Consider the following 72,089-nt stretch of genomic DNA (forward strand, 5'->3'; position numbering starts at 1 on the left):
GTTTCATATTTGCATAGATATAGTCTAAAATAAAATTTCACACAACACAACTCACGAAGATTAGACATCAACACCAAAAGTAATGCTTGGTCGTTTAAGTGGATGATTTTTACAATTACAGCATCTAGCTTGCTTTTTCTAAGAATAATGAGAGTTATCAACCACCAAATATAAGTAGCGAAATGTGGTTAACGAACAACGTTAGAAATAACAACTGTGACTCAGTATTAAAATGATATTTGGGTAGTCTCACAAACATGTCAGAGATTGTATAGGATCAAGCTAGGCAGTACACAAATAATCCACAACAACCTGGTGCAAACAGGCACGCGTTCTACCAAATTTGTACTACACAACATAAATATAACGTCAAACCTACGTTTCTTATATGTTTTATTTCATTTCAAGTTGTCCACCTGTTTACTTGATTTTTTTTATACCATCTGCCTTGGAGAATATAAATCTACTTGACCGCCCACCATTATTTTGCTGGGCATGAATATCAAAGAGCTAGTGGATAAGCTATATACGTTTGAATATATAGTGGGTAAAACATGGGAGCGCTTATATTTTCGTACTTAAATTACTTCCTGTGTTTGTAACCTTTTATAATTCTTTAACATGACGACGTCAAGTTGTTATTTTTTGTTTGTTTGTTAATTTGATTGTTTTAAGCAATAGAACGAGCGATTAATGTTGGAAGTTTTACCATAGGTTAACACATAGTAATTTCAGCATTCGTCAGTTCTTCAAAAAGGTAAAGCAGTAAAACCATTTTTGCCACGAATTTAACATTAATTTGAAGTTACTCATTTACTTTGTGCAAATGCGAAAAAACAAAACTTTACTCATTGCATGAGAAAATGTGTTACACAACATGTAAATCGCCTTGTGATCGTAACGTGACTCTATTGCTATCATTTAATTTAACAGCGCATTAGAATTGACCAAACCTGCTACTTAGCAACTCATTTATCAGAATACTGGTCTTCTGGATGGTTACGATGTATATTCGTACCTGAAACAGGGCATATTATCAGACCACGTTCATGGCACAAGTGTAGTTGATATTTTCTTTCTTGACTATGACAATTTATTTCAAAGGTCTGCTATTACTCTTTTGGCTAGGTATCAATCACTCTATGGTCAAACCGTTGCAAATACTGAAAAAGATACGCATATTTTTTGGGACTCTTTTCACTGACCACACATCGTAACACATCAGACTGCGCCTGGTTTTGTATACAGAACGGGTTTTAAAAATGCACCTTTCAGGTTGAACTGAACGTAATGTTTTCCTCGGGATACATTGCAGAAACTTCATAAACCAGGTTGTTCACATAATGTGCTCCCACAGATGGTTGGCACATCGATGAAATACGGCGGATGGCTCGATATTTCGCATCAGTTCGCATTTGCATTGTATTTGCTGCCAGGCGATTATTACACGTACACTATAGTTTTCACTAGGTATTTTGTGTGTTTGTGTAATATGTCTGACAGGCATATACATCCAGGCATGTCGTTTGTCTCATGTACAATGCAAAACATAATGTACCCAACGGTATGAATGTCATATATAACACATACATATACTCAACATTCAACAGTGCGTACGTGCCCTTTCTGTCGAACGGTAGTCCGATTCAGTAAATAAGATTCAGTTTCAATTCGCATGATAGGAAGCTCATATCATATAAATTAAATATGTGATCAATCATTTTCTTGGTCTGACACTACTGAGAGGGCAATTCGAGACAAAAGATAATTGTATTGAAATGAATGATATTAACATTTAATATTTTGTAATGAGTTTGCAAATCAGTCATTCACTTACTGATTGTTTGCTTATGCGTGATAATTGGCCATAAGCCCGGGACTAGTCGAGAAGGGGTATTGGCTCAGTCCAAAATGAAGCCAAATAAAACATTAAACTTAGTACTTAGGAATATTCAATAATTTTACACCCACTGGCTGTTAACCTTTTTCTGAAAGCAATGTTTGCTTACGTCGAGCGTTTCCAAAACTGATATTATATAGTCCAATTAATGTGATAGCTTGGAAAAAAACTTTGTTTTAACACCAAAATGTTCGCAGGCGTCCACTGTCACTTTAATAAAGAAGTACAAGTGCATCAGCAGCTAAAACAATGTCAACATCGATTTGAAAATATAAAAAAACACACTCTCGGTTTGCGAATTTCTAATTGTTATATAATGTAATGGTATTTATAAGTATTAGTAAATTAATGTAATATTTGTCTTAGCTATGTTTTCGTTTTCGACCGGCTAAATGCATATCCCGACCGATATTGAAACCTGCTCTTTGTTGGGCATATTTTCCAACAACACGTTATTTCCGAAGATCATATCGAATAGCAATAAACAAACCACTCAAATACTGGGCTGTTAAAATCCCAAAAGACATGATATGTTTATAAGAAAATGAATTGAAAAACATAATCACAAATAAAGCTCAGACAAAGTCATGAACAATAAGACAAACATACAAGTATGTGAATTAGCAATATAAAGCCTTGTTCCAAGGTCAGACAAAAGGACAGAAAAAATAACCGCAAAATGCTAATGTTTCTATAATGCTATTTTGATAATGGTTACAAGATTATTAAATACGTAAGGTCGTGTCTATATTACTTATCTCATTGTCTTATCATCACATAAGGATTAATTCAGAAGACAACATTAATTAGCAACGAAATAGATAAATCAAATTCACAGCCTGTGAAATCCCCGGTTGGGCTAATGCACGCCTTTAGACAAGAGGAGATTAAACGCAGATTAAACGAAGGGCATAATTAAAACCAGAAGGTCAGGAAACAATGCACACTTCAATAGACATGAAATATGTAAAAAAGCCATAAAAATACTTTGCAAATGGCACAGAATAAAGATTACTTTCGATACCAAAGGACCACAAGTTCATAAGTTCAATGTAAGTTTAAGGGAAGGCCAACTGGCAAACGTAAAGTCTAGTTAAGACAAAGCTTCATGTGTAAAATGTAAACATATTCAAGCCAAGCTATAGATAGACCAATCGGAACAACAGTGATGATTTTAACAGCCAAACATCAAACAAGTTACAAGACACACAACGCCACAATATGCCTCAGACAAATAACACTAATGCTGAAACTTTGCTATCAATTAGTGTTGGCATATACATGCACCTGCTGATGAAACAAGCACAGGGGCGGTACCAATGCGTTTGAAACATACGTCAGTAGATAGTCATATAGAAGAATAAACGAAGAATAAACGAACGGTATAATTAAAGCCAGAAGGGCAGGAACGAAGCGCACCCTAATAGACATGAACTATGTAAAACAGCAATAAAAATCAATGAGCAAATAGCATAGAATAAAGATTACTTTCAATACTAAGGACCACAAGTTTATAAGTTCAATGTAAGTTTAAGCACAGGCTAACTTTCAAAGGAAAAGTCTAGGTAAAACAAAACATCGTGTGCTAAATGTATTCATATTCAATCGAAGCTATATATAAACCAATCGTAACAACAGTAATGATTTTAACAGCCAAACATCAAACAAGTTACGAGACACAAAACGCCGCAATATACCTCACACAAATAACATTAATGCTGAAACTTTGTTATCAATTAATGTTGGCATAAACATTAACAAGCACCTGCTGATGAAATTAGCACAGGGGCGGTACTAATGCGGTTGAAACATACGTCAGTAGATAGTCATTTACTTAATTCCAAACATTATCGGATACATTTAGCTAATAATGAAATGCGTTAAAAGATCAATAAGTTTTGAAACATATGTTGGAGAAAATATGTTTAATTGATTCCAAACATTATCGGATACGTTTTGCTAATAACAAAATACATATAAAGCTTTACAAGATTTATTACGATATTAGGGTTGCAAAACGCTACTAATCGATAGGGCACAATTTTCAAATTCCTTTCTCCACCAAAATAAGCAATGAGGTATCCATAGTATGTAATAACGTCTGCATATTGTTTTAAACATGTATTTTCAAAATGTTTGCCAAATTTAATATATGCGTTCTTTTGATTTAGTTTTCGGTCTTTAAAACAAAAAAGGCCTTACATTTGTTAAAGTTCAAGTCGAATCAATTATGGAAGTATCAGAAATGAATAAATATTATTGTAATGTTATTATAATCTTTTATCATTATTGTTGTAATTATTATTGATATTATTATTATTATTATTATTATTATTATTATTATTATTATTTTTATTTTTTTATTTTTATTATTATTATTATTATTATTATTATTATTATTATTAATACTAGTTTAATAATTACAACAAATACTATCATTATTTATTTGTATATGTTATATTATTTGTGGGCTCACTTATCCAATATTTTGGAATGCATGACGCATGGTTCGGTTATCATAATTGATATGTTTTAGTTCTTTTTAGTTCTAGAGCTGTTTTAACGAAACGTTTATCTTAATAATTATGTCCACAAAGGGAGGCATTGTTAGGCGTATATATGTTAGACAATTTGCCTGTCCAACGGTTTTCGATTAATAACTTAATAATAATTTAATTTTAAAGTCGGATTGGGCATGACCAGCAGATAAAACTTAAAGTTTACTTTATTGCATTGACCTTATCTGGATTATTATAAAATCAATATCATATCTGGCGGTGAATATGGAATACCAGGAGTCCGATACGGTAAACATGTTTACCTACATAATTAAACATAGTAAACCAGTGCTAAATCCTGGCAAAAATGAAAACATAATACTATGCAAAATGTCCAGACAAAGACGTATTCAATTATGCCCAACATATTGAATTGAAATCCATACTATCTTTTTGATACCTATCCATTTTGTGTTAAATAGTGCTCTATTAAAATGTAAGCGTTCAAATGTCCTACTTGCATGGCACGTTAGGGAAGGTTTGCGTGAACATATGTAATACACTAAAGGATGACCGTCCATAAATGCCCATATACGAATGGCTTTCTGACAAACGAGGCTTTTCGGGGGCATTCTAACGTTACTGTGATAGAGCGCCTTCTGACAAACATTGACATTGTCCTACGATATAGTTCCTACAGATATTCATGTTCCTGAATGAATATTTGCCTTTTTGTTGGTCAATACGTTAAAAGTATTACCCTGTATATATCACATTAATGCCTCGAAATGTTGAACTTATCTTCGTGGTGGAACATGAACAATAATGAAAACAACAATAAAATAGCCCATTGAGAATGTTTGTCAGATTGAGTAGAAATACAAGACGTCATAAACATTTAATTATCTCCGCATACTATTTTGCTTTATAATAAACCTGGTGAATATTTACTGCATTTCACATATTATCTTTTTGGCAAATATTTAATCGATTTACTTCCATTTGGACCTTCGGCCAAAATTGATCATGGTTTCCCTTAGTACCTTCCAAAATGGGCTAGTAATGTAGCAATAAAATATTTACTGTCCAACGATACGTGTTAACAGGATATTCCTTAACTCGATTGCTTAATAATAAATTTAAAAGGGAATATTGTTTTATGCAAGTTTGTCAACTGGATGGTCTAAGACATGTTCTAATATGTTCGTGTTAGTATTTAAAAATAGGCATTAGACCCGATTGAAGGGTGAAGTCTGTTTAACGAATGATTTTGTTTGAAACCCTGTTTAGAGCCACACATCAACGGCCTAGCTGAACAAGAGGCAAAAACATACAAGCATACAACTGCATTAGAAAAGGCTCATCAATTAAACAATAAGATTAGTACGGTCAGTGAAACACGCAGTTATTGCCCAACGATTATCAAATCAAATTATTTTAAGTCATTTTCTTATCTTTTTAAAAGCTATAAAGAAATCAATGATTTTATTTCTGTCTCGTGTACATTAAAACATATTTCTCAATTGCAGTGACAATGTTTCACACTAAATGTACTTACATCAGTAACCTATGCATATGTCAAGAAGAAGAATGGTCGTCAGCCACTCGGCAAGGCAAGATAATTGATGATTTATAAATTCTTTTTGATTGACGTATGGTATACACGCTTATATAGGATGAAGCAAATACGACGTTGTTCCAATATTCTCATCCGAACTCTTTCGTCAGTTAAGCTAGGGAAACAAGTTCGTCATTATTAAGAATCTTTACATGCTCTTGTGTTACATGTTGAGTGACTTGATGAGTTCAACCGAAACATTTCACCATATACCAGAAATGGCTAACGAAGTATTAATCGTTTAAAAAACTTTGATCTAGTAAAACAAATTTCTGAATAGGTATTAATTTTGTTTTCCGGCAACATTGGTTTCAAACATTTTGATTTAAGCACTTATTGAATATCATTGATAAGAAATAAAAGTGTCATTGTCAACTGGAAGAACCTAACATCCAGCATGAAGATCAGTGAATGCTGAAATTGTTTTGTCGATCTAGATCCAGTAACGACTCATTTTTCTCATGATAACATTCCACAGGCCAGTCAGATTCGCAGGAATATATCTTATTTAAAGCCTCCATGTGGGTAAGAGATGCCTCAGAGGGATCATTAACCATGATTAACAAACTTGTCAATATCTGCGTTGCTTTAGAGATAAAATAATACATAGATACTATAAAATATCAAGGGACCTGGAATCGATTGATATATTTATTTCTGTTGTTTCTATATATTTTTATGTAGGACTATTATCTGTCGTATCTAATAAAACACAATGTAAATTCTTAGCACTAGGACTAGGACACGAGAATATTTAATCTAGATGTCGACCGTTAATGATTTAAGTCAAAAACAGAATCTCAAAATTCAACGTTATTTTGTATCAAATGTATTAAAATTGTCTTTCAAAAACGATCAAAACGAAGCTATGCCGATTTTACATTGTTGCATTGTTTTCATTGAACTTGTTTGATAAATTAAAGGTTCGAGTGAAGACGTTAAAAGCATAGGATTAATATACTAAGACTTAAAATTACTCTTGCACTCTTCACACGAAAAATACAATTGTTGAAGTATATGAGTCATATTTTCAATAAAATAATGACAAGCTCTTTGTTCTCCAACATTGATGAGTAATTTAAGTACAAGATACGTTAACAGAAAGTCATTTGAACTAGAAATCCCATCCATTTTAATGCTGCCCTATCAAATCTTTTAAACAGTTTTTGCCAACACTTTGAGTAATGGCCATGATCTCCAGATCCGTATCATTTAACATTTCTGCGATATCTACAATTACTGTTTTTAGCATGCTACATGATGGAATGTATTGTTTAATGACCTGTTCTGCTACACTAAATAAAAGCTCTAGCACTATCAAATTTGATTTTCCAATTGCTCAAACAACCCTCGTGAATTAAATCTAGCATAGACTGTGCCATCTGTGCATATTTAAAATTATTCGGGTAGTGGCTGGAGTGAGCATTAATTTCATTTCCATATCGGATGATGTTGTTTATTCGACGTGGATTAAATAAACGTATCTTTAAAATGATAAGACATTTAATACTTAACATAATGGCGGATGACCACTAGCGGGTTTCATCCGGGATGGCAATCACCTTATTTATGTCTGTGCTGTACATTCCATGTGCTTGAATACACAAGAACACATCTTGTTAGATTGATAGATACAACAAATAAAAATAAGTCTTTTTTTACAAACCGTGAATCAGATCGAATCATTCTATTCCGAGGCAAGGTAACGTATGGAAGAATACCGTTTGTTACGTTTGATCAAGGGTTCTTTTTGTGAAGTTTCTAGATATATACCGTGATATCTGGTGATAATCTTTAACGACCTTTGACATCGTAGTGCTTCAAGTGTGACAGTAGTCAGAACATATTTTGCGGTAGTATGATCTGTTACAATGCATCACATATATGTTATCATCAATTAGACTTAGCACCATCGATACCGTCATATGAATATTTAACATAACACAGAAATATCAGTTCAACAACAGTATATACTGAAATATTGCTTACTGATGCAAATTTCGCATCGGGTTAACACTCTTAACTTTGTTTAAACGTAAAGCACTCTAAACCAAAGTGTTTTCATTCCAAACTACTATTTTTAAACAGGTTGTGATTGAAGATTTTTTTGGATAATTTATTATATAAAACTTGTTTAAACATTACCTACTACGCTGGAGTGATATTCATTATTATAATAACATTATGTATAAAGGGCATCTTTTGAGATTGAAATAAATCATGTCGGGGTTTGCAAAAGTAATAAGCACAATATTCATATGACATTCATTGATATTGTATTGAAATTTTAAATATTACAATATTAAATATTCATTATTGTTTTTTATTTCATTGTTTTATATTACATTATTGTTATACAAAAAACAAGTGCTGAATAATTTGTAGGATGTTCAACTTACTATAGGCAAACTCTGACACTTGACAACTTTTCCAAGGCCGTGTCTAAATGACTTATTCATGGATGCGTAAATGCAACGATTTGCAGATTGGTTATACAAACTGCATGCAGAGCATCACGGCGTTAAACTCTATCGCTGAAATCCCAAAAGCCCACCAGGCAAAAACGCAACCAGAAAAAAAACAACGGTAACAACACACAAAATGACAACTGTCTGAATATTGGCTAATAACGTTTTCATCTTAATTGGTATTGCCGACGGCCACTTCCATGGCTTTGGTATCATTGCTGCATCTGCTCTGTCGTTTCGACGTTATCATCGTAATTCCATCATTTTCAAGATTTGGATCTCTCCGCCGGTCACTGTGAGGATTAACGTGAGTCACGGCAGTAACCGTAGTGTTATTGTTCGATAACTCAACATGAAGTCAAATTATATTTCTCTTATCATTACATTTGTTCATAATATTATTATTAACAAATAACAATAATTTTCCCGTGCAGACATTTAGGTCATGTCGAAATACCTGTTAGTGAATGATAATAAGAAAAATTTATTTACATTCCCGTCTGTTTTTACGACACCTGCAATCCTTATTTGTGCAACATATTTGGAAAGTGTCACTTGCTTGAATTGCAGACTTTTTGTTAGCATTTAATTCGACCTACGATGTTCCTTCATGAAATAAAACTAAATCTGTACACAATTTGTAATACCGTCCGTGATTTTTAAATGCATCTCTAAATATATGTCAAATGAAGAACATTTTAAATAAATACCAATATAAAACTAGCTTCCTTTTTTCGAATTATTATGAAACATACCGCCGATATTGAAATTTTTGACTAGCTTATTGATGTTATGATGAAGATACGCGTCTACTGGAAATAGCATAGATGTACACTTTATTGATTAGAGACAGACAATAACTGATAACATATTATTTGAAATATTAATAACAGGGGACACACACAATCCACAAGCGAATAAACATAGCATACATCAGTCGTTGTGAGACCTTTTTATTATGAATATTGATATTGCATTTGCATACAGATGGTATAATACGATTCGAGTGGAATCAATCAGATTCGGATTGCACAAGGCGCTATACCAGTGAAATAAAAATCAACATTAATGACGTAAATTAATATTGTTCAGTGATACTTGATAAGTCGAAAAAACAACCGTATTGCACTAGATGAAATACGGTCAAATGTGTTTTGAAGTGAGTAATGCTGCTTAATATATAATTAGATAGCTTTCACAATTTCGTCTCCAAACGCTGACATGATTATTGTAATTATTTACTTGCATCAGTCGTACAGAGCCAGTTAAATTCGAATAGGACACTCAAGTAGCATTCAATCCTATAAGTCGTCTTGGCTAAACTGGTTAATAAAAGCATTAAAAGTCAGAATGTTGACCGACTGACTCAAATGGGAAGGAGACTAGTAACATGACTTACAACAGACGGATACAGACTTGAACGTTTTCTCTTGCTTCCTATCGATCGGTGTTTGTGTATTGGCCGGTTTTGAATTGTGGGATTGGTGTTATTATCGGGGTATGAACGCTGTTGGGCAGGTTAAAGAGTGTTAAGGACTCCACGCGTACTTTAACTGCGTTCATATCCCCGGTAATTCCATCAATCCCGCAATTCATAACTTATATTTGCACAAATAGCTCATTATCATTCAAGTATTGTTAAAAATATATTTTTACATTTTACAAAACTAAAACCGTAATTCTTTCTCACCCATTATGCAAATAAAACACCCCACAATTACCAGAGACAGTTTTTCAAACGACTTCAAAATAACGCGGGAAAATCAATTACTTTAAACATAAAATGACAACAATGCATTTAACATACAATGAATCAATATTGTTTGAACATTTTGATTTTAGTTTTTCGGGGCAAGCTGACACAGTACAAACAATAACAAGATAAACAGTTTTCAATTTACATTATTGTTATGCGACGACTCGCGATCCAAACATATCCGAATATATTGCGTTCATCGGAAAATAATCACAATTGCCAATTGGCAGCTCATTTAAAGAATGGAAGTTGAGGTGTAAATATTAGGCCATATAGAACGAACACCTCGATAAAGGATCAGGTATGTCCCGGCATTCACACGTTGATGAATGTTCTGAAAGTGTGGGTCATATGGAATATAATTGAGAGCGCATTTCCCTATTTAGAATAGGTTTTATCCTGAGTGCCTGTTGGTTTAGTTCTTGTTATATCCATGATCCTCCCAACATCCAGTATTCCTAATTCCTGTGAGCAATTTGTACTCACATGGTTCTTACCAGCAATCTTACCAGCAAGAAATGTGTCGTTTTGGATATAGGTTCGGTAAAAATCATAGTTTCACTTCGGCTAGCAAGGACTGTATCAGATGCACTCAGCTCGTAGGAGTAAACACCGTGTGGCAGAGATGTGATAACTTCAAATGTAGAAGCAATCAGCATGATTTTGCATGAAGTATATTGAACACATGTAAAACCTAATGGCAGATGCAAATGTACCTGTTAATTGCGATTGCCACCACTATGGACGAGGCGGTTGTGACATTAATAAAACATATGATTTGTATAGATTGCAGGCAACATCATGACAAACCATTTAATTTAGGAATACGACAGCCTCTGAAAAAGGAATAACATACAAACATATTTATATGTCAGTTCCTGCAAAGCCCATGATGAATATGCCTGCGGTCGACTTTTCTTTCTTATGCGAGTAGATGTAAAGAACGAGTGAATTTCCGAATGTTCCGCAAAAAGAAACCAGGGATAGCATCACCATAACGGTAACCGTTGCCGGTTCTTTTATTGTTGAGATTTTAGATCAACAACATCTATCTGATATGTTTTTGTATAAACTTCCTTGAGTCGTTTGTCTGCATCAGCGAACGCTGTGAATGCTTTCAGACATCTCGCCTGTCAGACCCTAAAAATAAATAAATACATATTGAATTAAATTATTTTATGTCTTGAATATACGGTTTTTATCAATCAAGTATTGCACTTTAAATATATTCTGGCAAATGGTGTAAACCACATAAGGTTTTAGAAAAAAATCCCGAAAGACTCGGAGGTTTGGACCGAAGTAAAAGTTTTATCAGAAATGCATACACAGTCCCCCCCCCCTCTCACTCTGGGCGTAACGCATGCGATAATAAACTATTGAATAATTTTTGTTTCTATTTTCATAGTCCAATTGAATGGAGTAATGTGTCCGCCTTTGACCAAAACAGTCAGTTCAAATTAATCTGTTTTACAAAATTGTTTTGCAAATTAACACAACATTACATTAATTGCTAGAATGTGGTATTTTGTTGTAGGGGAAAGCGGAGAACTGGGAGGAAATTCAATTGTTCGGCATGGTGACCACAAACTAAACTCACGTACGTTTAAAACGTAGTAAATGAATTCAATATATTAAGGGACGATATTGTTTGATAAAAGGTGCTTAGCTATTCAAACACCTTAAGGTTTAAACAATTGTGAAGAAAATGTAAAACTTAGTTTACATTAACAATCATAATATCAAACTTTCGGCAAGGAATAAGTATCCAGAACAACGAAAAAGACATATGCCTATTTATGTGAATCGTTATTTAAGGGACTTTAATGCAACAAATTATCATGGTTTGATTGTAATTTTGAGATTTGTAAATGACATCATTAAAATGAAGTAAGTTGATATATTTTGCCTGGACTTACATGCAAGTCGTAGTATTTTCGAAATAATGGTTGAACATAAGCGAGAGATTGTGCATATGACGAAATTGCATCTGGAATTCATAAAAAATATCATGAAATGTATTAAATAATAAACACATTCCTGAAATATCATGGAGGTTTTATATTCTAGATAGTTTTCCTAATTAAGATTCTTAAAAAAAGCTAAGAATGATGATTTGGCGTGAATAAATACTTCCCGATCGTTGTAAAAGATCAAAAGTATACATCATCATTAAAATTGTAAATTCTATTTAATTCAAAAGGTCCTACTTATATACTTTTTTATACACATTACGTTTAAACTTGAATGTACACGGTCTTGTATCAGTTTCGTTGCTACGTCATGATAATGATTGACGCGACATCGCTGATTACGTGTTATGCGCTTTTTTAAGTAGGTTTGTCTATTTGTTACGTACAGTTTTGAATTGCTTAAACCGAGACTTGCGATTCATTAACCGTTCAGTCAGATGAGTATGTAAGCTATGTGCGTTTTAATGGAATGACATTGTATAGATTTGTAAACATTTCTCGTGTGTATTACCACTGTTTATAACCTAACGCAAAATTTAGATATGTCAGTATCTGATTCTTTACATATTATAGAGCTTTGTCGATATCGTTGATAAGTTGAATAGCAAATGTGTATTCTTGATAAACACTACCTTAACAACGGCTGCTTTGAAAGTATAAATTGACAGACAGATGTTGTTTACTGATTAAATAGTTTGATGCAGTTCAAGAGGAATGTCTTTTATGTTTTGCTCTTTAAAGCAATAACAGTGGAAGGGGCGTTTATAGTGCCAGATGCCGTTTTTTTTTCAAACGCTGTTGCCAAAATTGCCAATTTATAAAAAGTACTTTTAATAATGTGACATGATAATCACTTACTAGATCATTATCGTAGAAATAAATGTGTAACGAAAAGCAAATAAAATGATGGATTACCCATTGCTGGATACGAATAGCCTAATAACCAGAGCATGAATATTTTCAAAAGTTTTCATTAAATCGCATATCATATAGTAAGGTCACGTGGAATGTAACTAAATTAGCCAGCGCTCGTGAAATTATTTAACGAACGCTACACTGCAGATATCTTCTAGGCATCAATTCATATTTCATGTTTATCTTAGGAAAATTGGATCGTAAATCATACTTTTATTTCAATTTATTTGACAAATTAGCCATTGTCAGTAATAAATTATACTTTTTTCATACAATGTTGAATGTGAATTGCCTTCAGTAATTTCCTTGATAAAATGTGATCAGCATTTTAATAGTTATAACCGAGTAAAATAAACAAACCTTTTATCAGCACAGAAATTTCAACGGTGAATTGGCACTATATGACCTATGATAGACGTACTCTCCACAAATAAACACTACATTGTTGTTTTATATTGTCAAACATGTAGGTACCTGTATGTTTAACTAATTTTGTAATACCTTTTGTTTGTAAACAATGCATTTGAACAATGCTTTTGCTAATTTGTCTTTACATTGTTAATTATTTAATTTGTTTAAAACGTAGTAAATGAATTCAATATATTAAGGGACGATATTGTTTGATAAAAGGTGCTTAGTTATTCAAACACCTTAAGGTTTATGAAAGGCCACTGATACTATCATTGTTTAATAGTGAAACTAAAAAAGTAATAAACTTGATAATTGAACATTTAATGTTTGGTCCATAAAACCTACCTTTGCATTGTGGCGATTCCTTAAAGAACCTTGATCAGTTTCTACTGTTGCTAACTTTGAATGTCGAAACTTCCTTCAACCATGTTTTTAGCAATCTCCATGCAATGTCGAATAAGTATTATTATAGACAAACGCCAAGATATGTATTTGAAACAAATTGCCTGCTTGTGAAAACCTTTTACCGACTGAATGAACTTAACGAAATTGAGTATGGCGTTGGTGCCACATGTTCTTTGATTGTTAATTTACCTGATGACGGCGTAACGCAACCATGGAAAAATACTTAATACTTCGATAGATCAAACAGTAGATCTGGCATATATTATGATGGAATACATCTGACTATTGACATATCATGGGCTTTATTTTAGTAAAATGGCATACACGTATTCATTCTTAAAAATTAAATACATGTAAACACATCTCATAGAAGCAATAAGGTTTATTAAATAATGTTTATACTAACGAGGCATTATTGTATCATAGAAGGGTAAAACTTATTATGACAGCTAGAGTCTTAAAAAATTGTTACAAATTAGATGGAATAACACCTTTTCCATAAGCGTTGAATTTTTTCTCGAATGAATGAGCCTTTAATTAGCGAAATGTGTATAAACTTCCAATACTGGTGAATTTCTTGACAAGATAAAATAGGAATGATTTTAAGGAATACATGTACATAAACAAACGTTCTGACCTACATAATTTCTTTATTATAACTTTAGTTTCGGTATTTTCAACATACATAAATATCTGACCATTTGCTTTTTTCATTTGATAAGGTAGAAAAACGTGTTTTCTGCACCCTCTTTTCAAATTCAACACGGTATCATAACAAAACATTGTTTTCGATATTTATTCTACCCTACATTATATTGTGGTAATGCAAGGGCTTATTTGGAAGTAAGCGTGCATCTTTAATAATGTCAGCCTAACAATGATTTTTTTTAACTTTTAACGCTTCTGGAAACCTACACCGACTGTAACCTGGACTAAACTGTCTTCGGAAAGTTGCTTACAACATTTGGTCTGAACGAGAATAAATTGCTTAGCAGACACAGTTCATAATCGCGAAATAAAAGTGACTAAGTTACGCATGATGAGAATGAAAGAAGGACATAAGGCACAATGGAAACAATAAAGTCTACTTCAAACCGAATTTATTATGGCTCTTGCCGAGCTATTGCACTATGTGCACAAATGTAAATATTGTGAATTTAACTACAACAAAATTCGCGGTTATCGGTAATTTGTGCATTATAAGTGGAAAGGAACGTACAAACAGACTTGACGTCATAACGAACAAATACGAAACTGGGCCGAAACGTCTTTTATTTTTGTTGTAAAATATCAATTGTTTATTATGGATTGAGTACTATTTAATATTTTAACCGTCAAACAATTTTGTATGATAGCTTATTTCTGCCATATCTTTCTCGACGAAAACTATTTATGTGTTTACGTTTTTGTCGTTATGGCGTTTTTGTGCCCAATCAATACCAATAAGGCGTTTCATACGACATTTTGATACACGCCCGAGCTACAACAGGATATTGGAATCAATCACTCCGAAAACTTGATAACGGATTATATTTACTCCTCAACTCCCATTCCGTAAATGAATTGCCTTTCGACAATTGCTAGTATCATTGGAAGAACGCGTCATATTCGGATACGTTCATATCGCGAATCATCGCATAACGATTTACATGATATGTTACATAAATTGTTTACATAAGTGTTGTTATTTTACGTTTAAAAGTAATTTTAAGTGGTTTGATCTTTTCCCGTGTTGTTGTGACATCAGTATAAAAACTGTTTCCGTTTTTTTTTAAATGAAGTGAAGTATTTCTTAACAATTCTTGAATGAAATTATTAACTATTTGTATAAATATAAGATAAGTAATGGATTGCTGGATTGATGTCATTATCGGGGATATGAACGAAATTGGGGAGGTCAAAGTACCCGTGTAGTTCTTCAGACTCCACAAACTTTAACCACCCCGATAATGACATCTATCATGCAATGCATTCCTTAAATGATGCATCCTTTTTGAGATGTTGTTAACATATGATTTATTTTGACGATACAAGAAAAAGTAGTCTGTCCCAATATAAAAGCATTGATACAGGCTTTAACCCCTCTTCCGTTGTATTTCTGCATAAATATTTCAACACCATTATCAAAGATGCGCAAACTTCAGACAGATCAACTATTCTCTGACAGGTTTACAGACGACCAGACGCTTGGGACATTGAATAAATTTTAAGACGCAATACAAATGTGTAAAATGTTGTTCCCAAATCTTCTCATTTCAAATAGAGTACATGTAGGTAAAAGGCAAACGAAAAAACAAAACAAAAAACATGCGTTTGTAGAAAGTAGAAAGTAAAACTATGTATCTGTAGACATTTATATATTTTTCTCAATACTTTAAAAAGGGTAATGTATAATATGTGTAATGTGTAACAAATAATCGCACGACGCCAGTTACAATGTATGTATGTCGATACTAATGCCAAAATTAAATTACAATATCTCTAAATTCGACCACAAATCACTTGATTACCAAGATGCCGTTATCAAAGATTCATTTGTAGAATCTTCTGTTATTTTTTCAAAGGTGTTAAAAAAAGACTTCTACTTATTATCAATCTGACTAGAAATTTCATCAGTAAACAAACCCCTTGAACGCGTTTATTTGATGAAGCGCTTCTATGCCTTTGTAGCAAAACAAAGGAACATTACGAGAAATGTACCGTTTAATAAACGAAACCAATTAACTTTGAACAATTACAATGTAAATTACATCTTTCTCTATGTGTGAATCATCCCTGTTTATGCATTTGCAATTTAGAAATATTGTATTATCACACACATTGACAGATAACAAAATAAAATATTTAAAACAAAATCTCTTTCGTGGAAAGCATGATCATTTATATGATATTATTGTCAAAACGTTAAAGAATTACGTGTACGTATAGTTAATGAATTATGGTCGGAGCAAATGTTCTGTACCTTGAAGACCGGTTCGTCGGGGATGGGAATCTATGGTATTATTATAATGTGCATGTGCTCTGACCTAAATATCTCTGAGGTGTATATTTAACAATATCAGGCTATTATTATTTTGGCGACGATTTTTGTCTCCGTCGCCTTAAAGCTGCCAACATTAAGGTATTTCGTTTATTATAGAAATCGTCCTTTTGAATAAAACCCATACCACTTTCTGCATATAAGTTATAGATGACAATCAACGCCTTCGACGGTAAGAATATACATATCACGGAATACGTCATGAATACGTGACATACATTACTTGTATCATGACAAATCAACAACACATTGTGAAATAAAATAAAGGTTGAATATAACTGGATACATGTATTTATATTCTGCATTTCTTTGTGATCTATCATTTTTCATCGCATTGAAGTTCATCCGAAAACAACCACAACTCCTGAAATATGTAGGTCATGTGTAATCTCAAACTGTTGGGTTTATGTTAACATTATCATTGTGGAACCATCTTACATCTTATATATTAATCATTATTTGAATTGTCCTGAAATATTTCAATATATTATATGACTAGTTTCATTGGATCGGAACAGATTAATTGCGATATAAATCACACTTCACAAAATTACTCGTATATAGCATTTTTATCTCGATTTCAATGAATGAAATAGTTTAACAACCTTTGTTTAATCTTTATAGTAGCGTTCCGATGTATACACTTGAACACTCGCAATATATCATTACCTCTTTCCGATGCAGAAATGGTAAAAAATTACTGATTACTTTTTTAGTCCGAGTACGGGTCTCCACGCTTTTAAGCTTTAAGAAGTCGATTATGTTGTTTAGAGCTAAGAACAAACTGTTGACCTGGTTCTAAAGACTCTCCTGTATAGCTCTGCTCATCTAATTCAGGCGTTCCTGTGTGAAAATGGTATCTTCGGCAAATTCCGGAGGCAATATAACTTTTATTATAGTCTTACTTTTTACAGTGCATAATGTCTGAAAATGAAGGAGATTCAACATTAAATAGAATATTTAAAAAAAAGAATATTCACTTAGAGGACTGCCAAAAATATATGTCAATCGTATTAAAAATTCAAAGAAAATTGCAAGAATCTTGACAGTTGCCATAGGGGTTTCTATTAATCGCAAGTAAGACAACAAGGGGATAGCCACCATGATAAAAGCCTGCAGTTAAATTATAATTGAGTAGTATGATATTTACTTGCAATCGATGATTAAGTGGGAGTTCAATGATTTTTTTAAAAGAAAACAGAAATTTCAATACTAGTTTGAATTGAAGAAAAATGCTTTGAATTCAAATGAAATCATTTAGGTTGTTCATTTACACCAAATCAACATAAACAGTTGAAGATGGTATTACAATATAATGCTGCTTCATTACCATTTCTGCTGAAAATAGAAGGAACAAACTACTACTATGAACTGCAATTTTACTTATTTATAACTAATACATATCTAAATAAAAGATAAAGGGTTATTATGACGGGGTAATTTAATATAAGGGCAGGTATGTCTTGTAATATTAACATATTGTCTTTATACTTCCATAACCCTGCATGAATTTATTTTGAATTGAAACGTATCCCTCAAAATATATTTTGAAATATGAAGAAAGCATATAGCTATGTATACATGAATAATGATACTCCTAAAGACCCCCATTATGTTAGTTAGTTGTAGTAGTAGTAGTAGTAGTAGTAGTAGTAGTAGTAGTAGTAGTAGTAGTAGTAGTAGTAGTAGTAGTAGTAGTAGTAGTAGTAGTAGTAGTAGTAGTAGTAATTGTAGAAGTGTGTAGTAGTAGTAGTAGTAATTGTAGAAGTGGATTGATATTGTTCATTTTATCTTTTCCATGTTTTGCATGATATAGTATGCGTTTATTGCTTATTTATTATTCGTATACATACATGCATTACATACAAACATTGTTTGTCAAGAAATATTTTCCTTTTCAGTCTTCCGTATGCGAACAACATCAACCTATATGTCTCGTAATGCTGACATACAATAAAAACATCAAGAGGCTTTTAGTCCGCTGAATTAAAAACACTGTCTTCGCGAAGTAAATACTTGATATGTTCTCACATGTTGTTCAAAACGATTATTTGTTCCTTTAAATTAGCCCCCAAAAATACTTGTTATAATCTATTTGTAGGAGCTTGCGTTAATACGATAGAAATGTCATACAAGAAAATTCAGGAAACGACTTTGATTGCTTCATCATCCATGCGAATATCACAATATTCTACACAGTTTGAATTTGAGGCCGAAAACGATCTTTGGTCCGCTAATACTTTCGACAAATGGAAAACTAGGTAGGAATAACATATTTTGTCCGCCCACTTTAAAACTTAATTGTTGGATAGTAAACAAACACGATGTTCCTCATTTGATAATACTACTGTCAACATTATGTATTATTCAAGGATGATAATTAATGGGCTGAAATATGTTGAATTATAAAAAAAAATGAATTATCGCAGGATTTTGTATTCGATCTTCGTTAATTTAAAACATAATAAACCCACATCCCATTAAAACAGCCTTAAAAGTGGACATTTTACCATCAATTAATAAAAACAATCATGTCATTTAAAGTTATAAACATTTATATTGCATTGCCTACCCCGCTTTCCACTTTACATTCTGGAAAAGCTAAAAAGCCACATGTACAAATCAAAAGCTGTGTTTCAATTCTCTTAAGAAGGGGACACAAATGTGTAAAATAGCTTTCCTAGATTTTCGAAAACAATTTGCTTTATATAAATCCCATACTTTTATCAAATTGAGAAAGAAGTAAATAAGCTATTTCCGACAACAGGAACATTTGAACACAATTTAACTGTTGTGCAGGCGGACTAATCCATTCCGGAATTACTTCGATAAGGTTACCGTTTAATTCTTAGCGATAGCCTTGATAGTGGTTGTATTAAGAAATATGTTTATAATTCATCTTTTTTACATCTGTGATGATATTAGTTACGATATTGAAAATCAAGAAAAAATAAATTCTGGCAATGCCAGCATATTTTCTATGTCCTAGAAGCCCCATTACCTGACTTGTTCTGCACAATTCTGGTTACAAAGCCATTTTGATAGACTTAAAGTTTACTCGCACATGAATGATGCTCAATAATAAACATGGGGTTTATTACGCATTGCGATACAATATTATTACCACCAATCGTATCTGCAATGCCGATTTATCGGCAATAATGATAATAATACACGTATGAACTAGTGAAAGGAACGCATTGGTATATTAGCGAACGACATAACGCAACAAGATAACATGACTATACTCTATTCCATGTTCAAGCACTTGTTCATGCGGATGTCAGGTTGATCATATAATTGATAAAAGAAAACAGTTAACTTTGCTTGTAAAGATATCCTGAGGCTGTTCCGAAACAGTGAGTGAAATTTAAAACACTAAATGTTCATGTTTTCAATAATAATAATAATACTATTTCTAAATCAATTCTAATATAATATTAATTTTAAAGATGAACCTTTCTTAAACTGTTTAGATGACACATTTCTCACTTTCATTGACAACTGTTTGCGCCGGACTATTATTGGTGTTGACCTAACGCAGGATGTTTATTGTGATTCAGGGCACAAAAGCTTTTCTTTCACTGCTTTTATTTAATGTCCCACTCTCTGTTCAAGACATTGTGTTTGTTTACATTAACGAATGAAGAAATAAAATACTGATTGCCGTAACTATTTGCGCCGGACTAAAATATCAGTTTCATAAATACTTCAAACTAAACAATATTTTACGATAACCGGTTGAAATCATAATAATGACGGTCACCTTTCTGTTTCCTAAAATCTTTGATAATTAACATTCACCTTATACGCATGAACAACCTTATATTAAGCTGTTAACCGCCCATTTTATACTTTGTACATTTTAAAATTAACACTTTTGTTTTTTTACAGCATTATACTATTAATAACACTTGTGTTGACCTAATGCTGGTTGTTAGTTGTGATTTCGTGCGAAAAAAGCACCGCTGTTTGTTTATGCCAGTGTTTATATGTACGAATACAATAACCGTTTTATTTGAAAATAATGACATGTTTTAACTATGACCTTATATGTTTGATGACCTCAAGCATGCAGCTTATGGACCTTCATTACGTAATAAGCAACCCAGAGAATATTTTACGTGTGGACCGTACGATTAAGATATATATTGTAGGTGAACGATTAATGTATTTCTAGGTTGATGATAGTTTCCAACATCATTGATTGCGCATTGAAAGCGCGTACATAAGAAAATTTGAATTAGTATTTAGTTGTTTATTAATATCATGAATTGTTAAGTTTCCTACATTCATTTTCTTTTCATTTCAAACAACGGCCAAGATCTGATATGATTTATCTTTCAAAAGGCATTTGAGTTGATTGCTGATCATTTTGCTGTCTTAATATTCTTGACATGCTTTGTAATAATATCATCATGCTTTTTACATCGTGTGAATATAGAAGACCATTAAGAGATGGTTTACCCATCCTTGCAGCCATAGCAAATGGTACTCATAAGTAACCGTTTTGACTTCAACGAGCATATAATAAATGTATAAAGAACGCTTGTGGTTGGGAAACATTTGTAAGGTTCAGTGTGGAAAGAAATGTTTCAAACTGTGGCTGAAAACATATTCTCCTGTTTTACAAACAATTAATATATATCACAATTAGTAAAGTAACACAAAATTTAAGCTATTGAACTCTAAGGTACGTACGAACAAAGATACAGTGAAAACAACGTAGAATAAAAATGGTTTGAATAAAATCATATAATTATTATAAGAACATTGCATTTGTCTTAAATATAGATATTATGATGATGATTGTCAGAGATTTAGGAAAGTGGAAATATTCCCATTTGAATTGTTTGTCATATTTTCCAATTGGATGAAGCCTATTGCCAATGATTCAAATTGAAAGATTCCAATTGGAGTTTTTGAATTTTCTGATTTTTCCCATATTGAATCATGGGAAAATTCCATTTGGTCGACGGGATTTTCTTTTTTACAAAAAAATAATAAATAGTACTCAAAACGCACTTTTTCAATTTGACATTATAACCATTGATTAAAGTGATTGTGATTTATCAATAACTTATTTTTAGATGTGGGAGAAGTTTCTAAAAAAAAATGTTGGACTGATTTTCAAATTGAAAATTTTCCAATTGGTAGGCCATATTCACATTGGGAATCGCATTGGAAAAGTTGACAACATATTTCTAAGTCAAATATCAGGAACAAAAAATATCTCTAATTAGTATTACCGAACCCATTTCAATAATACAAAACAAGAAAGAAAAAGAAACATTGGGGAAAACAAAGCAAATAAGTTTGCAAATATTCCGGGGTTTTTTCTTACATTTTCATGCTAATTTGCGATCAAGAATATGTTATTCAATAATTTTAATAAAGTGAAATATTATCAAAGCAAAAAATCACAATATATATCAGTATCATATTAACTGGCAATACCAAGCCCTTGAAACAAGCATTACAGTGGACGCGTTTTATTATGTGTATCATGACTTTAGTGGGTTCACCAAAATAATTTTAAAAAGAACAAGATGCAGTACCAAACAAGAACTTATCGGGGAACACCCGTCACGATAACACACATAACGTAAAACATGTTTTATATCGTTATATTAAGTCTATGTTGGATAAAGGCCCTGATTAGCCCTAAATATTTAATTAGAATGTGGCCATCGATGATATGGAATAACGATGGTATATTCTGCCTGATATTTTTGTGTGTTACTCTTCCATTCATTCAACCAATTATTTCTCTCGTGTCATTTAACACGCCCTTCGTAAGCATGGTGAAATTTTCATAGATATCTGTGCGGATTTACGAGAATTTTTCGTTCTTTAGACATCGCATTCCATAGTGTTAAATGTATAGCGTAGTTTGTTACAGTAACGAAATCATTTCTCAAAAAGGAATCCATTTACCGGCACAAATTGCCTTAACAGAATTTCAAATAAGAGCATTGCATTGATTACACTTCATTTTGCATTCTGTTTTTCACTTCATGTTTTTCACTTCCCTTTTCAGACGCGTTAGCTTCAACCAAAAACATGTAATGTGAATTAAACAAATTGCGTTAAAACCAGCTTTCACTGATTTTATCATAAGTGTTGCCTTAAAACATGCTCGGTCAGTCTTGCTGTAAAATGCAAGACGGTCAATACTTATGTAAAAGTGTGTTTGAAGCGACTTTATATTTCCTTTGATAAATTAATTGTTTTCACATACATATTATTAGCTGTTTCAAACAACAATGCATAATATTACAAATATGAAATTATTTTGTAAGTATATTAATTTTATGATGAAATAGTTCGAGGATTATCTCGTATTTCATCATGTTTTGCAAAGATAAGAGTTTGAAAGTAATTCATCCTGTCACTAATATCAATTATTTAAGGAAAGGTATTTCCGAAGTTCTATATTTTAATCTTTTAAATAATAATTACAATATATTACATGAATTTGAACTGTACAATTTCCTTGTATGACCAACTGACAACCATAATGAAAAGGTCACTGTACATTTATTGCAGATCGGTATGTCATAATATTTGCTATAAAGCAAACACCTATTCGAAAAGTACATATTCCAATTTGAACGAAATTTTAAGCTGCGTATCGCTCAAATCTGTTACGTTTGTGTGCTTGTAGCCTATCCAATACCCACCAGTAAGAATATATCTACGTCGCTTATTGCTGGAAACCGCGTAGTGGGAGAGGAAGGGGTCAAACTTGTTTTTTTTTTTGTAATACATGTCATATTAGCCTTATGTGTTAACACTTTTCTAGTTTATATGTGCTTGTATGCATAAGTGTTTATGGGCTTGAGACCTCATGCAATAAATGTGTTAATTTGAATTTCATACTGGGAGATCGTGTATGTATAACATATTTGTCTATGACATCGTTACGTGCTAGCAAATGAGGTGTAACAGTAAATGAAACCTTACACAATATTGCTATTCACATGTGCATGTAAGGCTTAATATCAATAATGGAGTAAAGTTTACGAATAAGCAAAAAGGTACCTTGCAATTTTAGGTATACTTGGAAATCACGTTCTTACACCATTTTGGTATGTATGCCAAACGAATGCGGAATTTTAGACGAATGCCAACATATGTTGTTGTTTTTTTTTGATAATTATAACATTGAAATGATGAAATTGACTTATACCATAGTTTAAATTGATGCTTTGAATATGATGATATACAGCAGTATTTTTTTTTTTGAAAATTAACACAAAAAAGCAAGAACGAAAATGTTTGCGACCCCTTTTAACACACTTTATATAAACTAACTTATCAATATACTAACATTCCCTAACAAATAAAAGTCTACCCCTTATTAAGTGCAAAACCTTTTTTTTTTCAATTAATTCCTGATATATATGTCCCTCAAGAAATTGATTGTTTGTCAAGTATGTTACCTTTTGTCGGCGGTAGACGGTATAATTAATTGAATTTCGTGTGCTGGGTTCAAAGCAACTCATATTAACATATATCATAGACGATTAGCAAGATAGAGTTATATAATAATAAATGCTGGTTTGTCATGACGGAGAAAACACACATCTCACATTATCTTGTAGTACACGAATGCTTATTTTATGTGTTTAAGAGTGCTTTACCTTATTTTAAATGACAATGCTTCCTCTTTTAACATCCTTCGTCTAGAAATATGTTGTTACTGAATTGTCATTGAAGTTGAGTTGTAATTGCATGTTGGTGAATAATTTTATTATATAATGCAGTGTCATAAATTCCCAACAAGGATGTGCAATAAAACAAACAAAAGACATCGAAGAAAAGCTGTGATGGTAAGTTCGATAACGTCTTTTTAAACAGTTTATACCATGTATATGATGAATAAAAACCACTATCAGAAATATACATGCTCTTCACACAATTCTAATATTTTGCAGCAGCGGAAAGTGAGCTGTGGTGATGGCTAATTTGTCGGTCGTCATCAAATTCGGTTCAATATGTTTCGTGGACAGTCTTTAACAGATTCCGAAAAGATTTGTCCAAAAAGACGATTGACTAAGTGGATTAAACTGTTTCAAAGCCGGTTTAAATCATGATATGCAACTCAGTGATATAATGACAATCATAAGATAAATTAAACCAATGTTTTTACTGTATCAGACTTTTATTTTATACTTTTATTGTTTGATATTTTTATTCCAACTCTTATTCAAACATCCTCTCAACAGGTCGGTTGCAAATTGATTTAAAATAATTTCAGGTTTTCACACAACCATACAACTCAGACGATGATTTTATTAAACTATGATTCCATTCTGACATTTTATCCCGTTTTGCTATGATAGTCGAATGCATTCGCATCAACTAAATAAGAGGACTGAACAATATCAAATAACTATTTACTTTTAATCTCGGAAGTACAATAACTATGCTCAGAAAATAAGTCTGATCGAATATGGCAACAAGTAGTGTACTTATTTTGTAACGGCTGATCGACAATTTGTAACATATGAAAGTGGTATTATTGCGTTTTAATGTTTTATTTATTATAATTATGTAAAACACAGTAAACGGACTAACTTGAAGTATAAATATTATTGCAGCTATAGGCTGTCATATTTGAAACTAAAGGTTCACTGAAATTGCAGTTCTGCGCTTTGGCATGATTATGAACAAATATTATCTAGAACGACCAATTCAAAGTCTAGTGTGTGGTTTACCATTTTCCAGCCCATCCTTAAGGAAATTCTCAATCCAAATATTACGCATCATGGCATCGGTCACATCCACCTTAAGCTCATGGAAGATTTCATAATGTTAACGTTTGTATCCCTAAGAAAGGAACGTTTCACCTCAGGAATTCTTTCAACAACATTCCCGGTGCGTAATCTCAGAGCAGAATAAACGTTCCGGATGGACTTGACCCAAAACAAAGAAAATACATAACGCTTCTTTCCTTGTCTGTAAAGTGACTGTCAACTGATCTGGGGAATAAAGCGGCGTTGTTTTTGCAAACCGTTTCCTATTGACTTAGATCTCTCCAGGGTTCCTGCAATTGACACATTGTTAAGAGAGACCGGCGTTCGGAAAAAAACTTTGTTTGCGCTCGCCGATCTCGACAATGTGATTAAGTAACGACTGCACTGCATGTTTCACATTGGCGAGTGAAGAATTATGTAATACGACTGATTGGCTGCAGTAAATGTAAGGTGGCGTGGTCAATGTTATCGACGTCTAGTTTATTGTTTTCGGTGGCATTATTAACAAAAATGCTGAAGTCGTTGATGTGAATTGTTCTCGTGCGTGTTGAAAGTTAATTGTTTCTCACTTTCTGCGTAGTCCCTGTGGCAACTAGCAAAATGCTGACAAAATTTTCCGTTTTTAAACTTTTTTTATCATATCAAGCAATGCGATTGACACACCGTTTTAGCGTGTTTTTTTCAAAACATGTTTCACTTTTTTAAAGTAAAGCCAAAAAAAGGTTCTGTTATTACCGGATTTTCCTTAAAATCCTGTTTTAAGAAAACAAACAGGTTCCCAGGTGAAAGTAGTCAGTATTCACTCAAGGATATACTCTTGAAGCAGGTTGGTTCTCAGGTCTTAGCTATAGTATTAGCTACTCAGACTGAAAATAGTACTCAGTTGTCAGTTTAATGCCGTTTCGACATTGAAAAATACTCTTGTTCGCGGTTTTGCTATATTGCGAATAGCCAGGAATAAACATCTGGACGCTACAATCTAAATATGACAACGGTTTATTAAGCTAGTTTACACATGGATAATGATTATAAATATGTTCTATACGAGTATATGTGTAACGGTTCATACCAGATTTCCGTTCTGTTTCGCGCACCTTCCCATGTGTAATTATTCGAGAACAGAACATAATAATAACGAGCATGATACAATCGCAAAACAGACGGTTTAGATTATGCAGAACTTGCGTTCAGATGACTTTTCGTTGTTTTCTAAGGATCTTGAATAGGTATTAAAATGACAATCAACTGAAAAAATGCAGAGTATTTGCCTTTTTGTTGAAGTTTATTTTCACAAAGCGTTGTTGATGCGTCAGTTTAAAAGTGATATAGGCCATGCGTGCGTGGCAAATGCCTTTATGTTTATACTCTTTTCGCCGCAGTCGTTAATGGTTAATCATAAAGTGTACATTTGAAAGTATGGGAGCTATTTAAAGACAATTCTTTGAAATAACGTCTTTTTTCCGGATAGTGGTTGCTTTTACGCGATGGAGACAGAAATTGCGGACACATTAATAATATCCTGACTCCGTGAAATACATACCTCAGACATTCTGGCTAGAGCTCAGGCAACGACAAAAGTACTTCAGAACAAAACACACTTTTATATGTAGTTGTACGTTTCGCAAGCTACATAAATAAAAGTTGCAGCTGTCAATCTATGTATCACTACTCAAAAACAGCTATAGTTGTTTATCCAGTTTATATTCTACACGACGGAACACTCAAAACGTACGCCGTACGTAGGAAATGTATAAGGACTGTTCCGTTACCCCTTTAATTTTTTAAGGGAATTCGGGTTAAAGGATCGATACTAAAAGATAAGCATATTAATGCTTCTGCGAATTTCCTTGTGTTTTTTTTGTAATTCTGAAAACCGTGATAAATCGCGCATCATATATCATTTAATCGCCAATATTGTACGAGAGGATTTTTTTTTAAATTCCGTGCATACTAAAACCTGCATCATCACATTATTACCGAGAATTGATAAATAAAATAAGTTATGATGCCTTTTCATTTTCTGGCCTGTACGTTAGTGCTTAACAAATGTAAATTGCCAAATAAATGCAATGAGTGTAATAACGATTTTAACTTAAGCTTTACCCAGGCGCCAATCAGGAACACACATATTTACAATACACATTCATCTAATTAATATTGCGAACGTATGCATCAAACATCTGCATCTTTGGCCTACTAAATGTGCATACGTTTCGATGGTGTGATGATATTAACTTTTTATGTGGTTATTCTGATTCCAAGGACCACAAAGAAGTTTTCATATAGGGCTAAATCTTGCCTATTAATTCACAATATGTTCTAACGCATAGGTGCGTGATGACAAAACCGTTTGAAGGGGGCGAACATTTGGAATAAGGTGGTACTCCTACAACGATGACTGAGACAGCATAATGTTGTTTCAATTACATTGTTCGCCTTTCAAAAAACGTACTTGATTGATGAATATATAACAATTTCCTGATATACCTTATTTGTCCCGTGGATTGACTGGTTTGATTCAACCATATGAAAGAGTAAATATACGCTGAGAAGCTGCTTGAATGTAACGTTATTATAACTGGCTTACTTAAATGAACTAAAAAAGCACAGTTCAAAGAATTGTCTGCTGGTAATTAAAAGGAAATCGGACATCAATTTTTATTATTTGGAACATAAAAAAACACTAATAAAGACTCATTGATGAATGTTTATGAACTGTTTGAACTGAAAGAAAAGTAAATAATAACATTTAAAAGAAAAGGTGAACTATTTATCCACAAACGGGTGTAGTAACGACAGTTTACCCCCTCGGCGATCAAAACTGTGCGTTTAGGGGTATTCCAGAAATAATATTATTTAGATAAATTATTTTAAATACTATTATATATAATATTGTAACCATAAAAGAACTTGCGATCTTTGAAAATCTTTTGTTTCGCCACTCGTTAAAATATGTTTTTCTACAGCATTCGTAAAATGGAATTGATCAAACACTAAACTGAACAATTATTCTCTATTTATATCGATAGATCGGTTCATATTAAAACATGTCAGTGTTTGATTAACATTGCACTTTGATTTCAGTCTAACAACGTCATTGTATACCCTTCGGTAAACGATACTTATATAATGCGAAATGCTCAGACAAGGCAGACAAAACTACTGAAACACAAATAAAAAATCAACTTAAAGTTTATGTCTTATTGTTTAGCAATCAAACAGGAGGACGGCTTGTGTTTGGCCTTGCAAATTGCTTTAGAAGTATGCTGCACGATGATTTCCCAGATGTCAAAATCAATTTTCTGCACTTTTGAATCAAAGTAATTTGCTTTTTGAAGCATAAAAATAGCCGTAATTGGATGGTTGTTTTGTGATGCTTGTCATATTGTGTAATCAGACTGAAACTAACTTAGATGGAGTTCATCCTGTAAGGCAGAGATGACGTATGAAATAAGTCGGAGAACTTTTTGATGTGAAGCATATCTTCATTCCGAATTATTATTACCGAACACACTTTTTATACATTGGATAACACCCACGCTAGTGGTAGCGATATAATGCGAGTTGTAAGGCTTCATATTGGATCACTAGAATATAGATATAACATAGTTTGTTTTAGCTTGTTTAAAGATTGCAAATGATAATAATTATACTTGATACGAGTGTATAATAAAACTAGTCTTTTTCATTTTCGAGTATGTAGGACCAAACGTTATCAGAAAGAGTCGTGGTTTTCCATATAAAAAATGTCTCATCTGAATTCGATGTTGATAATATACTCACAAAGCGTTGTTTATGCGTCAGTATATTTGTACAATATGCCATGTTTTCATGACGCATGCTGTGATGGAAATAATCTAAGCTTAAATGTCGTTAATGGTCCTTAATACAGTAAACGGTAATTTAAATGGGCAATTTCTTAAATGAACTCAATTACTTTTGATGTCATTAGCTTTGGCGCGATGGAAATTGATATCCTCGACACATAAGTGATACTTGTATTGTAAATATATACCAGAAACATTCAGGTCAGAGCTCGGGCAAGGCATAACTATACACTTGGACGAATATAGATCTTCAAAAAACGAACGAACGAACGAATAAATGAATGGTAGAAATATCTCGTTTAAATAGATCGAACATTGGTGTTATTTTTGGGGCCGTGTCAATGAAAAAGGGCACGAATTTAAAATAAAAATATTTGCATCGTTTTGGCGAGTACTGAAAATTTCAAACCGCGAAATCTAAAGTTGATTTGAATTTTTATTCAACCTTTTGTGTGTTTATCATAAACAACTGGTTTCATAACATGACCTAGCAAGTTCGCGATGCAGTCTCCACAAAATATCGTGCATCTTCGTCTGTATCAGCATTAGATATACGTTTGGTCCTTTCTCCCATTTATTTTAAGTTTTGATGATCAGTTCATTTAATGTCAGCCTCTTTGTCGGATTAGATTGATCATCGCTAACAGACCTCGTCGATTTCAAATCTCAATGCGCAAAAACAAACTTCCTTCGTATAGACTTTGCCTCAAATCGATACAAATTTAGGCGAATACTGCCGCCTAAATCTGAACACGAAACACCAGCATACAATGTGGGCTTAACGTAGCATGCTCATAGTTACAGGGACAACTAGCCGTGACGAATCCATCGACAATTTCAAGTCCATGGTTGTGCTGTACTTTAATTGTGTAGTCAAATTATATTGATGCATATGCTCTGTGCGATAATCGATATTTAACCTGAAATCAAAGAATATAACTAGCATTCATATCCTTAATTATATTGCTACTCTTAAAGCCTGTGAATTGTGTCAGAAGTGAAAAGGGGAACAACCGTACCTCAATCAGATGTCCGGTTGTCATACGATGAATGATCAAACTTAAAGTCGCTTGTAAATAAAATTCAATATGAATGATTAAGTCGAAATAAAACTGATGCATCTCAGTTAAACTCGCTGTAACAAGAATTAACCCAACTTGCTGTTATCCGCTGCAAACACACAACATATCGTCCAGTCTTCACCTTATCTTTTTGCATACATATTTTGTTTAACGATATTTTGTGAGCTCCTCAGTAACATTAATATTTTAAACGGAAAAAAACACACACGTTTGCCTCATACTGTATTGTGCAGTTATAAATCATATTTTTCATATTTTACATGGACCTCGGGTGTTTCCGTGGTTATATCCATTGGTTTACGATGGTCTGGCCCCGCCCAGAACATGTTCGTTTTCTTTCCGGACTGCACGCGCCAAATGTGAGCAATGAATGGCAAGCTTTTCTGCATCTCATTAGCTGAAACAAACAAAACAGGCTATTATAACGGCAGTGAATGGAAATAGTTACTTTCGCATATAAACCGTATGACTTTACGTCAGCGCTATGCCCTGACTTCAAGCCAGTAGTAATTGCATCAATTAAAAGTATCATTAACATGAACCGACAATGATGTTACTTTTTGTTGAGCGAAAAGGTTTATAACAAGGGTGTAAAACACATTTTGTGTACAGCGTTTAGGTTAAGCTTTCACGTATTCATATTGTTGCTCTATTTTTCTAACTCATGTGAAATATTTGTTTCACTTGTCATGCTTAAGTATTTTAACTATTACATCTATTTTGAATCATTTTGCTTACTAAATTATATTAGTTTCATATCATTATTTAAATAATAACAACAAAAACAAAGCAGTTTTCTCACATTTTCTTACTTATTTGCGATTAAGGAAATGTAACACAATAATTTCAATAAAGGGTAATACTATCAAAGCAAGTATCGCAACATATCTCAATATCATGTTTACTGGCAATATCCAGCCGTTACAAGCTTTACAGCTGAAGCATTGGATTATGTATATCATGACCATAGTAGGTTGACGTTAAAAAGAACAAGGGACAATACCAATCAAGCACTTTATGAGGTACACCCATCACGATAACGCACATAACGTACTAACGTAGCATATTTTATGACATTATATTAAGTTCTTATTTGGCCGTCGATAAAATGGAATAACGGTGGTATATTCTTCCCTGGTATATTTGTGTAAAGAACCTTTCATTCAACCATTTAATGTCCGCTTGTCATTAAACAAGCCCTTCGTAAGACCGGTCAAAGTTTCGATGCAATTAGATATCTGTGCGGATTTACGAGTATCTTTCGTTATTTAGAGATCGCATTCCATTACGTAGGAGGTATTGCGTTGTTTGTTACAGTAATGAGAACATTTCTCAAAAAAGGAATCAATTCGCCGGCATAAATTGCTTTTACAAAGTTTCAAATATAAACATTGCATTAATTACACTTCATATTGCATTCTGTTTTCACTTCAGGTTGTTCACTTCTCTATTTTTAGACGCGTTAGCTTTAATTAAAACAAATGTAATGTACATTAGGCAAATGGCGTTAAAACCAGCTTTCACTGATTGTTTCATAATGGTTGCCTTAATACAGACTCGGTCGGTCTTGCTGAAAAATGCAAGACGGTCAATACTGATGTAAAAGTGTATTTGAAGTAACCTTATATTTCCTGAGATAAATTATCGTTTTAGAATACATATTATTAACTGTATCAAACAACAATGCATACGATTATAGATATGTAACTATTCTGCTCAAGTGAATTCATTTTATGATGACATAGTTCGAGGATAATCTCGAATTGTATCATGTGTTGAAAAGATTTGAGTTTAAATGCAATAAATCCAATCACTAATATCAGTTGTTAAAGGACATTTATTTGCCCAGTTTTTATCTTATAAACTTTTGAAATATATATACATATATAACAATATATTACATGCATTTAAACTGTACAATTGGCTTGTATGTAGATCGGTGTGTCATAATATCATTTGTTATAAAGCAAACACCTATTCATAACCTAAATATTCCAATGGAAACTAAAAGTTAAGTAGCTTATCGCTCACACCTGTTATATGTTTGTGCTTGTAGACTATCGACTGTTCACCAGTAATTATATATCTGCGTAGCTTATTTTTGGGAAACCGCATAGTGGGATAGGAAGGGGTCAAATTTGTTTTCCGACTGCATGCACTGCAGATAGCGTACAGCTTATAAATCAGTTGTCCAATGTTTGTCAAGTACATATCACGCACGCAGTGATTCAGTTTTGCCGTATATACATCAACATTTTCCGTATATACGTCAACCAATAATATAGAAATAGCGGTATAAATAAAACCGAGTGAACATTGAACCGAAAAAATGCTGACAAGAAAATACTACTCCCTCCATTGAAGGGGAAACAGAGTGCTCATGCCTTAATGATAAAATATTTGGCAACTGTTCTTTAAAGTGGGACTAGCCAATCTGATTTTTATCCCTTATATAACTATTATAACAGTGCGGAAGTATTCCAAAAGTCTGCAAGGGATGTCTTGACAAAGTAATTTGACGTCGAATACAATGAAATATTTACAACAATTGCTAGCATTAGGAAAGACGTAAGTATTGGTAAACATTATAACTTCCACGGCATCATATGCTTCTTTTGCCATGTAACAGTTGGGGGGTTTTAATTTCCAAAATCACGGCTTGTCCCTGTACTTTTCATTGTATTTTTTATTACACAAAGTGAGGTACTTTATTTCAAAATTAAAAATTGAGCTCTCTTAACGCTTTTTTACGGTTTACGGGGAATTGATCCTGTATGGTCGCCTTCAAATAATGCTTTGAAGTGTATTACTGACAAACAGATTATGATGCCACAGTCAAACAAGCAACCGTATAATAACCAATCATTGAAACAATACGAAGAATAATGTTTAATTTTTTTGTTGAACACGGAGCCAATTAGGTATAAAATTTCGTCAAATTTAAAGTAATTATCACCTGACGTCATCATTTGACTGCAAATGAGCATAAGTGGCAGAATTATTCAGAACGTGTACGTCAAAATAGAAAAAGATGTAACATAGTACAGAACACCATCCACAATTCGGAGGCATACGGTAAAACATTACAACAAGATACGCTTTGCATTGTGCGAAACAACATCAATAATGCCTAATCGATTCTAGATATTGATACATTTGGGCCGTATTCCAACACAAAAAAAATATGTTCAGAATTGCCAAAATCGCCATAACGAATGTTCAACAATACCGAATTTATTATATTGAACATCTTAATTAAAAAAAATGCATTTCTTTAGTCATTGTGATAAAGATTGCATCTACGTTTATCATCCAGTAAAACACGTCGGTTACACTTTAAAGATAAAAGCGTGTTGGTAAGTCTCTGATTAGGAAACATATTTCCCAGTTCGTAACTTAAATTTGACGAGTCGTCCAACCATATGTTTATGTTTTAATTTATTATTTTTGTAAAGTGTTCTTGAAATTATAAGGGCCAGCGAACAGTTATCTATTAATTTTATTTTTTGGGATTGAATCGTTTTAAACACGAATACATGAAAAGACAAGACTTAGGCGTTTAGAAGATGCTTTCTGGATAAAAAATAGTTAACAACTGTCATTGAAAGTAAATACGATTCTATCATTAAATGGTAACAAATCGCATAACAAAGCCGTCCTAGCATTTCACAGCCATTTAAATATAAACTGATTTATTCTACAACGATTGTGAAACAAGGTATTGCAACAGTATCTGATTCACCCTCGTTGACACGATGTTAAGCGAGAGTGTTGTTTCGGGCTGTGACCAGAGTTCTCGGAGAAAAACCACTTGTCTTCCTTGGTAACCATAAACAAAGCATACATGCGCTCAGGAATCGAACCCAGTTCGTCTTGGTAATAAGCGAGTGCGCTAACCACTGCGCTAACCGGATATTGACATACAGGAACATATCATAAACCTTTCCCACAGTTATTGTGAAAAACCTTTAATTTAGTATAAATTCGTACATGACCGTTTTCTACAAACTCATGCTTCCAATGATATCAACGTACATTGAAATTAAGAATAATAGGATTTAAAATTGAACCAAACATCAATAGGAAAATCCCTGCTTCTATGAACTAGTACAATTATCCATTGCTTTAAGTCAAATGCAATAAGCTCTTAAACCAAAATATGTATTGTGCTACCGATGTTTAACAACGCTTCCCGTAACAATGGAGGTGAACGTTGTAAAAACACGTCATTACCCGACTTTGCCTGGTGTGCGGTAAGCTTTGGTTAATATTATTATTAAAAAAGTTGTATTACCTCTGGGTTATATTTTAAGTTTCAAGATTAATATTTCATAACTGAGTATTAATGCCTTGAAATATATTGAATACTAGGTGTGTGACCTTTTCAGGCTGATCTGCCTATTTATCTAATGAAAATACGATGCATAAATAATTATGGTAGAGATAATTATGAATTTGATACTAGGTTTAAATGTTATAGTTGTACTCGAACTACCAAGTACAAGAAAGAAAACCATCAACTGCCAAATAAGCTAGAACTATGTGTACTGCAAAAAACTCCAGAAAAAAAAGAAGAGGTATATTCAATTGCTTAGTCAGCAGTCAAATCACTGCTGAGTGCACGTCTATAGTCATCAGAATATTAAATGAAGGATATAATGAACAAAAAAAAACCTCATGACGTTTTGAATTATTCGTTAAACCTCATTATTATAGTTCGTGTTGGTTCCTGTGCTGCTTTAACGATGCTATTATATATATCCGAAGGGAGGCATATATTTAACCGTCTGTCCGTATCCCCAACGGTTTCGATCGATAACTTGCGACCGTTTAAGGTCAAGGACGTCTAATTTATTAAGCAGTCCAGATATGTCAAACAGATTAACCCTTTTGAGTTTGAGGTCAGTTGGTCAAACGTCAAGGTCGTGGGGACCTTGATCTGAAAAGCCGTTTCCGATAACTAAAATGAAGAACGCTGCGGACGTGGATCACAAACTTCGTAGGTAGGTAGGTTTTGACCAGCATATGAACTATATTGACGATGGAAGCAGTGTCCAAAGGTTGATGTCAACTGCTTAACGCTTGGGATTATAGCTTACTTTGTACGCAGTCTTGACACTGCAAGCTGATGTAAACTTCCTAATAATACTGAGGAAAGCATGCGGATTGAGCCTTCATTGTCTTTGTAAAACAGATGCCTTATATTGCAATTTAAATTAGATCATCACAACAGTCATACTTGACAGTGAATGCTTAGTAGTTATAGTTCAATACGGTAAACATGATCAAAGCATTTTACCTATATTATTCACATATGAGTTATTCAGTGCAGAATATTTGCAAAGACATACCTACTATTATGTTGAATGCCACTTCAATGAGTAATCAATTATGTCAAACACTCGCATTCAAAAATTCATCAGTCACGAATTAACATCGACTACATTGTGTGGTAATTAATCATATTCGTTTTCATACTTTGCTCGTTTAAATTTTAAGCTATCAATATGTCCTACTTGCATAGTACCTTAGGGAAGGTTGTCATGAACACATGTAATATACCAGAGGCTGTATGACCATATCGGTCGAAATACGAATTGTTATCGGTGCAAAAAGGCCTTTCGAATTCTCCTATGATATATTTACGACCGAATTTATGTTCCTAAATGAACCATGGATAAAACATGGAACATAATCATCAATAAAATTAATAATAAAATATCCCATCGCGGCTGTTTAGCGGCTTAAATTGAAATACAAGACGTAATAAATATTTATATATTTCCAGACAATTTCATTTTGTCAATTAAATTTCAAAATAAATAGTTGTTACATATTATATGAAGCATTACACGGCCCTTCAGGGATACACTTTCATTGCATTATCATCCGGACGAACATTTCTAAATCTAACTTTCATGTCATATTATTTCTCTCAACTCTTGATAAGTCCTGCGATTGATTCCCATGTACACTTCCAAATAAGCCATTATCTATATTGGTCAGATGGAATCGACGTAGGATAATGGCGTTCCCCTTTATTTGATCGAATATGTAGACATGCGTATACGGATGGACACGTTCGTATTAAATTGTAAACATTCCCTTGTATACTGAGCAAATCTACAACTGCATTCTTGTACAGAAGAAGAAAAAGTAGTAACTTTGTTTCGACTTTACTCTGGCTGTTAGTGAAACCATATAGATAAACAAGTTTCAAATTAGGTTAAAAAAAATCTTGCAATAATGGTTTAAAAACATTTAATATATTTGAGTTCTATGAATATCATTTAAAATTAAGAACTATCTCAGCTGTTTGTGGGTAAAGATATTATCATTCTGTGTAAAGATTGGTGGACGCTGAAATTGTTTGGTCTTTTCCTACTGTATCGACTCTGTTTATGAAGGATAACATTTCACAAGCCTATGAGATTCTCACGAAGATCCTATTCAAATATTATAGTTGATAATAGCTGCATAAGCGGGATCATCATCATCAATGACAATGACAAACACACTTATCAAATATATGCGTTACTTTTTTAAAATGAACAGAACTAATACACACATAACAAACAAAAGGAACCTAGAATTAAAAATAAATGATCAGATGCTGGTAAAGACTCACATGGGTCTGCCGATGCATTTCTAGACAAAACAATTACTTCGGGAACAAACTAGTCTAAGCTATACAAGTCGTTTAAAAATGTGAAAAAAACTTAAGTATGGAGAATTGTGTATTTGAGAAATATATAACTACAATGCATTTTGATTGGTGAATGAAGGCGTTAAAATAAACAAATGTTGTTAAGTATGCATAAATATTCAAAACATTAATATGTTAAGAGCAATACAGACATTCAATGAACAAGGTCATAAAGGGACCACTAATTAAATATTGACATTAAATTGATTTTTAAACGTAATTATATCTAATTGAGTCACTTCTTCTACCTACCTGTAAGAATGTTTTGCTCAAAAGTATTTAAGTATCAGACAATGTTGACAAGCTGACAAACTGCACTTAAGTGTTTGTAAATTGCTCTAAGGATCGCCCCAGACGAGCATCTGTTTTGGGCGAGCTGGGTATTTTCTCATTTTTTCGTAAATGTAAAGAAGTGCTTTGAGGTTTTGGGCAAAGATAATAAAAGAAACGCCATATTCACTTGTGTACAGCATTTATATTGAAAAATGCAATCTGTCTAAGGAAATAAAAACATTGTCATTGACGACCGTTTGGGTTTAACCGCTACATTCATCAGATCAAGTCAACATTTGTGAATTGTCGGATTTAAAATAAACAATATAATATAACTCCATACTATAGGGAAGCGAAAATCACATTTGTTCACGCTATATTAAATATAATTAATGTTATAAAAAACAACAGCATAAAACACAGTAGTTTTATCACTGATACAATTAACATAATGCAAAATAAATAGTTCGAAGTTAAAGTCATTATTTTACACTGGTGTGCATCTAATCTCGTATCATTATGTTTAAGGTATTAACAGTTTTATAAGATAGTGTTTCCAAATTTGACACCTTATTACATATTTACTATTCAAACGAATCCGCAAGTATCATTTTTTACCCGTTCCTGTGTGGAGCATTGAATGTGTATTTTTTTTTGAGACAACCCTCATATAGTTTATAATTAAAAAGCAAACAACAACCTCTCGAACATCTGACATCAGGATAAATGTCTAGACGTCGTCTATTCCGCGGATGATGCTTAAAAGCCTGTGTCAACATTGTAATTTAAGAGTATAGTGACATATTTATTCGCATAAAAGAAGGATAGTTACATTTCCTATCTAAATTGAGCCGTTGTGAGGAGTGATATATTTTAAGATATCTGTAACAATAGTGAAATAAAAATATTATTCTAAAAGGTCTAATAGAAACAGCACATATAACGTTACCAGACTGTTGTTACGATAAAAAGAAGCTTTATTTCGACAGACATAACAAAAGTGAAACTTACTGAACATAAAACAGTACCTTGTGGTCAACTTATGTAAAGCAATTCATGTTGTCAGCCAGCATCTATGCTGTTTTTCAGCAATGACACTTTTTGCATAGACAATTACGAAACAAATATGACAGCACCATTAACATTTATTATTGAATACCTTAAAAGGATTATTGCTTACAGTATCATAATGTCAAATAAATAAATCAAGTTCAGACATTAAAGGTTGATATATAAGACTTACATGTTTTGTGAACGGCTAGCTTTTGAACGTGATTAACAGGAAAAATACAATTGTTTGACTATATGAGCAAATAATTGTCAAAGGAGTAAACATAAGAAGCGCGAATCGGTATAAATTGGTTCGATAATGAAACGTAGAAATGATTGTCAATCAATATAAAATGACTTTCAATAATGCATTATTCATGTCATGATATGATCATCATCACATACACACAATAGTTCGTTCACACACCACTTACAGGCAAGGTCGAACGATTGGTATTCGTGCATTTACATGGTTACAGTAGGACAACATTATTCTTTTTCCTACGTACGAATATATGGATAATATATTATATTGATAGTTCGAAGAAAATACATACGAGTCAAGTGTATGCCAGAAGGTTGAGTCTTGTGTTATGTTACAATATGCTTAATTGAAATTCATCTGATCGTCGTGTATATTGTATATTGTTTTAAAATCAAGTACGTTTGGTCCTTGGTTAATTCTGATACAACAAAAAAACGGAATTGCACAAAAGAGGACATCCAGACATATGGTTGATCGAACATATTGCGTATTCTAAATGTTGACTTTGGGAATAATAATTGATAAAATACGTCTTCTATCATCTATTTCTATCACTATTTTGTTCATTGATACTGATGTCAGTATCACTCAAGGATGATTTAACAATGTGAACATGACTATAACTATAATCATACAAACACTTACTGCAATACCCCCTAACCCAGACAGCTCGAAATGTTCAAATGGTAAAGCAAATATATTGAGCGACCAAGCTACCGAGTGCTAAAGTGGCTTTCAAATCACGATTAAAATTGAATTGGAATATTTGAAAATCTCCAACACTATCACAAAAGAATTGGTATGTTTTAAAATACTCTCTCTTACACTTTTTAGGTTCCTGAATTGTTTCCAGAAACATTAATGATTTATGTACAGACTTGTATTATCATTTTAGTTTTTTTGTTTTATTTATTTTTGATTTCATTAGATTCTCAAAAATTAGTTGTTTGTGCCATCATTTTAACTGTGTAAAGCAAACGTACTGTTCTTAATTTCTGTCAATATATCCAATAAATATCAATATATTAAGTTAGCTTTTGCGAATCCTTTGAAAACGAGTACAATAAAGACCTTTACTCGTTTTCTGATTAACGTTTAAATGAATTAGGTATGATGCATATTACAGAAGTGTATTCATCTTACTTTATAGACGAAAATGCTGCTCATTTTGTATTGCATACATTACTAATATATATATGTTTCTAAATTTGCTAAATATATTTTGTTTCATAGCTCCTGTTATGTTTTGCAACATGCATTCCTGTATCTAAATGTTCAAATAAATTGTTTTGTAAATCTTAATGAATACTGGTAGATTTCAGCAGAGTATCAACTTTCCGGTAATTTATATGTTGTTCTTTTTTAAGGAAGTCTATTCAGCCTTGTTTTTGGAGCTGCGTGAAATTCGCATATAAATATTGATCAATGATTCGACTAGCAAGCGATATTTTAAAATAATAGTGTGTTTCAAAAATTTAATTATTATCGAAAAAGTTATACAGACAGTTGCTTATTCTTTATCATTACTTAAATACATTAAGTTTTTTACTGTTTCTGTTACCAGCATCCGAGTGCGAATCTTGTTCTTGTTAAGGACTGTGTATATTGCATCGATTCCGGACAATATTACAAACCAAAATTATTTAATCCACTGCGTATAGCAACTTTAAATCATTCACTATTTTTTCTCCCCTTTCAGAGGAATCTGTGCCTATTTTAATGTTTGTAATTTGTCATTACATGCAAAATAAAGAACACCGCTTTTGACCCACCTAAAATGAATTCCATTGTTTATTTAACAAATTACTTAGTGTTAGATATTAAATATGTTATGTTTGACATATCAACTATACAACGTCTTTAGTTTCTATGCAACCAAATTAACTTTCATCTCACTGAACGTTGTTTATACGACATTTTAGACTGAATTATTGCTTTGTGGTTTAAGGTCTAGCGGAAAATGATGACACTCAATTTAAATATTTTAAGATTTATTTTGAAATACAAATCAATCTGAAGATTCTTGTGGAACTTGATATTTTGGTGGATAAAAGTTGGATAAAGATGTTGTTACATTGTTCTTAGATAAAGCGCAGATGGAGCATCAAACAAATTCGTCGACAATTTAGTGTAGGCTTTTCCTAGAAAAATGTAAAATAGTCTTTACGTCATATTGCGACAAAACATTCAGTAATGCTTCCTCTTTGGCAAAATCGTTTACGGGTATAGTTTTTCAATAAATACAGTCGTCTCAACAAAGTAATATTTTAACCGTATGAAATGAAACAAATAGATAGCAGCATCAGTTCCAAATGATTTCATATGAATGATTTGAAATCCTAGAAAGGCTACGATAAATGTAGACTTCATGGAATCCTAATTCTTATCAAGTAGGGGGGGGGGGGGTACCTGCCTTCGTCTTAGTCGAGGTATTACAAATGCACGCTTTATCGTAGCTGACACTATGGTAAATATTAATGTGTTTTATACAATTGTTCAAGCAAATGTTTTTATATGATAGGGCAGAATTAAGGAAGAAGTAGAAAATTTGTCAAAAAATACAATACATTTATGTCATATACTTTAAACACGCCCTGAGCAATTTTGGAAGCTTTTTATTAATTTTATATTTGACAATTTAAGTTAAAACAAATTATGTCAAATAAGTTATTTAATGCGTATTTAAGTAATAGCCTAGGCTTGTGAATGAACGAAATACTCTTACGTAGTTAAAGTTCTGATCTTCTGAATTTGATGGCTGAAATAAAATAAATAAGGACATGCCTGACTCGGTTTAGTTGTGATCATATTGATTTAGAGCTGAATGAAATAATTTCAAAAGGATCATCAGACACGCAGGAAGTACAATTGAAAACAAAGTTGAATTAAAAAATTAATGTCATATAAGTGCATTCATCTGCAACATGCCTCCAATTGTGCTAGCGCACTTGCAGCTTTCGGTTTGTCCGTTGCAAGTAGTCGTTCATTACCATATGAGCATCTGCATAGTACAGCTGCTGTAATCATTGCAAGAACTTTAAGTGGCAGGTTGAATGTTTCTGTATAAATTATGCAAATGAATATTCGTTGTAATTGTTCTTGAGAATGACATTCAATGAGATATGAAACGCGGAAAGAGATGCTAAATTGAGTTGCAATATCTTCCAAATCAAATTTTCTGATTCTGAAACAGAAATTGCATTTATGTATAATTTATTTGCTCTCGACCGTGTTCTAAACTATTTTCTTCTTTGTTGATGTTCAGCACCATGCATTAGCATTATGAGAGCAATCTGTGTTTTACTTTGGTCATTCCTTGTAAACTGAAATATTTCATCCATACACGCAGAGCAGAAACAATGCATATCTATAAAATGCAATATATATCAAGAGGTTGCCTAAATGTATTGTATTAGTACAATAACAATCTGGCATGACCAGAAGGCGAACAATACAAAAGTTTATACGAACAATCATTGTGTTGAACTCTTTGTCGCTGTCTTCAAAATCGAATAAAATAAATCTGTATGAACTTAAATAATATGTTGTATTCAATGAATAATAATAATCTTAATATATCTTCAAATGGAGCTGGTTTTGCGTGCATTTATGTTTGTATGACTATTCGCAAGTGTTTTGCATTAACAATGAAAGGAAGGGTTTACTTGACTGGTTTCTGAAAGTTAAATCACCGTAAGTGCTGATAGACTGGAACAATGGTAAAGCGTGTTTCGTGACTGATCCCGCATGACATTGAATAGGTCGGGAAATGTTGATTTAATGTATACATGCCAACCATTTAATTCATTTTGATGTCGTGAATATACTCAATTGCCCTGATTTGAATTTTGTAATGAAAACCCCTTTACGTTTTGGAAGTTCGGCGAAGAAAGCGGACGTGATGAGGAGACAATAGTTTCTCGTTTACGACTTGGCTATTGATTTCAAATGGAATTTACCTTTTATCTTATATCAAGAGAATGTCACTTGATAAGCAGTCGTGTAGTGCGTTTAAGTGTTGATAGACGATACATTGATATTACATGTTTTGAAATTGGCGTGTTTTGAAATCGATGTTGCCAGTGCCAATTGCTAGCTCTCTACATATTCGCGACTGTTCTCCAGAAATAAAAAAAAAACACTTGGAGTGGGCAGAGACTGAGGAAATGGTAAAGTTCTTGTCGAAACTGACACAAAGCATTGATTGCGTGATGCAAGTGCTATCCACTGACAATATGTGCTAAGGAGATGGTAACGTGCATAGTGATCATATCAACATTAAACAGAAAATTAAATGTACAAAGTGACGAGAAAACCATTTCTCGTGGGAGTCATTATGGCTACGCGACTGAGACAGAAACTTTACTGTTACTTTAAGGGCAGAGCATCTCTATTTATTATCAAGACAACAACAAAACAAAAAATCAACCGTAAAATACACGTTTATTCAATAACATCGAGCATAAAGCACAACATTTATTAGCGAATGATATGTATTAGAATATATCACCTACTGTTTCTAAAATAAAAATTAATTAAAGTGTGTTTATATTATACACAGTACTTATATTACAAGTTTAAGTTAATTTGAATTTGAATCAGTACGTGAAAAGAAATGTGGATATTTTTGTTATTATAAGTTCCTATCATACATAACACTGATGATAAAACTAACCATTTTGTTACAAACATGTTTTACAAAAACAGTCATAAACAACAAGTAGCATAAACACCAGTAGCATATACCACCAGTAGCATGAAAAAATCTCATACACAACCAATACCATAATGCAAACAAAGTAAACAAGTGTTTTCTTGCTTTATTGGTTGAATATTGAAAAATAACGGTGAAGTGTAGTTCTCTTGAACTTGGAGTTTATTGAAGTAGAATTTCACTGTTTCTCATTTTGTTTCACGTTTATCTATGACAAACAAATCGTAAACGCAAACAAAATGTGGAAGAAAAATATTTCCTGTATTACTTCACTTTGTCTGAATTTGTTGCAATTATGGAATTGAATTCAAGTAACTTGACAAATCATTAGAAGAATGTAAAAAGGACAGATTGGTTGAGTTAATGTAAGATTTGATATTATTCTCTTGTGAACAACATATTTTTTAAGTATTTAACATGTGGCCAAGACCTTCGGGAAATATTCTTTTTGGTTTAACTCAGTGAAATACCGTTTTATCTTGAACTGGATCCAACACCTATCCTCTTTGATATCGATAGAATGCCAAGGAATCATAAGCTGTAGTAGAAAACGTATGTACTTTTGGTTAATTGGGGGGTAAAATAGTGCAAATATCATTAAAAATAACAATAAAGCAAAACAATTTAAACATAATCATTTTCACTTTTAAACTGACTGATATTTCCGAAACTCATTTTCAGTGTTGATATATAACAGCTGTTTGCATTTAGCTAAAACCAGTATAATTTTACACGGTAAATTTATCATTTTCATACTGAACGATATTATCACTTTTACAGTCCCAGTTTGCAACCGTTTGGTTTCTGTTTGGATTAAGTACGTCGTTTATAATAAAACCAACGCTATATACAAGGATGGTCCTGATATACGAATGCCTCCTGCTTTGAGCTAGATATGTTATACGCCGACGTGTCACTTGTGCCAATATATTATAGCCATACGCAAAAGCCAGGCTTGAATTAATTCACGATGTTCAAACCGACCTTGATACGTACAATCTTACATTTTCCGTTAATAATGTTTAACGAACCATGGGTATACTCTGGCACTTGAGAACTTTTCCAAGGTCGTCTCTAAAAGTCTTGTTCATGAATGCGTAAATGAAAGGATTTGCAGTATGATATACAAAATAAATGTAGAAAATCACGGCGTTAAATTCCATTGCTTGTAAACCCATAAGCCAAGCAGGCAAAAATGCAACAAGAAAAACAACGGTTACAACAAACAACATGAAAGCCGTCCTTATATTGGCCAATAATGTTTTCTCCTTGATTGATATTGCCCGCGGTCCCTTTCTCGGCTTTGGTCTCATTGGCTGCAGCTCTACATGCGTTTCGGCGTCAACGTCGTCATTTTCACCATTTTCAAGATTTGGATCGCTCCGTCGGCCACTGTGAGGATTAACGTGTGTCACCGCTGTAAATTGGCTTTCAACATTTGAGAACTCAATCTGAAATTAAATTAGAAAAATAAATGATACTAGACTACATAAAGTGATGCTCAAAATAACGAAACTATTTCCCGTGCAGACATTTAGCTCATTACCAAATGGATTTCAGTGAAAAATTAGCATCGGCAGTTCATAACCAATCCCATCTGTTCAGTTATTTTACCGATAATCCTATATTTTGCAATACATATGGAAGGTTATATCAATCAAGAGCCCTACGAGGGAACGCCAACGCACGTATTTTGTGAATGAGAAATATTTAGTTTATTTCAATACATTTTGTTTCAATACTGGACTTGGTTCACGATTTCGCACCGATGACGTCACCGACGACATCAAACACACACAGATTATGACAATAACTTTTATATTTTTTCTGAAATTTTTGAGTAAAACGTATTGATCAAAATGTTACACTAATAATATCTTGAATTGGTTACAATTATTTGGAAGATACGCTGTTACATTAGTGTAATATTGCTATTTCGTTTATTACCTAATATTATTATTGCTAAATGATAATTGAATACAACCATTTAGCACTAAGTGCACTCCAGACAAATGTATTTTGCGATTTGAATTGATTACTGATGATTATGCAATCAAATACCTTTCACAATTCAATCTACATAATTTTACTAAAAAAAATGATTTCCATTCAATGATGATATACCTTAAGTATTTGACAACGGACAGACCTGATTTGAATTGGTCACGCCGGACGGATTGATCCCTTTGTCCATACCAAGCTGTTTTGAAAAATTGAAGCAGTTATAGACAGAATGATCACCGACTTACACAAGGTGGAACGAGACTGGTAACATGACCTACGCCAGACGGATAAAGACTGGAACGTTTTCTCTTGCTTCTTTTCGCTCGGTGCTTGTATATTGACCGGTAAATTAGGCCATATAGGACGAATACTACGACAAACGATAGCAGGTATGTCCCGGCGTACACACGTTGATAGATATTCAGAAACTGCGGGCCAGTCAGAATATAGTTTGGAGCGCATAGACCTGTATATAATAGGTGATATCCAGCGTGCGCTTCTGTTTTGTTGTTGTTGTTATATACATGAAGCTTCCCTAATAATTCCATTGAGCAATTTGTACAAACACGGTGGTCACCGGCAATAAATGCTGCATTTTTGCCATAGTTTACACTTTCGGTATACATCATTGTCACATTTGTGCTGGCAGGAGCTTCATCATCAGGCACTAGCAGTTCGTAGGAGTAAACACCGTATGACAGAGATGTGATAACTCCAAATGTAGATGCAACTATCAGTAAGCATAACACGATAACTTTTGCCCGAAATATATTGAGCACATGTAGAAATGGATGGCAGATACAAAAATACATGTCAATCGCAATTGCCACCATTATGAATGCGGCGAATGGTACATTGCATGTGATAAAGAACATGTAAATTTTACAGGCCAAGTCATATCTCACCATGTAATTCAGGAACACTACAGCCTCTGTGAACGGCATAACAAATACACAGGTGATAAGGTCAGTTCCTGCAAGGCTCATAATGAAAATTCCCGCGGTCGACCTTTCTTTCTTATGTGAATAGATGTAAAGAACGAGTGAATTTCCGATAGTTCCGCATATAGAAAACAGTGATAGCATCACCATAACGGTAACTACTCCCGGAACTTCCATTGTTGAGATTCTAAGATTACGGTCGTCTGTCTGATATTGTTATATCTACTTTCTTGTGTCGGTTGTCTGAATTAGCGATAACTATCAATAATTTAAGATACCTCGCTTTTCAGACTCTGAAAATAAATATATGCGTCCGTTATGCATTGAATAACGGTATCTTTTACAATCTGTCATCCATCAATATTTAATTCCTTTCTTGCAAATTGGGTAAATCACGCAAGGCTGAAGACCAATGTCCCAGAAGATTTAACAAAAGCAATTCAGTGCAATTCAAACACGCTGATTTTTGCAACCAGACGATACGACACTTATACGATACGACATAACTCCATTTTCTGAACAAAGTAAAGCTTTTGTCAGTAAGTAAATACCCAGCCACCTCTCTCTGAACTTCGGCGCAACGCATGCATTTATAAACTAGTTGATTATGTTGTGTCTATCTATTCCTTTATTTAATTCAATCGAATTACGTTACCGCCTCTCACAAGAACGGTTCGATCCCGTCCAGGGGTACTTGCTCTTGATGTATCTTATTGGTGACCAGTACTGGTCTTTACTCAAGATACGGATTCGAGGGTGATTTATATCAGCGCCCGGGCATATTCACAATGGAACTTACATAAAGTAGTAAATGTATTGAATGCACATTATTCACTCTATAGCGTTATTTTGCTAGTATGAATAAAAGTCTAACAATCTCCAATTATACACCTCTGTGAAGTTCGTTACAGAACGATGTTTTAATGACATGTTTTTGACATTAACATTTTTTCTGACATTATTAAAAATGGATAATGAAGTTTGAATCGAGATGCATGGTATTACGAGTTCCTAAATGTTCTTTTATAAGACCATTCAAATCTCATTATTTCAACAATTGACAGAACTAAAGAAACAATAAATGCAATTAGCCTGTTAAGAGGATTAAAGAAAAATATTTTCTAAGGCAAGTCAGTTGCCAAATAAATAGTAATTACTGTACGTACATGAAGGCAAATTATCCGCACGTTATCTTGTGCACAGTACATTTGGCTACTGTTCTGAAATGAAAATAATGAGAAAAAAATATATGTAAAACATGTGGATATTGAATTGCTGTTCTAATGTAAAATCAACACTGTGGATTGTCGGCCATCAGATAGAATTTTGTTCTACATCTTAAAGCTTATGAATAAAGCAAAGATAAAATCACATGTTTTGGCTTAATGGCGGTAGAAATATCATCAACAGGTTATTAGATTTTATATCCAACAAAGCCTGCACGTAATTACAAGCTAATAAATAAACACATTATCCATGGCCAAACTATCTGATGGCATGTTATGCAGTCGTTTATCGCTGATTAAATGATATAAATGAATGGTAAGCTCCCTGTTATGATACGTTAACAAATATGTACCTAGTATATTCGCAGCTGACTGCGCTTTCATTGACTGTCGTTAAGGTTGTTACATTAACAAGAATCATCGAGGCACCATTTCCAAATATGTTGTCCTCTAGTTACGCAGGCAAAAGAAATATAAGGCAGTATCAAAATACTGAATTACTTGAAAACGTTACAAGCAACTCTATAGATCGTTTAAGATGTAGAAAATCATGTTTTCTATGTATGTAAATATGTACATATATTATATGAAGCAATAAACGTACCAACTTAATTGGTCATTTTGTTGTGTTATATCAGTTGCGCAATATCAAATTACTTGTTAACTGACTTGTAATTAACCTTCATAACTTATTTTAATTTCTTGCAACACATTATAATAAAGTTTTACAGTTGCCCTTCTTTGTTCGCCAATGAAGTCACTGCACTGCGTTTGTAATTTAAAATTTACTTCTCATAAAATGCTCCGATATCTTGATATGAAGAAAAAAAGTCTACATGATCAAATTCATTTGTGTACGTGACAAAGTAGGTCAAACTGTAACAAAACACGGCGCTCGTTACGATAGCTTGTGATATATTTCATGGTACTAATCAAAATATGAGTGATAACGAATACGTACAGAAAATGTAAACAATATATGAACATCGACAATCATCATAAAATACAAGAACGCTAATGAACTCATGAAAAGGCCTCTAAATATTTTTCCCTTTGTTTAATGGTTTTTTAACTGAAATCTATTTTAAATATAATATAAAATGTACTTTTACCATACAGGCCATGGTATTTTAGAACACGTGTGTGATCATCTGGGAATGTGTTTGCATAACCACTTGAATGAAGAAATTGTAGCTGGCATTTACTAAAATAATATAAAATGTAGTTAATTAGGGAAGACATTCCTGAAATACCATGGGGTGGTGCAGATCCATATTTTTTTTTTTATAATCAATTTTCATCTGTTACGCTTGCAATAATTGTCTCTGTTTCATCTTTATATTAGTTTTTATGTTTTTAGTTGTCCTAAGTTTTATCTCACCAAGACGTAACAGACGGCTTCGATTCCCGGCTTTCGAGGATGTTGGTTTGGCTTATGGTCATCAAATCGGAGAAGTGGGATTACTACTTGTGAAATAACCAGACAAAGACAAACAGCATGCTGACGAATAGGATTCTTATAATGATGTTATAAAGTGTTCACACTCGTTGTTAAAAATAAATAAAAACCTTTGTCGGTATCATCAGTGGTTCGAGGATAGGTGAACAATTTTGGGCTTTAATAGTTCGTTTGAAATCAGCCTGGAATCCTTCTTGTATATACAGTGCAACATGATTTATTACGAGGAAGGCATTATCATAGACAGAACATACAATTGATTGAGTCATATATAACCCAAAACTGTACGTAAATTGAGGTTTCTGATACTTTTAGACAACGTCTAATAATGTATTATTTATATTGAAATGTATCCTGAGATACGATTCAGGTTTAAAAGCATATAAACGACTTTTTAGACTTTTCCATAAGTCCATAAAGGCTGTTTTGCGCTGTCCGATCTGCCAAACAATTTCATTTTTTAAGTAGACTGAATATTACCAGAAAATTGTTTGAGATAAACAGTTTAAATCAACATTAAAATTGTAAAATTGGATTTCATCTTGCTATTCACATATTTTATTTTAAATAAATGCAGATTTAACTAGAAAGTCCACAGTTTGGTATCGACTTTGTTTCCGCGATTTGTTTTGTAAGGTTTTTATCGCTAAGGCGACAATCGTTCCATCTGAAGACTATGATATCCACACCGATGCAATACATTTTTATTGAATGTCTACACCTCTGAAGTTACTGATTTCTCGTTAATGTTACCAAGTAATATTTTATAAGTTAACGCAAATTTTAGGTATGTCATTACCTGTTGAAGAAATATGTAGTGGTTGACTTGGTCGCCTGCTTAAATGGCAAAAACAATTACAATAACTTGGCGGGCTACTACTTATCGCGTACCTTCTAAATATATTTTGAACAGTCGTTAGCACTCGAACAAAACTATATAAACCCTGCAAATTGTTCATTTTGATTATTTCTATATTCTAGATTCAAATTTCACAAGGACCTTATTTAGAAGAAGATAAAAGTATGGAAGACATAATGCAATTCTGTTGTTGTTTCCGGTCTGTCAGAATTATTCAAATCAGAAATGTTATTGACATGTTGCTTATTTTACACGCGAGTTATGGTACCGTTTTTTAGCGTTTTTTTTTTTTCATTTCCATAATAATATGAAGACTTTAGATAGTGAAACACATGCTATTGTAGCGATTAGTTTTGTGATGTTGCGGCAATAGAGTAGTTTTCACAATGAATTGATAGCTTCTATTGTTATGTCTGTGTTATATTTAATCTGTCTAATGGAAATATAGTAAACATTAACGAAAACATGTATCGTTTAAATTGCAAAGTATATAATCAGATTCCGTGGTGTGTATTTAAGCGTACCAGCAGTCTTGATTTATATTTTTTGACTGCAACACTGCAACTATAATATTTTTATTTTTTTATTTTGTGAGGATTTAATTTTAATGAGCATTCATTTATCGTTCTTGCTATCCTTAACAACGTTAGACAGGGTTTTTTAAAAATATTTCAATTTATTTAGTAACTGTCCTAAATATATTTTTAATTCATACATTTTTTGAACGTGTTTGCTTTTAGTATTTTATATTGTTTTCAGACTTTGAAAGGTTTTCATCATGTTCAAATTAATAAAACCAAATATTAGCACATAATTTACAAATATAGTTCTCACGAAAAAACATGAATTTGACAACGCACATGTTATAAATATATAATGTTACATACGTCATGCCTTTTCTAATTCATAAATACATATGCAATTTGTGTTACCGTCAGGAATTAATCCAAGACAAAATCCATAAGCTCTCTGAACTTGACGGCATTAAGCCACAGTTATTAAAGCCAAGTGTTGAAGCATTAACCGTCACTGCCCGTGCATTTATCCGACAACCACTAGAATAGTGAAGGCTGCTTGTTCCCAGGCACAGCCAGGAACAGATTTTCAATATCTGCCAAACGCAACGCTGTCGCGCTAGGTAAATGAATCTGGACCAATACAGAAAACACTACTGTTTGACTTCCAGAAATATTTATAAAGGTTGGTCTATAAATAAATATTGGTAATCATATTATCGGAATGGAACGAACATTTATTTGTATCCTTTAAAAACATGACTGCAATTGCTAAGATTGTGTATTCAATTGTGAAAAACATGCCAATACAAACATAATCTAAATAGTCTTTTGGCTGCTATCCATGTTATTTACATTGCGTAATAGTTATTTATTAGCGAAAGGATATAAATGTCCTAAACAAATCAATATCGTTAATCAAAGGATATATTTTGATTCTATACCGACACCGGTTTAATCTAAAACAAAGCATTTTAGAAACAATGACATTACAAAACATTTGCCAATTGAAATAGTTCATATGTGGGATGCCTATATGCTGTGTATGTTTTGAGTCTGTTAGGGATGACTGGTTTGTCATGTTCTTGACATCGTGGATTGAATGTATTAAATGCAATAATATTCTATAAAAACAAGTACAGATAAAACGAACAAGGCAACCAAATCCCCCTTTAGGCCATTTACCGTATTCTCATAAAATGGTTTCTTTACGTGACCTTTGGTATTTAATTAGGCAGATGCTTTTTGGATCGTGTAAGTCCCAGATGAGTTAATAAATCTATCCATATTATAGAATTAACGTCTTAATTTGGATATTTTCTCTAACGGTGATACATGTATGTATGACCTGAGTGTAATAAAGATAAAGATATTTGTTGTTGTTGTTGTTGATACAAAAATAAAATTGAGCACGTCTATATATGAACAAGACCGGCAAGAATCCTGTCTGCCTGCGCGAAGATATACTAACATATACACTAATGGAAAGTCATGCCGTTACACAATTCACGGGAACGTTGATGCAACACTTAATGTTCTGTAATTTATCATCTTGATATAGTGTACATGTCCTGTTTTCGGCTTCAAAATAATACTAATAATACTTTTAAAAATTCGAGTGTGTTTTGGAACTATTTGTTATTGGGTGTCACTAAAAAAAAAAGAAAACATATTATGATTACTGCAACATCATCAAAACATAAAAGCACAGTCATATGGTAAGTATTAAGGAAAGGCAGGAAATATCAACACCACTTTGTTTCAGTAAAGTGTATTAATCGTGCTGACGGATTAAAACGGAATTCTGAAAAGAAAAAAAAATCAGTTCTATATAACTTTTAATCAGCTACCTTAATTAACAACACAAAATCAACAACCCAAGGTTCCACCGAGCACCAACATTAGGATGTTAGAGCTTTGTGAACATGTACATCTGCGTGTAGCTACACTTACATATAATAATTGCATTTTAGTTTTAAAGTCGTTTCCGAAATGTTTTTAACGTGTACTTGTGGTTACTATTATACTTGCTGAGAAACTTTTTTTCGTGCTTTTGAACATGGCATTTGATTATTTGAATTATTTAGGAGTTAAGATTACGAAGACATTAAGCACAGCTACGTTTTATTTGCATTCAAAGCCAAACACCGAAAATTTTAACATTCTGGCACCTGTATGTTTAACTAATTTTCTATCATATTGCGTTCGTATAAATATACTTTTGGTACTAAATTATATTATTTTTCTTTAAATTGTCACATGCTTTTAAAGCGTTGCAAATAAATTGAGTATGCACCCTTTCAATGAGTCGACTTATTGGCGCAAATGAGTTGCGCCCCTTACCGGAAATAACGAAGGAATGGGATAATGACTTTCAGCAACTGCTTTGAGTTATGTTAAAATTACAGAAAATCAATGATATGCGCTTTATTACTCGTCGAAAAAGGTATTTTGATTTGATTTCGCTATAATAGTGTCTGTTAATTACAGTACGTCTCCAAATAAGATAATACTAAATTTTATCAAAAGTCCCGTTATCATTGTTGGTTTTAGATTTCGATTTTTTTTTTTTAATTGAATTTTGTTTTATTATGTTAAATACATATAATGCGCATTTTTTTAACTTACCATGCGGTGCTTCATTCACTTCAAGTAACAGTTTGTATATATAGTGCCGCCAGTGCAATGCAGAACCAGTGGAATGTGGCAACATTTATTGTCACAATTAATATATCAAATACATTATCGGTGGTGTTAACTTCTACCTGCTAAGTAATGGAAATAAGAAAAGTAATACGATTTGACTTTTTGAAATGTTGGTGTTCGCGTTTCTCAACCCGACTTTAGAACTGAGGTGATTCCTTAAAGTTCTTACACATGTTCCTACTGTTGCGATAATGCTATTCCAACACGTCTTTCCAACCTTTTCTTAGCAATGTCGAACGATTATCATTGACGACAAAGGCCAAAATACATATCTAAAGGCCTTAACGAAAAGGATAGAAAGCCTAATAGATATCTTCCTTAGATTTACTCTGATTGTAATAATGAAGTTCTAATATATTCCGTCAATTTCTTTTCGTTCATACCGTCCGGAAAACGCTTCTAACGATAGATAATAGAGAATATGTCATGGACGGTCATTTAGTACATAGGTAAGAAAATAAAGATGTGTATGTAGTTGAATAGTTGTGCTTCATGACCATAAACGAAATATTATAGTTTTATCATCCGAAATCATAAATGTACTGAACCAAATTTCTAACACTACGTATCGACAAAAATATCTTTTAGTATGCTGTGGCAATATACTAGTTAATAGTACACCGCAAGGGTGGTCAGAGAGTACATATCGGCAATTCAATTTCTCGTGGTAAAGAAGATTTGGCAAATCACGCATAAATCTTCCAACTCTTGGCTTTTACTGTTTCACAACCTATATTGCATGCGCTTTGCTGGAAAACCTTTACTCTGATATTAGATAACTTATCCATTAATATTACTAATAAAAGATTAATTGTAAGAGAAACGATAATAAAAATGCACATTATGTCATTAACATTAAATCATTTCTAATTTGATGCTTTGATACCATATTTTCATGATAACAATATAAGAACCAATTCGGACTTAATAACACACAAACTGTTCCGTTCATTTCAATTTCGCTCCCTCAATATTTATGCGAAAAGCTACAGAAACAAGCTTAGTAGCAAAAAGTTTAAACATAAACCCGGTTTAATGGCACTGGGTAAACGCCAAAGACATAAAATCACAAACAAGAAACATGGAAGAACAGCACAAAACTCCACAAACAGCACAGTGCATACATACTATATATACAAAACTAGGTATGTTTATCAAGGTTTGTTAGGTTCCGCCTTGGAACGGTCAGTAAAATGTAAATTTACTGGGGGTTTAAACCAGTTTGCGTGTACAACCTCACTCTTATCCTAACAATCCCGAATAAACTAAAAACGTAGATCTTATCAAAGTATACATTAACTTGGGGAAAAATAAACCCCGTTTAATGGCATGGGTTAACGGCAAAGACAAACAATCACAAACCAGACACATCAAACAATACCACACACAACTCTGTACACATATACTATTTAAAAAAAAATCAAACTAGGGGTGTCTATCAATGATTGTTAGGTACCGCCTTGGAACGGTCAGTAAAATGTTAATTAACTGGGGGCTTAAACCAGTTTATGTGCACACACCTCACGTTTATCCCAATAATCCTAAATAAAAATAAAACGCAAAAGGTAAATCTTATCAAAGTATGCATTAACTTGAGGAAACTTAACAATAAAACAAATAATAATAAACTTATAGGTAAACCCCAAGTACTTCTATGATAAGAGATCCCAACTCTATCTGCAGACGGAGGAATACAATTCAGAGCACCTAATGCAACAACTTTTCAAAGATACGATGCAGTCATTGTTTGAAACTATAAACATCACACAAAGTCTGCCTTATAAAATTAAAGGTTTAAAACTGTGTGATCATAGAATTTCATAATAAAAAGCATCATTGTACTCAAACTGGGAACAAATCAAGAAAACATTATCAAAAAAGCGACATGTCTTAGCTAATCTTTCCTTCGTAGTAATGTTATGAAATACTTTCTTTCCAGGTGTACACAATCTTCTCAGGAGTCTACACCTTGCCTCAATGTCACGAAAATACTGAAGTCAAATTCCAATCTCTATCTCAACTCATTTTACCACAAACAAGCATCGTATTATTCAAAATCTTGCATGTTTTCATACTTTTTATAAACCTGTTTTCTCATGGAATGTGTTATTGAAAGATTTTGACAATATTTCAAAGAAATCTTATTATATAGCAAAGAATATACTTGAGTAATTGTAAGGCAATGAATTGAACTTAAGGACACATTTTGCTATAAACAAGTTTTCAATTGGAAACTATACCAAAGGTTTTAATAAACATATTCAATGAAAGAATGCGTTTTAAAAAATTGCAAAAGCATATTTTTGTTTTCAATATTGTATTATATGGTAAAATGAGTTAAGATTGAGTTTGAGATTTGATTGAAGTTTTTTCATGATATTGGGGCCTGGTTCTCAAAATATGCTTATAAAGTTTGCCTTTATGTCATGACCATAGTGGGATATTCAGTTTCAACGTATCACGTATATTCACGTCTGATTAATTCGCAATGCTGAAGTGCAGAAACACTTAAAAAACACATTTGTATCTTTTCATGAGTGACACATACACACTGGAAGACTGGAAAAAAAGATTAGGTGCTAGGTGTCAGAAGTGGTTCATAGACAACTTTAAATGGACTAAAGGGCATTCAGTCAGTTTCCCTTCAATTAAAAAACATCTTTGGTAAATGCCTTATTAGGGCAACTAACCTCAAATAATTTTTATTCATTTTTGCATTAAATCGGTGCATGACTGAAATATATTTGAAAAAACAACAACATTTGTTTATATAAAACTCATTTGTTTTACGCTAAACGTCGTACCGTCATTAAACAGTGTATGTAGTTGACTTAACTTCTTTCCGAAGACTTTGTATTTATCTAGTGATGAATGCGTAACGCCGAAATGTTTGAATATTTATTTGAAAAAAAAACATGTTTGTCTAACTTTTATACATGTTTTTATTAAAGAATACTTCTAATATGATATTAAAATCTAACAACGCGTAATACAACAAACAATAATTATACGTTTGATCAAACTAACAGCCCATTTGGAAAAGGGCAGTTGCAAAAACAAAATTGAAGGGATTTTAACTTCACAACTGTAAAACTGACACAATTGTTAATACATATGTTTAAAGTTAAATTCCAGAAGCCTTCCAAAGACGACTTAAATGATGTAAATAACGTAGTTTAGACAGGATATAATTATAATTATAATTGAAGACTTTGAATGTTCGAAAGTTCTTTACAACTGAGACATAATGACACGTTTTCGTTAAGAGTCGAATTATTTTTCCAATGAATAAGTAATACATTTGCGAAAGGAATATAAATTTAATTACTTTAAGATTATTCTGACAGGAGAAAATTGGTAGGGATTGAGAAGCAACACAGTAAACAGACGCTTAGGATGGCAAACACAGACAAACAGTCACACACTTCGACAAGAACGGCGAATTGATAAACTTGTTCAGCAGAAAATCATACTAGTTACCATAGCATCATATCGACATCGGGGTTCAGCGACTCAAGGATGTGTGTCATTACAACCAGAATCAGCAAGCGGTCTGATGAGGATATTTTTCAGCAGGCCAGATATCTAGTCGCTGTTCTCGGACAAGAAGTGACGTCTGCTGTGCACGTGGCAGGCGCAATTCATTTAAATGTCAAACGACAGGTGTACACAGCGTATGCTTAAATTAGGTTCAGATCTCTGCAAGAAAATGTACTGAAGGACCTCGAACAATTGTGTGCATTAATAGTAGCTCCTCATACAACGGAACACCAAAACGCTCCTATGTCAACTTTCTCAATGCCGTTTTGTCCATTCGAAGCTTATAGCTGCGTCCGGGCGCGCTGCGGCCTGTAGCAACTATTTCAACGGATATTTTACACTAGTAAAATACCTTCAGAGTGACGTAGATGTATGAGATGTTTTTGTTTTTTTTTTAACGCGGACAGTTAATTATAGAGGAATGTTATTATAGTATGCTTTCCGAAATTCTACAGATATTAACCAGTAAAATCAAAAAAATGATATTCCACTGTTTCAACCGGTGAAATAACAGTTTGATATTTTTCACTTTTTTTATTTAGCTCGCTTTCAATTCCAAATCAAACGTGTGTGCTTGGACACAAAACGACAATTGTCACTTCCGAAATGACGTCACGTTCGCATACAATTGGGCGCGTTTTTTTTTTCTTTTAAACTACAATAATCTGTTGTTTCATTTTGAATCCTTTTACCACGTTTAATTAAAAGACAAATAAATGTTTGTATCAGTGTATAATCTCAATGTATTTCACAACAAACGTATTTGTTATATTTTAATTGAATATGCTAGTAGCTTTTTATATTACGATCTTACACTGAAACAATCAATTAACCACTATAGACTGCATGAGTTAATTGTACACAGTGTTTCTGAATAGGATTTATCCGGCAACCCTGTAAGTAATGCCATTTAGGCCGCCGAGCAAATTGATCATGTTTTTCGCCGATGGAACCAAACCATAACGATTGTGAACTTAAGTACAACAATTTGGTGGCTCACGACAATAAGTGTATTATACAACTGATATCCAAACCAGTATGTCGTTTCCTCATGAAGTAATCATGAAAATGCCACTATTTCACATCAAAATAAGTATTTTCAATTTTAAAGATATTACATATAAAATTGCGAATATAGTTTGATTAACCTAAGCTATTCGTCTGGCTTTGTACCTTTTCAAAGAGTAAACATATTTTGACAGTTTTCAAAACAGTTTACAATAGCTCCTTGAAAATTAATGACGTTGACTTTGTGATTTACAGGTTTTTACAGAGTAAAACGCATCCAACTGACGATACTGTCAGATCGGAACCAACCACAGCAATGGGTTCCTCGGACTGTACTTTCTCTGACATAATTGACAGTGTTCAGCATGTCACCCTTTCTTAGGTCCCTTTAATTTCATGATAATATTCGGTCGTCAGTTATCTATAACTATAGGTTATGTAAATAATTGCACGTATGATCAGACTAGAATGGATGCCAAGAAGCGGAATCCTACTCCTGATAATCAAGTCATCTCCGGGTTGATTATTAGTTGTTGTTTTTAAATACAAAATGATGTCTTTACAACAGTTCCTGAATGTTGAAGTTAATTGATTCTTTTTAAACAAAATTTCATTCAGTATAAGCCCAGTCATTAAGGCCGCTATGTTTAGGAAAGTAAATTCAAAGCGCAATTTCAAATAAAAATTCCCCCCAAAATAATTATGTTCCGTTTACTTGTATCACAGTAAATCGGAACATTTAATATAGATAAAGAGGACATTTTCTTAAATAGATTCAATAATAGTCAGCATTGTAACGTAAGAACACGCCAAAAGCTTTTATCGCTCAAACGTTCTTGTCATTAAAATGTTCAGGTTGTTTGCATATTTACAAAAAAATGTCATTGTCCCTAAAACAGATATGGTGTAGTTGGAAAATGTTGCAAATTACGCTATGTTTTCATTAGATTCATATATAGAACATTTCGCTTTCAGTGCAGCTGAACATCTTGTCTTTGGCCGTAAATGTAAACGCGAATTTCATTTCAGATATATTAAACGCTGTTTAAAAGAAAATAATGGGTAAATTACATTTTTCTAATTTGGTGCTGCTGCACATACTTTGCTCTTGAGGTGTGTTTTCGCAAAATCTGTATTTTATTATAAATGAAAACAAAATAAAAAATAAAATAAATTAAAATATCGCAATAAAAGCCCTAGAAACAAATACATGTGCGTGCCTTAATTATCAGACCCAGAACGTATGAGCGTAAACTAACAAAGATTTTGAGGACAACATTGGGCGTTATCCCAAACTTGATTATCAATCTAAATAAGTTAAATGCAGCCTTTAGTTTGTTTTGTCAATTCCCTTAAGTTGTTTCAATTTGACTTCCATGACTTAAACAAGACTGTTGAGAAGCATTGTCTACTTGGATTGGCGGTATTCTTTCAATTAATCTTTAACTTTACTGCGAAGCCTTCTATATGTTTGCCGTTTATGTATTTTTAGACAGTAAAACGATTCGTTAGACGACTTAGACATTACAGGGTTAGCGATATTTCCGTCTTTCATGCTGCCAATAACTGTTGTAAAGCTGTCATTATTGTGTCTCTGTTTTCGATAGAAAATGTTTTTGCCATCGTTAGAACGACGTCATTATGTACACTGTCAGTAAATCAAATGTTTTTTCCAGCATAGCTTATTATTCCGCTAAGACAGAGAACTTGTTGTTGTAGTTAATACGGTTAGACCGCGTTTAGTACATTATATCCTTTATTTGTTCAAACACGTTTGTAAAATACTTTAAGTTTAATTTGCTGAATGGAACTTTGTGAAAATGGGACTTTAACATTGACATGTCACATGAGGTAAAATAACATTATATTTTTAGTTTTCCTTGCTAACGCCGCAGCTGACATAAACATTCCCGGGTTAACATTATATGCCATTACCCCCAATGGCATCTGGTATTTAAATACTATTTTTAGGTTTGTCCACACCTCACTATTTGTTGACAACAATACTGTTGGTGTCACAAAGTAAATTATTCCATTATATCAAGTAGTGAAAGCAATCAAATACTCCGAAAAGTCATGAGTTTTCATAAAAGAATGATATAACATTATATTTTTGTTAACACTGTAAATAATGCGGCGCAAGAAAAAACGAAACTAAATAAAATAAAATATAGCTATACTTAGGTGACTAAATTGCCGTGCTCCAGTGATTTAATCATATATAATTCATATTGTCTAAGAATAAACATGTGATATCCTAGCTTAATATACTTGATGTTCCAGAAATCCCTTAATTTTCTTACACTGTAGATACTTTGAATATTAGACAATATTCTAAGTAGATAAATCCGTGTTAACAGCTGTTGCGTAAATATCGTTGTTATTGCACACAAATCTTTCAGACGATTTGAAAATTCATAATTCTGTCCAAAGATAAACGCATTGATTCATGATTTAAGCCCCTTAAGCCGTAATGTTGCATAAACATTGCAACTCTAATAGGGAAGACGCGCTCATCGTGGATAGCTCCACTATTTTCAGAAAGGTTTACAGACGATCGAGGCTTGTGACACTGCACTAAGACACAATAGCAATTATAGCAATGCATCAGAAAAATGCAGAATGTAACAGAACAATTCGATTCTTTCTTCGGTGAAAGAAAGGACAAATTTAATAGTTTAAGACTAAATAATTTTGTCTTTTTAAATCAGCTTCATTAAAATCACTGGATATACCCAAGCAACCTCTCTAACTGTTCTATCGATGCATAACATGTGTGTCTCTATGGAGGATTTAGCCAAAAAGATATTTGTTTGCTTTGTCTATTTTTGTATCCGTCACGTTCGTCCGTTACTTTTGTGTGTACTATTTAAAGAACATGGAATTGAAGTTTTAGTGACAGGCATAGTAGCCAAACATTTAAGAAAGACCCTGTTAAAAGGCACAAGGCTTATGCCTAAATGCACTCGACGAGAGACACATACCCCCCCCCCCCCACACACACACACTAAGTATCAATCAATCTATCTTTAACAATATTAACTTGGCTATGCAACTAAGGTTGTCTTTAAATGTTCGTTATAGTACAAATAGAGTAATTTATAAAATACAAAATGGGAACTGTGTCTAAAATTTAAAACGCATCTACTCGTTTATGTTGAATTTAAATTTTATGAAATAGATTCACAAAATTAAGGATATTTAGTATATAGGGAACTTTAAAACACCTATTTCCAGTTTGTCATTTAGCTTCATAATCATTTCAAACTGTAATGTAAATTGACTTATGTATGTTTGTTTGTCCTTTAGCTGTGTCTAGCATGGGCAAGTTTTTTTCCTTTTCCCTTTTTTGGGTCTTCTCCTTATAATGTTTATAATGTGTATAATGTAATGCAGCTTTTGTTCGATGCAGAATCAGAATATCAGTGTAATCAAGACACGAGCTGTAATACCTGTTTATAATTCTAACAACAGGCAATTTGTTTATCAACATAAGTATGTTTATAACGGATCACAGGTGTAGAGGTGCAATAAAATAGCATTGTTACCGTATAATAAGAGAGTTGAACCTCTACAAATGGGATACTAAAGAAAGATGCACATCTGTATATGGAGCTGCACCGCCTTTTGGGACATCGAGTACAGTTTGACTTTTTAACCCAAATTGTACGGCATATTAACATGCAATCTTAAAATAAAGACGGTTTTGTTTATTATATCACTGTATTGTACACCTTATAACTTAAGTCCAGTCTCTATTTATTTTTGTCATAATTAAATAATTCTGGAATCCGCGTCGTCATTTTAGTATAGTGATCAATAATACATATAAATATATTTCTATATTAATTGGAGAACAGGTAGGTAGTTTGGCATTAAAAACAAATATAACGTCCGTGTTTCGCCAGAGCCATTTTAGGGCAAGGTTTAATACAAGAACACATTTATACATTAATATTGACCTGACCGTCATTTTCACATTGATACATTTTACAGCAATTTGCAACGATTACGAAACAAGCTATTACAACTTTCACTCGCATTTGCAATAAGTTACGCGAGAGTGTAGTCTTGTTTTGTGGGGGAAATTGGAGTTTACGACGGAAACCCACTTGTCCGGCTTGGTGACTATAAACTAAAATCACATGGTTTTAAATAAGTTTATAGATAAATGCTAGACTGTTGTGATTATCACTGTAGTTTCCGCTGAATCAGAAAATGAAACAACTTTAAAAACGATAATCAGATTATTGGCTGGTATTAACAATTAAACATAAGGAGACACCAGGGTGACTAAAGACACTTCAATACCTGTTGTGCTGAACGTTCATACGCGGTTATACCCACTAACATGTATTATAAATAAATGCAGCTGGTGTCTATATGTATTGTTTTCACTCTATGTTTATTCGTTAATTAACTCTTATGTGTAAGTATTGTGCCTGTAAACAGTTGTTTGCTAAAGTTATGGCATAAACGCGTGTCTCATGTAATTTCCATAGTATTATTAAAATTTAAACAGATCATCGGAATATACTTTAAAAATGAGAATATCAGATATTTTATGTACTTTTAATTCAAGAACTTTGAACATGAATTTATCTGGAACTAGAAGTCCGTCAAGTATTGTTTTCACAATAACTGCTCGTAGGCTAAGTCATAATTTACAGAAGTTGAAAGAAAGGGCGAATCGTTAGATGCCGTGGGAATTATCAGGTTAAGGATAATTTCGTAAGTGATATAATACATGTTTTGGATGTAAAAGAAAATATTTCAAAAATGTTACGCCATATAATGATTGAAACTGACAAAATATGCCATTACGATTTTCTCTGCATCTGCTTAACAATAAATAGCGCAGTTTGGCCCGAAATGTTAGTACTTTTATGCTGCCATATAAGTGTTCTTCTCATTTCATTGCCTACAGCCATCGAAAATACAACTTTCTTAACACAGCTTTGCTAAAAAACACAATAGGAATGCACTTTTAAGAACATATAAAGCGAAAAGATATGTGTATTTGTAATAGGACGTACCAAGTAATTATTTAAAGCAATTTAGATCGAACTATGTACCTAGTTTTCCTACAATAAATTATACTGTTATTCATGTTCGCTACCTTAATAAAGCAAAAATCACGCGGAAACACGTCCCAACGCTATATCAGTTCATTGTAAACAGTTTTCCTTGTAAGGGTTACTTCTAAATATGCTAAGATGGTGGTCGGGAGTTCCCATTATTTTTTTATACAAGCTTGTCGTTTTCTAGACAGACGCTCTTAACCTGGTTGACAGCGGTGATCATTACGGTCATGTCTTTTCAAATTTCTCCTACTTATTGAGACCACCTACATCTGTTTAGTCCATCTGGGAATTAGAGAAGCAATATCAAAATGTCACGAACATTTTTTTTCAGAAACCGGGAATACAACTATGTGGTAGCAAATCTTGAGTATGACTCTAATCTAAGTCATCTTACATGGGAAACAGATGATTAAACAACAAAGTACTGAATTTAAGTGCATATAAATGTATGACATTAAACCGTATCTTGGTTCTATTGAACGCTATTTGAACTGTCCATTTTTTCATAGTATTTTTCATTGTTCACTATTTTTGTTAAAATGAGGGCCCTATGGTATTATTTTGACATATTCATAAACGGGTTCATTGACCTTCCTTTAAAAGAATAATTTCAACGTACCATCTATAAAAGAGCTCATTTGAGAAATCCATTGCATAAATAAGCTTTTCGCTTCATGTAAACAATGAATATACTGTTAAATCATGAAGCCTTGTTACCTATTTTAGCATTGCTACCATTAAAAGGTCATTGTTCACCGAGTTTTGCCAATGATTTAAATACATAATCGAAAAAAATGTATTACTGATTCATTGTTGTTGTTTTGTGTTCTTTATTTGAATTAAAAAAAATGGACGCGTAATAATCAATTTCTATTGTCCAGGGCCTAAAATGCGCGTTTGTTCTGTTTAGTTGTTACTTATTCTTCCCAACGCGAGAAACGTTTTGAAATGAATCAAATCAATAAATGGTCATCAGGCATCAATAAATGAAATATTTGTGTTTCGATACCTAATGAAAATCAATGTTTTGTAAAACAGTACAATTTCTGGTCAAGTCCAGGCCACACGATGTCGATAACCGATATAATACCAACACTATTAACTTCCTAAATTCATTGCGTGTTAAGAAATAAAACAATGCGTGTTGTCCAGTGTTGGTTTAATTTAATTACTGTTTTGGTAAACCCCCATTGTCAAGTATTGCTCTTATATAATTGAATCCAATTGGTCACTCTACGGGACTTATCAATTTTGTCAGGAAATGGAAAATTCCGTCTTATTGTATAAAATATCTATTTTCCTCTCAATGCGTGTATCACTGTTGCTAACAGTGTAATATAACTTCTGTAATGATATTTATACACATATCAATGCAATTCATTGAACCTTCGCTAAACGAGTCAGTAATGAACTTGTAAGTTCCTGGTGTTCCTTTGTTTTGGGAAGATAATAGAAAATGGTATTGCCTTTAAATGTAAAGATATGGATACATACCGAATATATCACAGGCATGAATAAGATTGTTACTTTATGATTAAAGTGACACTCTTATTCAAATTCAATACATACACATGTGTAACAAACATGCATTTTGAGTGATAAACTTTTAACTATTTACTAAAAATGTAATTATGGAAAACATTACTTACTGATAACAAGATTGTAAGCAAGACTTTAATAGCAGAAAGCGTAAAAATATTAAAAATGATTGGTGAATGCAAAAATATTTACTGTGGTCTACTATAGTCTCATTAGGTATAAATACCCTGTTTATGCTCATTTCTTTCAAAATCAACTCGGTATCCTTTATTAGAACCGTTGATTTCGACATATTATCAGCTTTTTTGGAATATGAAAACATTATTATTAAATGTGGTAAATCTTATTTGGGAGTAAGAGTGCATCTTTAAGTTGTAGTCCAAAACTTGTTAAATAAATACGTATAGACACTCTCTAGGGTGGTTTTCACGATAAAATATTATATTGCTTTTTAAACTCCGTAGTATAACATTGTGAAATAAACCTTATATAATTAAATTTTCACAGACAATTCACAATGAAAAACGCCTGGAAAAAAACATACACATTAGTAACAACATCTTAATAAAACTGATTTAAACAATAAGAATCACTACAGCAGCAAGTATAAGTACCAATCTTAAATGTGTAAATGTGCAACTGTTTGTCAGTATATTGATACACGTATGTGAAGACATTGCGTAAAACAACAGAATGATAACATATGTACATGAACATCCGGATTTAAACAATGCCAAGAAATGCCAAGTAATACAAGATCTTGAGATTTTGAGTATGTTCATAAGTTTTATGTTTTAGCATGTAAGGCGCAGTGCAAAATGCTGTGGCTGCAATGACCCCCGCCGTTTACCTATACCAAACATCTTATTTACCATTGATTAATTTACTACAGATTGCCATATTTAGAAGTTCGCCATCAAGCCAAAAATTCCTTAATGTTACTGATATCTTGGTATTTGAAAATCAATATTTCATCAGGCTAACATCTTTTTACAAACTAATGCATAGTTCTATAACTTGTAATTATTAACCAGAGTAATCTTCTTCAACAATGTCAGTTTATTTAGTATCTTAATGTTTTAATCAATAAGCAATTCTATGATTAAAACATTCTCATTTGAACGTCACAACATCATGGAAACGCAAACGGTGGCACATTTGGTAACATGTATGGAACCAATTTGTTTCAATTAAGACTGGAATATGATTCTGCACTGTAAATATTTTGTAAATGAGCATGCCGTAATAAACAAGAAAATATGAAATCTCAACTATTCTTCAAGCGATCATGCGTTCGTCTTTGCAATTTTCTAATGGTACGAAACCATGATGCTTGAAGAAAAAAACAAATTAACCTTTGCTGTTATTTTAAATGATAAACATACCATTTACTATTCTGCCAGAATATTTCACACACAATAACCATACTAGCCGTTAGCAAAATACAAATATAAAGGAAAACTCAGTTTTTAAGGTAAAGTTCGTGCTTTAACCCTGAATTTACATTGACCTTGACCCTGAAGTGGTCATTGTTGTATGTTAATTTAAAGCCATTTTGTATAAGTAATATCCATGTAAATATTTAACGATATCTTTATTTAAAATTGCCACATTCAAAAAGATCATGTACAATTTATGGCGGCCATCTCGCTCGCCATCTTGGATTTCTTGCTCCTCACCTTGTGTTAACCATTTATGTTCCATATATTACAGGCTTCGTCAAACACTTTTGCTGATAATGTTTCTTTTTCTACAGTTGTCGTCACTCCTAGCCGAACATCCACCTATTGTTTTCCACTGCTATTGTCAATTAAAGGTTGAACCTACAGGTGGTATGATTCTGTAAATGATCTTAATAGAGGACAATTCAAATTCAAATACTGTATTTTCATATATTTTCATATATTTTCGGTATTTTAATGTCATATTTTCATGTATTTCAAGCATCAAGGTGTATTAAATATATTTTAAACATTAAAATGATACATAACTTTTATAGAATGTTTCTTGTTAAATAATATTACAATAAGAAAATTGTCAGTACAAATAAGAATAAGATGTTGAAACGTCGTTGGCTGATGTGTCCTACCAGTACATCGTATGCGATCTTCATTTGGATTTTTCTGATGCGAAATGAGTGCATGCTATAGATCTACGCTTCAGTCTAACATATGAAGTATTATGGCGTTAAGCATTTGCCCTACAATTATCTGGACTATCAGAGGAAACTAAACCTGTTTTATACAATAGTTTTAATGCTTACAGCATGCAAGGAATATTGTTTAGTAATTCCGCGTTTTCAATAAAAAAGAAGTTACTCCCAATTTAGGTGGATTTTGTACTATTTTATGGTATAATTGGTCTTAGCGATGAATATGCTTCGAAGCCCGAGTAATTGCTAGAGTACTTTTTTGAAAAGACTTCCAAGATCAAACGTTCGTTCTGTGGTTTGAAACAAACAATTAAACAATATAAACAGACATATTTACAAGATATGAAACCTGACAGGAACCAAACTGCATCTTGAAAATATGACATTAAATGCATACCTGTTTTGTTAGGCAATAGTCCGTAAAATATTAATAATATTTTTACAAAGGAAGGCGGTCCATAGACCATAAAACAACTGCTTATATTCATATGTACATATTTCCAAAAGAAAGATCAACGGTATTCTAATTGTTGTTGACACTATCAGAATATTGTGTAATTGTTATTGTTTAATATGCATACATATTTTTCTTTAACTACGCATCATTTTCAACACTACTGATACTTGCTCTAACAATGCAGTATATCCCTGGTGTCTTCTATCGATGACTAGTTCTTTCTTTGTTAACTCGAACACACCTTATTTCTAGTTTTGTGTTGGTTGGCTGAATGGGCGTTGGAAAAAAATGATAAAAAATAAATGAATAATTGTTTTACTTACGAAAACAAAGTGATTAAATATTACTATTCGCAATTAAAAATTATTTCTTTTTTTAGTCTATTGTTAAAGAAACCGTATTTGTTACGGCGGGAAATGTTTAAGGCGGGAATGTTCTCGTGCTCGGTATTTTAAGCTCCGAACATAGGGAGCATAAGGGGCGAAGACCGCCACTCAAGGTTTTATTGACAGCGTGATAGTTAGTTGCCCCATCAACCCTACCATTGTGATTGTTATTTTTCTTCCTTTAAGGCTGCTGCGAAAGATGCTCAGATGTTTATTCCAGAAATTAATTTCAATTATCTTTTCAGAATCACGAACGTATCTTGCAATGCAGTTTTAGTGACTTAAGATTTGTTACAATGCAAAAAATATTCGATAGTTGTAATCATATCTGATTTTAGTATCGTCTAATTATCGGAATAACACCGTACCGATGTCGAAAGAGGCCAAATGTATTCTTCACTCGGATTCCGAAGGGACCGGATGTGACAAGCGCCGGCTCAACATACGAAAGGTCTAGAGACGTTATCAAGACTACAAACCAAGAACACACAGTTTCAATCTATTTATCTTTCAAATGTGAAAATTGCTGCTAATAATGGTTTCGTGTTGGTTGTTTGTTTTGGCGTTGGAAAGAAATTTGATAAGTGAATAATTGTTTTACTCACGAAAACAGAGAGGGAAAGTTTGTGTAAGCACGGTTTACGGTTATGCACGGTCGTCTCTATAAAAAGTCCTCGCTGTTCTTTATTCATGGTTTCCATCTGTTGATCAGATTAACAAAGAAGTACTTTTGCTACGGTAACGATTTATTTATGTAAAATAGATACAATAGTTCCTTTCATAGCTTTTAACAAATTGAATTCGACAATTCGTCGCAATTCAGAGAATTATACTACATAAATAAAATATATGTCCTGCTTTATGCCTTAAACATAAAGTGGATCAAGACGGATGCTTTAACAATGTTTTATACGTAACAATACGATTCGTAATGTCCAGATAATGAAAGCCTTGTAACACAGATTAATCATACCATGTAACAAAAGTAAGTGAAATGTCTTGTAACACAAGTGCTGTTATTCAAGTTAAGTCAAACCTGATTAATTTAAAGTCTAAAATTGTATGAGAAGTCGCTGCTCCCTAGTATAAATAATATTTATATGAAAATGATGTTTTGTTAATCAATAAACTGTGTTAACTCCTTAATGAAGATAAAAAAATGTATTTGACAACATATGTTATAATATATTAATAAAGTATAGCAAAATTGGAAACTTGACAAAAGCTATATAAAAATATGTTTGGAAGCAATTAATTATGAATCAGAGTATACAGAAATATGTTCCTCTCGAAAAATAACAATTTTCTTCGTTTTGCTTATCAATTAAAATAACTTCTTAATTCGAGAGGACAAATTGTAAAGTATCCAGTCGTTATACAGCATTCAGATGTAGTGACAGGGGCTGGACATTAGTAGTGTTATCGTGATGATTGTCAGTCCTGCCACACTTCCTACAGCCGAGCTACCCTGCATCAGGTATATAGTCTTAAAATATCTTGAGTATGTTTCTCTTGGTTTAGACTGACTGATTATGGCAATGGGTTAGGTAGGTATGCTTCCTGTAGCTTCTCGAGCATTGTGTTGTTGTGTTTTTCTGCTAATTCAATTTCTCCGAAACTCTGATAATCTGGATCATGTTGAATATTCCATTTTTGCTCAAAGTGTTCATTGTCGTTGCTCTGTGTAACAATACGTTCTCCAGATAATTATGTTTCCCTTACTTTAGTGACCAAAACAAGTTTATGATGTTCTAATTTTCTTGTTTAGCTCAATGGCATGATTTTGTGTTTGGTTGATTCTCTGATTTCTGCTATATTCAAGTTTGAGCTTTTATGTGCAAAAATGCGAAAAAAAACTATTTTGACTGTTGTTTATTGTGTCCAAGTTTGCAGACTTTGTCGTTCGCGTCATTATGTTGAAACAGATTGTCTTTACTTCTCTTTGTCAAGACCATAGACTTGACTGTTCTGCGCATCCTCCCTGTTGTTGCCATTCAAACCCTGTATGTTGGTCTGTAAACATTCCTGTTGTAGAGTGTAGAACCAGACGACGCAGTGTGCTATTAATGCATTTTGAAGCATATGTCATTGGAAAAGCATTTACTTGATTCCAAACGATATTGGATACATGTATCCAATATCAAAAGCATGACATATCAAGCTTCATTATGTTTTTCGTGTCATAAAAAGCTACTTGATAAGATAACACTTGTTTCATGCTTTGTTTTAATGTATGACATAAAGGAATTTTATCTTTTTTGGTGGTCTGTATGCTTACAACATTAACCTTTATTGATCACCTTCACGCATATTTGGTCCCATTTATTAGCGAAATAAAATAGTTGTAAAATACAATTCGCCAATATATGTATTTAAAAAATACAAAGTGTATCCAAGTTTCTGCAGGAATTCACTTTGATTGCATCATTATCCAGACGAATAATGACTATATTGACTAATTGTTTGGAACTGAGGCCAAAAACAATCATGGTTTTTGCGGACACCATCATGAAAAAAGATAGGTAGGAAATAATACCGTGTTGACTTTCCTCAATTGATTATAATATTGTCAATATGTTTATACAATGATGCCTAATGGATGATCTGACATATTGACTTTTAACAAAGAGTCATTCGTAAACATACTTTACTGAAATCACATACAAACATATTCATATGAAAATTAAAACATTAATGTTCGGAGTATATTGACTTGCCTTCTCAACCAACAAATAAAGAATTACATTCTTGATAAAGCCTAACACCCACAAGAATAAGTCAAAAGCTGTGCTTCATTTAAGTTAATATGGTAATGAGAAAGAAAAAATAACTTTCTAATAACTTCACAAACAAAATCATATTGCTTCAAAATAAACCCGGATATTATCAATTGAGAAATCATTAAGTTATTTCCAGCCACACAAAAATAAGAACACCATTTAACTATTGTGCCGGCAGAATAATCCATTTTTAAATTACTCCGAAAAAGTGTTCCATTAAAGTCTAACCCTTGATAGCGGTTGTATTTAAAAGCCTATTCGCAATTAATTCGACTTAAGCCGTTGTAAATATATACAAACAGAAAAACTCAATTCTTTAACAATAAGCAAAACAAGATTAAGAGTTCGTAAATATGACATATCAACAAAATGATTATTCAATATTAAGCAATGCATGAGTTCAAATATAGGAAAACAAGTTAATATAATAACAAGTACTAACATTTCATCGCATATGGAATATACTAAGAGTAAACCCATACAGAGTGTTGTTTAATAAGTTATAAGGCCGAATATTGCACTGTTTGCATACCTTGTACTTAGCCCGAACGTGATTTCAAGACAATAAGATACATCTTTCAGTTATAGATCCCAAAAGTTACAAAGACATAGAATGGTTATGATGAAAGATCTTTAAAATAGGCAATACATTTACGACTAAGTTTATATGTATCTTTGTTCAGCTTTGAATTCAATAACGTTTGAAACTACAGGGAAGAAGCAAACAATGAAACCTTTGAACAAAGCCTTCAAGAAATCAACGAGATGCCCATTGCAACATAATAAATACAACAAAAATCGTTATCAATTAAATGTTTGGGTTTTGCCTTCGAACTATTTATTATGTTGGTGTATGTGAATACGGAATCAAAAGGAAAATGTTAAATTGCCATCTACAATAAAGGTAATGAATCCATTTTTAACAATTAGTTTAAGATGTGAGTGTGATACATATTTTTCGATTGGCAATAGTATCTGCGATTGGCTATAGTATTTTTATTTGGCTATATTCTACACAACTGAAAACCGATGTTGATTGATTTAAATTCACAAGAAATTTACGTTTGAATAAATGCCTTTTGGTGTTCTTCGAAACAAATTAATACATTGCAAGGATATATTAAAATTGGAATTAATGTGTATCAGATTGTCTGTACAAAAGTCAATTAAGTTTTAGCTACATTAAGTCAGCTTTAGATAGAAAATTCAACAAAAACATGATCAAATTATCGAATTTAGTCAAAGTAATGACATTATTTTAACAGTTTGGTTTCAATTCAAAACAGAAATACGCAAAAGTGCATAAACGTGGAACAGTCATTAAACACTTATCATATAAAATGTGTTCCACAAGTCATGGTCATGGTTTAAGTTCAACCATGAGTGTATTCACAAACAATCGCCACATATTTAATTGATTAAATTAATGTTGATAAAAGAATAAGATGTTCGATGTTTAGAACTGCCCTGCCAAAATATTGTTCATTTCTGTTGCAAATGTCATGTTGTTATTCACCACAGAAATGGAATGTCGTTAAATGCTACACATTGAATTTGAATGATGGGGTAGGTGAACATGTATCTTTCTGGCCGATATTCTTTGCCAATGTCATTATCCTTTAAAGTGATTGAACTTTCTCCGCGAGTGACTGTAAACGTCGGTTGTTGGTGGACTATTGGTACCATTCCTACCTGTAAAGTCAAAGTAATTGCATTTTTACAGGTCAATATCAATTTAAAACAGACATACTTCAAACTGCATAAGGGCGGAGC

General features: G+C 32.8%; 1 protein-coding gene across 1 annotated transcript; it reads right to left on the reverse strand.

The window, feature by feature from the left end:
• Positions 1 to 44,671: 44,671 nt before the first annotated feature.
• On the reverse strand, positions 44,672 to 46,782 carry LOC128246172 (cholecystokinin receptor-like). Its single transcript, XM_052964362.1, has 2 exons — positions 45,943 to 46,782; positions 44,672 to 45,111 (listed from the first exon to the last, which is right to left on the reverse strand). Exons 1-2 carry the CDS (start codon positions 46,780 to 46,782, stop codon positions 44,683 to 44,685), a joined length of 1,269 nt encoding a protein of 422 aa, XP_052820322.1. The 3' UTR covers positions 44,672 to 44,682.
• Positions 46,783 to 72,089: the final 25,307 nt, after the last annotated feature.

The sequence above is a fragment of the Mya arenaria genome, chromosome 9, assembly GCF_026914265.1.
Source record: "Mya arenaria isolate MELC-2E11 chromosome 9, ASM2691426v1".
NCBI classification, from domain to species: Eukaryota; Metazoa; Mollusca; class Bivalvia; order Myida; family Myidae; genus Mya; species Mya arenaria.

What these genes read in the sequence shown, in the direction of transcription:
- LOC128246172 (XM_052964362.1), bottom strand. Translation starts at nt 46,782, where the DNA reads ATGGAAGTTCCGGGAGTAGTTACCGTTATGGTGATGCTATCACTGTTT. An exon ending in CCAGTCTTTATCCGTCTGGC is followed by an intron (nt 45,112 to 45,942) that starts GTAGGTCATGTT and finishes ATTTAATTTCAG; the next exon opens with ATTGAGTTCTCAAATGTTGA.